Source organism: Amia ocellicauda, chromosome 16 (genome assembly GCF_036373705.1).
Source record: "Amia ocellicauda isolate fAmiCal2 chromosome 16, fAmiCal2.hap1, whole genome shotgun sequence".
Lineage (NCBI taxonomy): Eukaryota > Metazoa > Chordata > Actinopteri > Amiiformes > Amiidae > Amia > Amia ocellicauda.
This window is the reverse complement of record NC_089865.1, coordinates 11,139,207-11,203,506: the sequence shown is the minus strand read 5'-3', so window position 1 is coordinate 11,203,506 and position 64,300 is coordinate 11,139,207. Positions and strand designations below refer to the sequence as shown.

The window sequence follows — 64,300 nt, the reverse complement described above, 5'->3', positions numbered from 1 at the left end:
AGCAGGGTAGGGGGTTCTCCAGGACAGCTTTGAGAACCTCTGTTTTAGAAGAAATAAAACAATAAATAAAACCTATCTACAGCTTAATTCAAAACACACTGTTACTGCTATCTTATGTCCTACCTGTAAAGCACTGACCTGGAGTGTCCCGAGACAGTCATGTTTTTAGCCACTGTCATGAGTGCCTTCAAAGGATTTGTTGAGCTCGCGTCAGCGGGGGGATGCTCACCTCGCTACAGAACCCTGTTGCTTTCTGGGCTCCTCCAGCACATCAGTGAGACCTGCACCTGTCGTCAAGCTTCTGCTCTGAGATTGCAATGTGAAGAGAAGCAAATGAACTGACCACATGTTTCCAAGGGTCTACGTGCGCTCGTGTCTAGCCTAGTCTCCTAGGTCAATGCAGAATTGCTGTTTCTTTTAGGTGAGTAGCAGCTTAGACCAGAAATGCTATTTGATTGAAATTATTCTACTGTGTTCTTCATATGTACTTTGCAGGGAGAAATGTATGGAAACAATGCCAGGAACTCCTGATGAAAGCCTTATGTGAATAGTACAGGAGTGTTCAGTTTTCTGTTTGGTGTTCATTTAAAATAAAATAAATAAATAAAACATGCTCCTTTCCATGTTTCCGAAATCTTACCTTACTACAGTACACCGAAAAAGTAAGGTTAAACAATTATGTATGCTTTTTATTTTATTTTTACGAGTTAACAAATTCTTGATTTAAAAAAAATATATATTTTCCATAAAAACAGTGTTTTAATTTCATATTGGTTGAATCAGTAGGCTTAATCGGTGTTAGCACTGTGATGGTGTTTAGTAACTTTTAGTCTGTTTAAAATATATATATTTCTGCAGATTTTGTCCTGATCATAAGTCTATTCTTTCTACTTGATGTCCTGATATCATGTGATCTAAAGGTGGGCTTTAGTTTTGTATATCCTTCATAGTTTTTTGTTTTAATCTCTTTTTTTACATAATGTACATTTCATTTTTTTTTTTCATTTTTGCACACCACTGTAACATTTTTAATTATTCAATTATATAGCACACTTGTTTCTTAAAATGTGTTTCTTGCCAGACACCCTTATCTAGGTTTACACACGTATGCAATTTAAGCATTACGTAAAGTAATTAAATGCATTAATACAAATGAAATGTAAGCATCACATCTTAGTTCAATGAGGTGGCAAGTTTATCCAGTGCAGCTTACATGGTTGTATATCTACACCAATATTCAAAGGTAAAAAAATCACCTTATAAAAGCATTTACAGATGGATTGGGTTTCACATATTTCAGCGCTGAATACCATATCAATATCAGAACCAAGAGGATATTTAAATGTAATTCATATATTTAGTATTATTGTAGTTTTCAAGTAGATAATGCTCTTATGTAATACATAAAGATGATTTGATCTGATGTTCAATCTTCTCATGTTAAAATTCAATTACAAAGACTTTCTACTTGCGTTGTCTTGGAAATGGCATGCCTCACAATAGTATACATAAGAAATCCTAGGATGCAGCTGATTGTTTTTGATCAGATATAGGCATGTGGTGCTCAGTATCTGTCTGATGTGAATGAATGCTATTGTTCAGTGAAATGTAGTGTTCATAAGAATAAGTTCTGTGGTTGCTTTGGCTACCATTGCTTTCAAGAAGAAAGATAAGGGATCATATACTGGATACTATCTGTTTTACATGTCATAAATTATTTTTCTCCATGGAAAACACAATTTTGTAGTTTCAGTCTACCGGATATATTCATCAGGATCAGGATCATATCTTGATGAAGATCTCTGGTAGATCGAAACATTGTTTGTGCTAAAAACCTGTGAAGCATGGGCTAAATAAATACTTTCTATTTTTTGGAGCTGTAGTAAGTGTGCAGGCATTTTTCTTTGTTTTTATAATATTATCCTTTGAAAGGTTGTGAAGGAACCGTGTAAATGTCGAAGAGGTGAGGGAATGAGTCACTTTCCTCTTTTTGATCTCCAGTATTTTATGATATTGTTCCAGACATCAAGGAAATAATTGAGCATTTGCTCATTTTGAAGAGGAATATTGGATGTAAGGAGTGCAGCAGAAGGGTTTCATAAATAAACAAGACACACGCACAGAACATTGACATTATAAACCACTTTCTAGCAGTATACTGCATGTTGTACAAGTGCTTCTGCTCCCAAGGGTTAACAATACTTTTCATAGCAAAAATGCTGAAACTTGTGTTATTGCTGTACTTAAGTTCTCTTTGATGTTAAAGATGTACAGTATAAAGGACATTATACAAGTGAATCTCCTTCATTCATATGCAGAGTTGATTTTAATGGCTAGTCTTTCTTTTTTCTCCCTTCCATCTCCAAAGTGGCTTCTCTCTTATACATGAATAATGGTGAATAATTGTTTTTGTGGCTGCTCGGTAAGGGACGATCTTTGTTGATCCACTTGTGGCTGAAGATGCTATTTGGGGCTGGTGTCTATGACTCACAATGGCCAGTTGGATCAGTGAGTATGTGGGGGTGGGTGAGCTAGACTAGACTCTAGACTCCGGTGGTCTTGTTGTATTGGGATGGCAGACCGATACCAAAACACGACTGTTCACAATGTATTTAATCTGGCTGCTGCCATCCCCCTTTTTAAGAAAGATGGCCAGAGTAATACAATTCAGTGCTGTGCTTGGTGACCTAAGTATAATTGACAGAAGCCTGTGCATTAAACTAAAAGGACACTGAATAACACTGTTTTAAACTATGCACATGTACACACACACATGGATGGGATTTCAGTTATACCTCCACAGGAGCAAACCTACCCTACCCACTTCACTATGTGGATATGTATTAAAATAGGAAAACTGGATAAGGTACTGAACACTTGATGACTGAAAGCAGTTGGTCTGTTCCTGAGAGGCGCCCTGCTGCAGCAATGGGAAGGGTGGGCGTGACGTCATGGCCACCTGTTCATAAGCTCGCTGTGTCGGAGGCGGATCGGAGACCTGCTGGGGAGAGGGGTCAGCCGCAGCACTGCAGGTAACCTCTCCACACGGACCTGTGCATATGTCTGCTACATAATGGAAACTATTGCCATCATCTAAATACATATACATGCCATATGCGGGAAAGGTGCTGTAGACATATTTAGGAGAAAGTTTCTATTGCGACCAATGCTTCAGATCTATGGAGAGGGAATAGCCTTTTAAATGGTAATACTTCATATTGTGTGAGTGGGTTAAAACACCATTCTGGATTCGCAGACGGAAAGTGAGATGCCTCGCTTATTATACCTGCGGTTCCCGTTAGGCTGTATAGTCCTTTGTGAAATACTTTTATTTATGTCTTTTATTGCAAGTCGATTTCAAATGCAATATTGCTGGTTGTGATTGAATGCACTGGCTGAATTTAAATGGCAGTGTATACCAGCTGGTCATTAACAGATCAGAAAGCTGAGTAGGTGAGGATAATGTGTTCAAAAAGTTATCCTGATGCCTAGCATGGCTTTTTCAAAAGCGGTCTTTCATTTCTGCTGCCATCTACTGTCCATGGAAAGAGAAAAATGGAAAACTGAAAGACTTATCTAGAGAATACAAATCGGGTGTGCAAAGTAATTTCTATATCTCTTCCCGATCTTTCATTATAGTATTTTCAAATGATTAATAATGTGATTAAGTGAAAAAAACAATATGACCAAACTTACCAATAATTGTAATTTGATATGATCATCATGCTATAAAAAGCATATAAACTAAATGTTTAACTAAATGCTATACATGTAACTTTTAAATTTATATTTTTTAGTATATAATTAATTACATGTAATGAAGCAATGTTAACGTGCTTTTTAATTTGCTTGCCATTAAGTAGTTTTTTTTTTTGTTTTTGTTTTTTGTTTTTAATTATTACACACTAGTTTTCCCACAATACGAGTCTTTAAGAGTAATGTACTGATATTTCTATATGTGGTAAGTGCTCTAAGTAAATCTGAAGTATAAAATGTAAACATATATTTTATAAATGTTAAGTTGTACTTATTAAGGATTGTGTATTGTAGGTGGGAAACCTAATATTTGCATTTGGTTAATATAAAAGCCAGTCAGTTGAAATATGAGACTTATTTGTATTAGGGCTGGCTTAAGGCCAATCCTATTACTGTCATATTGCCAGAGGAATGCTGGTGTCACTTCAGGAATTACCGGGGGATGGTGTTGCTTGATCCTTAATAGCTCAAATATTAACTGCAGGGCCAGGGTTAAGAAAATTATTAAAAAATATATCCCTAGTTTCTGGAATCTAGCCAGGTTGCTTCTCCCTTCTCAGATCAATCGTTTACTTAGTTTGAGGAATACAAAACCGAATTCACTTACTGAATTATATTCACAAGAAGTACATGCATATGCTTGGTTGATTCCAGTGTCAAAACTACTTAATTGACTACAAGCTATCTAGCCGTCTTGTAAGTCTGTAGCTCTAGTCACTGGACTTGTATGCTACATGACTGCTGTTTATTTGTGCATCACAGTGCAGGCAGAGGATTTTATTTTTGTATCTGTTTGATCTTGGACAGTAAGAGACTATTCATCTTTTTCTGTGGTTACTTGTTCGTGTGCAATTAGTGCTGAAGTTTAGAGAAACTAGAAGATGTTTTCTGTCATGGGGTGTATCATTATATCAGCAGATTAGAACGAGAGGTTTCCGAGGCCGTATTGGCATCTTGTGATTTTGTGTACTACCCTGTGATTCAGGGATAGTGTTGTGTTGAAGCAGAATATCTCTTGCTTTTAATAATGTTGTCATTATGTTCAAATCTTTGGTAATGGTTTCAAGAGTTAAGAGAGCTGTTTTAATTATGTTATAAAATACAGAGCTTCTCTCTTATCACCGCCACCTTTTTCTACAGATTGTCCCTTAAGATTGGGGCTAGGGCCCTTACATTTCTCTCTCCACAGCCGTTTTGTGCTTCTCTTGCAATCTCTTAATGTGTTTGCTGCTGATCTTCTTATCTTTTCTCTCCTTTTAGTCTGGCAGTTGTTCGCTAAGTGTCTTTCAACTAACTCATTCTGGATGGAAGCTGGAACTTAACCTCTCTAAATCTGTCTTTGGTGTCCTTAATTTTCTCTCTACTGACCTTTAAATATTTTATTTCCCATGACCCCACCACCTCCTCGTTCATGAAAAAAATATCTGGGGAAGAAAAACATCCTAAATTTCTAGTCTATTCTTACCCTATACCTTAAAAGGAATCATGCATAGTAACCAAAAAAAAAAAGTTTTTATTCATCTTTATGTATTGCTATAGTGTGTAAGGTAAGATGTATACCACTCTTGCAGATCAATTCTATCATATAAGCAACTTTTATCAATTAAAAATTTCACCTAATGGCCGATGTCAAACTCTAGCATGTATGATCTTTAAATGTTTCAGGATCTGTCGTGTCTTAACTTTTTACATAGCAGAAAAAGTACAAAAGGAACACATTTGTCTTTAGCCGCAGAAACTCTAACAGTTACCATCAGTTAGATAACGATGTATGTGTTTATTTCTTTATTTAATCAACTTAAAAAACTATTTTTTACCTTGATATTTTGTTAAGTAACCTTCTCCTGAGAAAAATTGTTCGACACGTAATTCGAGTGAAAAAAACGACATAAACGTACAGGACAGAAATGTATTTGTTTTTGGCTAAAATCTGAATGACTATCGTGGGGTCAGTGTTTCTCATAGCTGATCTGGACATTGTCCGAGTGAGTAACGATACCGAACGGCCGCTGTAGTATTGCGCGGGAACTGTGCCGGAGGCGGGGCAACGCTGGCAGAGAGCGGATTGGCTGGAGCTGAAACAGTGCTGCAGTTTGATTGGCTGGTTGTGAGACAGAGGGGCGTTTTGGATCTGCAGACCAAACCGTGCACCACTTGTGCGTATTGATTTAATCAATGTGTTCAACTAACTGTAGGGCATTTCACCATACCAGTATCTGGGAGCTAATTGGCTGCTGGCACACACTTATTTTTTAATGTATGTTACTGTTTTTGAATTCATGTAATCCACTTTAGATAAAGGTGTTCGCTAAATAATAATAATAATAATAATAATAAACCCCTATAAAGATGAATAACTTTACATATTCATTAAAGTAGTCATTGTGAATGATAACAGTTAATAGTGTCATTATTATAAATAAATACAGTTTATAAACAGATTTTAGAAATTTCTTTCCACCATTAAGTGAGTGATATGTAAAGTCAATGTACTTGACAAAATATTTTAGTGTGTGATTAAAGGGATGCTTTTTACTCCTTTATAGTCCTGTTTTGTAAAGGGTTTAGTTAGCTGAATAAGCCTCTTATGCATGATTAGTTAAGATTCCCACCTACTGCTAGCATTATGTTTAACATTATGTTGAGCATTAGGTAAGGGTTACTTTAAGCACAAATGCGATGGTTGCTTAACAGTAGGTTTGTGTTACACAATACCCTACAAGACCCTGGATCTAATGTCACTTTGGGCCACTCTGTTTACATATTGAGTTTAAAAATAGATGGGGAAAGCTCTTCATTGAATTCAATTAAAACTTAACAAGCCTCTACCCTTTTGGCTTTGGCTAAGTATTACATTTAGGTTGTTTTAGAGCATAATATTTTGAGTAATATAGTTAATTTGTGCATTTAAAGTAAGTTTGGTGTAGAAATTACGTATACTGTAATTTCCCTTATATAATTGATCTAAATTGTGATACAATTAGGGTTATTTTAGTGGTCTAGGGTTAGTGTTAGAATCCCTGGGAAGGCTTTGGTTAAAATTAGGGTTGCTTTTCCACTGACTTAATCAGTTTTAGATTTGTATGGGTCTTGTTTGGAACAGGTAACCTACTTATGTAATAGTCTACATTGTGTTGTCATTAAATGTCTGTAAATTCAGTATCACAGGTCAGCATATGGATTCTATATAGTATTTAGGTGTTAGGCTTGTTCATTGTTATTATTGTATACACTCAAGATTAAAAATACCCAGAGGTATGTTTAACCAATGTATATAGATTCAATAACAACAATGGAGAAAAAACTTACTTATAGAATTCCCTAGTGTCCTTGATACAGTATCATTCAGTGTGGAATTTTGATTTAATGTCAATCGGTGTATGAATGTCTGCAGTTTTTATTGTGGTAGAATCTTTATTGAAGTAATGGTTTAGTGATATTTATGGAAAGAAATTCAATCTGCAGGATATGTCACCTACGTTTCACCCACAATGCACCAGTAATGAAAGCTAATGCACAATGCAGCAAATATAGTGCTTGGTAATCCAGCTGAGTCCATTGAAAATTATAGACAATAAATTAATGTAAATGTCCCTGAGTGGCCCAGTCAGAGCCTGAACCTAAATCCGATTGAAAATGTTGAAGGTTGCTATCTATCAATGCTCCCCAGTTATAATGACAGAGCTTGAACAGTTTTGTAAAGAATAATGGTAAATATTGCTAAATCTAGGTGTGCAAAGTTGGTAGAGACCTATCCCAACAGACTCACAGCTGTAATTGCTGTTGTAAGGTGCTTCCACCAAGTTTTAACCCTGAGGCACTGACATGGCAAAATGTACAAAAAAATATAAAGGGGGTGTAGACTTTCTATGTCTATATATAACCATCTTAAAGTAATAAAACCGTGTCAAATATAGTTTCAATGTTCAACATAGTTTTTGTATTGTATATAATGTATCGGTATTTACAGGTAACATTAACTAGTTTTATATTAGATCCTTCTGTATTTATAGACAACATTTGAGTGGAGTATATAAACAAGTGTTTTCTACTTTATTCTGAAGTTAGTGTCTTCAATAAATATAGGCACTATAATAATGCTGTAATTATTATAGTAAATGTAGGCACATTTACATCTAAGTATAGGCCTAGTATTTATGCATTTATCATTTAGTTTGTTCACAGTGTTTTTAGTAGTATTATATATTTTGTTCTTCAGTTCTTGTAAAAGCTTCTTCAACTTCTTGTTAATTAAAACATATATTTCTTTTTTTGAGAGACACCGAAGACTGCAGGGAAGTTGACATGGATGGAATCTAGAAGTCAGCAGATGAAAGGGGAGAGGTATGGTGGAATGTAATGTTTTAAAACATGTAAAGATTCTTTCTTTTTGCTTTTGCTTTTTCTCTATACTGTCAATTTCAACCCATACTTCCAAAACGGGTAAATAAAATCCATAGGAAACTAACTGAAATCCTACATGCACACCCTAGCTATAATTGACTAATCTCATTGTTCAGATTCTAGATGTGTTGCATTTTAGGATAGATACATCTAAAGTATATTCTGTATGATTTCACATTCTGGAAAGAACTTAAGAATTCTTGAATGTGAGAGTTAGCAAAATCCTTACACAGGAAGAATGCCTGAGAGAGACGATATCCCATTACAAGCGTACTGCTGCTTGGTAGAGTAATTATGAATAATGTAAAATAAAATTAATTATATATATTTTGACATGGTCCTAGGAGGAGCACAAAATGTACAACAGGCCAGCTCAACATCTCCCAGAAAACAGAAACTTATGGATTATGGGCCCATGCTTGTCCCAAGTTCTGTATAAAAACAAGTTCTGTTACCTGAGGACTGAAAAAAGGTGGAGCATGGAGCAGGCACAATTTTCCTTGCTCACTCTCTGGGCAAAAACCTGCTGCTCCACTGGAGCTCCACGCTCCAACAATAGACACTTCAGATCTACAGAATTTACATTGTAGTAAGAATGGTTAAAAAGCATTTTAGTTGTTGTTGTTTTGTTGGTTATTGTTGTTTTTGCATCCTATTTTTTATTTCTGTGGTTAGAAAAATGCTGAAGTGTCTTAAATAAATCATTGCACAAGGATCATGAGTAATGTAGGCTATACATTTGTGCCTATAATAATGTTTCACCTAATTTTTTTTAAGTTAATCTTGATATATGGTATATTTGTATATTGTCATGTCAACTAATAACTGTACCAGATGGCTGTGTCTATTGCTGGACACATTGTTATACAATGGCATATTTTGATGTTGGATTGAATATCAGATTTATCTCTGCTTTTACTCTGGTAGTTGATGAATTGCAGCTTAACTGCCAAGTTATATAAAACTGTTATGTGTCACAAGGTTCTGCCTATTGTTATTCTAGCAGCATGTGGTGTTTTAGTAGTTCAGTCATGCACACAATAGCTCATATCATATTTTTTGTAATACAATGTTTTGTGGTAGTGTCAAACTTTTTTGGTTAAATAGAAGTATCAAAGAAAGACATTTTTAATGATTTTACAATTTAAAATAATTTAAAATGTTTTATGGATCTATTACCAATGTGTTTAAGTGTTATTTTGTCCTATTTTGCATCACTAAAGTATCAGTAGACTACCAATACATTGTCCATGTACATGTTTCTTTGTGGAAGAAAGTATAATAATTACTGGATTCTAAACTACATTCAGGGAATATTGGTTTGCCTTGGTTTGACAATTCTGATTTATAGTGTATATTATTTTTTCATAAAGATGTCCCAATGTGTAAGTTTGCAGAAGCTGGATACTTATACTACTTATGAGAATTAAGTTCCATAGTATATATTCTTAAATTGGACTGTAGTAGAAAGTATAATTTTATTTTAACAACATAATGTTTCAGTCAGGTGTGTTCTGTAAGTGTTCGCAAAGCACTGTAGAAAGATGATTTAAAACTACGCATCATTTCCAGAATTTAGGGGGGAAGCAAATTTTGTGTTATAATTTATTTAAGTGTAAGTACTAATTAAAACTGATGTAACTAGCAATTGCCATAAAATGTTTTAAATTACAAGCACAAAAAATTACATGCATGTATACTGAGTGTATTAAATAGTTGTGTGCAGTACAGTAAGTGTATGAGAAGTACACATTTATGCATATGTGTTATTTGGTTCGATTGATTAAAGACATTTATGTTCTTGTGTGAAATGTAGGATAAACGTTTACCCTTCCAACTGCAACAAGAGACCTTACTGAAATTAAAATCATCAAATATGGGCCCTGTCTGTGCAGGTGTTCCTAATGGTCTTTTTTTGGTCCAACACTCTTCTTTGCATTCATTGATTCATCGTCTGGGTATGCCAAGTAATTATGGACGTTGATCACACTACCTTAATCCAAGTCATTCAATCACTGGATAACAGAAACCCTTACAATCAAATTGTCAAGAATGATATCTGCTGAATCTTGTAAAAGCAAGGCTGTTGGCAGGTTGCCTATAGCACAGATAAAACCCGAGTCAATGGCAACTCCCATAAGCATAGCAGCCCTCACAGTCAGCTCATGTTTCCACGGCACTGCTATCTCACAACACCACCAACTTCACTTATTCAGAAATAATGATCTGCGTAGCCCCTGTCCCAAAGGAAAACACCACATAAAATGAACATACAACAGAATCCAAATTGTATTCAGACACTTGATGAAATGTAACTACAAGGTGATTTAACAAGAAAATGCAGTTGTACATTCTGTTTCAATACAGATCAATCAAAGGTAAATATTGCATCTGTGTTAATGTATGCAGCAATAACATATCTGTCAACAATAATTATACACACAGTTCTAAATATGCCATGTTCAAATTTATTCACTATATATTTAAGCCAATTTAGATCTGATAATATGGAGGAGGCACTTCCTATAGCCTTTTAATCAACTACTCAACTTAATCAGGAGGGATGTCCCCCCACTCCATGCAGAACCTCTCCAGGTTGTGTGGCGCCGCTTATGGACTGCTTTCTTCTGGTCATACTTCACATTTTCTATCGGACTGAGGTTGGACATTGTGACAGCCAATCAAGAATGTTGATTTCGTTCTTATTTAATCATTTGGTCATAGATTTAGATGGTTGCTTTGGAACATTGTTGTGCTGTAGAGTCATTTTGCAAGCAAGCTTGAGCTTCTTCACAGAAGGGGCCAAGAGTATGTTTTAAAATATCATTGTATATTTTGGAATCCTATCATCTCTCAGTTCTAGCAAGGGCACTAGGACCGGAGGAGGGAAAATAGATTCACCGCCATGCTTTATAGTGGATATGACGTTCTTCTTGACAAACTGGAAGATTGCATTTGTGCACTGTAAACCAAAATATGACTCAGTGTTTCTACAAGTTGTGCAAAATGTGATATACCTATCAGTGTACAGAATACCATGTTTAAATTATGTGTGTTAGCTCAAATAAATGCTTTTTGATGGTGATGTTTTTGTCTCAATGTTTAGGTCTCTAAATGTTTCTTGTAAAGTATTTCATTATAAGTTTATTTAATTAGTCAATGCGCAGTTTGTTCATATGGAGCCCTGGAGGGGACATTAAATAATATATATATATATATATATATATATATATTGTAAGGCTGTAAGGGGAATGATCTTGGATGGGATGTACTTTAGGTGGAAATGGCACCATCTACCGGCAGTTTGAGGTACTGGGTCCCTACCTGGAGAAGATCCCAGCCCCACAGCAGGTGCAGGTGATTGGAGTCCACCACACCTGGTGCTCATTAACCTGACTCACCTTCCTACATAAGGGGATGGGTTTCCTTTGTTTGACAGAGAGTACAACAGGGAGAAAAAGAGAGAGTTGGAAATAAGGACCCGACTTTGCTGATCATGAGCCTGGACTGGACGAGGACGACGACTAGAAGTAATGACCCCAGCATGGCCCAAAGACCAAGAGCCTTCCTACTTCCTATTTGATTTGCTTTGTTTGTGGTTTGTTTTCCCAAACCGGTAAGCCTCTCAGAGGTCCAGAGCTAGTTAAGGCAGATGCCCAGCAAGAGGTTAGCTAGACCCGAGCACGGAGTATAGGTTTCTTTTGTTTTTGTCTTTTTATACTTTACAAGACCCCATCTCGCAAGCCAACTGCCATTAATAAAACAATGGAATGCTCTGTTTTCAACCCATCTGTGGCTTCCTGGTTTGTCTGTCTCCCTGTACGCTAACCTTGACCCCGTGTCAACACACCCCAACCCCCAGCCATGTTACACTTGGTGGAGAATGTGGGCATGCTCTGGTGGTTCATAGACAGACCTGTCACCTTGGAAAATGGAAGCAATACTTAAACAACTCGTAGAAGCCAATCTCGCTCAACGCACATCGACTCACGAGTTAATCCAGGAGCAGTGTCGGAATACAACAATGCTGCAGGGTGAGCTGCGACGCCTCACAGAGGGATTGACTGCTGCCGGAGGGGGCTCACAACAATCCCCCTCTAGGAATAAAGTGGCAAACTTTATCCCTCAAATGATTGAACATGATGACATGGAGGTGTACCTGAGTGTCTTTGAAAGGACTGCGGAGCGAGAGAAATGGCCAAAAGACCAGTGGGCTGGGCTGATCGCACCATTTCTAACGGGGGAAGCACAAAAGACATACCACGACCTTGAGACGGCATGAGTGTATGACACTCTCAAGGCTGAAATACTGAAACGCATTGGCCTTACCCCGTATGTGAGAGCGCAGCGCTACCATGCCTGGACCTTCCAGAGTGGACAATCACCCAGAGCCCAGATGCATGATCTCATTCGCCTCACCAAGAGATGGCTGTGGCCGGAACAAGGAGGAATTTCTGCGGTCCTGGAGAGGATTGTCATGGACCGCTATTTGAGAGCACTACCATGGGAGGTGAAGAAAGTGGTGAGTCAAGGGGACCCTACGACCGCAGATCAGCTGGTGGAACTAGTGGAGCGCCACCAAGCCACCGTGGAGTTATTACGAGGCCCCAAGTCTGACAAACCTCAAGGAGTGACACCAAAGAAAAGCCCAGAAAGAGGGGCAGGACTCTGACCTAGGTGGAACTAAGAAAGATGCGATGAAAAGGGACCTCGACAACAAGGAAAGGGGTCGAGGGGCCTAGTTGACGAGATGCTCGGACGTGCCACCGCTGTGGGGAGACCGGACATATCGCATGGCAATGCCACCTGAATGATGTCCCCATGCCAACTGTATCTTCTTCCGGACACTCAGAAAGTAAGGGCTGTAATCCTCTGACCACCTTCCACCTAGTGGAACCCCCACCAGAATGTTCTGTCAGAATCAGAGGCCAAATGGTCCATACACTGATTGAAGCATGGTCACATTGGTCCAACGGTCTCTTGTCGACCCTTCTGCACTTGACCCAAAAGAACCTCTCTTCCTTTCCTGCATCCATGGAGACACCAGAAGTTATCCAACCGCTAAGGTGACGTTAGCCACACCCCGGGGTCCGTGTACACTCCAAATAGGGGTGGTGGAAAACCTACCTGTGGCCATTCTCATTGGGCGTGACTGTACACTTTTCCATGCACTTTGGGAAGAAGCCCGAAGGAAACCCGGTAACACGGTGATAGACAGCAAAACAGCAGGTAAAACAATGACCAAAAGAAAAAGAAAAGTGTTCATCAAAACCAAAAAATGGGCTCGTCATAATCCTCCTTCATTTCAGGTCTTCCAGGGAGATGCCGACTCGGAGAGAGAATCCTCAGAGGAGGATGGGGAGACAGCCCTCATTGATGAAAGGACAGGGGCGGGGCTACTGGACAACGTAGCTCCGGGATTCCCTGAGAATGAAGAGCCGGACCAAAGGGAATCATCGGCCCCACCCCTTCTAGGCCAATATGGCACAGCCCATTTGAACGACCCTAATCTAGCCAACGCACTGAAAAACGTGAAAGTTCTGGAGGATAGACAGCTGGATGATAGGCACCCTTTGACATATCCCCATTTTACTTTCAGGAATGGGTTGCTTTATCAAATAAGCAAGAAAAACAGTGAGGTTATTGAACAGCTGCTTGTACCTAGGGCCTATCAACCAACCGTCCTGCAGCTGGCCCACAGCCATGTCCTGGGGGCACACTTGGGAGAGGAGAAAACCAGAGAGCGAATTCGAACACGTTTTTTTTGGCCAGGTGTTTACAAGGCTGTGGAACGGTATTGCCGCTCCTGCCCAAGGTGCCAGAAGATGGCTCCACGACCAGTCCAACGTAACCCCCTTGTGCCTCTACCCATAATAGAAACATCCTGGTTATACTGGATTATGCCACGCGATACCCCGAAGCCGTGGCCTTGCGCAATACATCCTCTAAAACCATTTACAAATAACTTTTCTTGCTGTTCAGCCGAGTTGGCATACCGAAAGAGATACTGACTGACCAAGGAACTTCATGGCGCACCTGCAACGTTCCAGCGTCTAATGGACCGAGTCCTGAGGGACCACCATCAGTATGCCGTTGCCTACCTCGACGATGTTGTCATCCACAGTGAGGATTGGGAAACGCACTTGCCAAAGGTACAAGTTGTGCTTAATTCCCTTAGGAGAGCCGGACTGACGGCCAACCCAGCCAAATGCAAATTGGCATTCAACGAGGCAGACTATCTGTGGGGTTCACAATCGGTCGGGCCTGATTAAGCCTCAGGAGAAGAAAGTGGCAGCAATCAAAGACTGGCCCAGACCCGTGAATAAGAAACAGGTGAGAGCATTTCTGGTGTTAGTCAGTTACTATCGCCGTTTTATACCCAATTTCACTACGATAGCGACTTCCCTCACAGAAATGACAAGGAACAAACAACCGCAGATGGTGCAGTGGACCCCGGCTGCCGACGGGGCTTTCAAGGAACTGAAGAAAGCGCTGTGTTCCCAACCGATCCTGGTGACCCCTGACTTCAACGCACCCATGCTCGTACACACAGACGCCTCCAAAACGGGTTTGGGCGCCGTCCTTTCACAAGCCACGGAAGATGAGGAACACCCGGTTCTCTACCTTAGCAGGAAACTCCTACCCAGAGAGTACTCCCATGTGGAAAAGGAGTGCCTGGCCATTAAATGGGCACTCGAGACCCTGAAGTATTACCTCCTGGGCCGCCAGTTCATCTTGGTTACTGACCATGCTCCACTTACATGGATGGCACGGAATAAGGAGACAAATGCCCGAGTGACGAGATGGTTCCTGAGCTTACAGCCTTTCAAGTTTACTGTCGTCCACAGGTCCAGTTCCAGACATGGGAATGCAGATGCCCTGTCGAGGGTCCACACTCTCTGGGCTTCCATCGCTCCCGGCCCCACCTCAGAGCTGGAGGGGAGTGTGTGTAAGGCTGTAAGGGGAATGATCTTGAATGGGATGTACTTTAGGTGGAAATGGCACCATCTACCGGCAGTCTGAGGTACTGGGTCCCTACCTGGAGAAGATCCCAGACCCACAGCAGGTGCAGATGATTGGAGTCCACCACACCTGGTGCTCATTAACCTGACTCACCTTCCTGCATAAGGGGATGGGTTTCCTTTGTTTGACAGAGAGTACAACAGGGAGGAAAAGAGAGAGTTGGAAATAAGGACCCGACTTCGCTGATCTTGACCCTGGACTGGACGAGGACGACGACTAGAAGTAATGACCCCAGCACGGCCCAAAGACCAAGAGCCTTCCTACTTCCTATTTGATTTGCTTTGTTTGTTTTGTTTTCCCAAACCGGTAAGCCTCTCAGAGGTCCGGAGCTAGTTAAGGCAGACGCCCAGCAAGAGGTTAGCTAGACCCGAGCACGGAGTATAGGTTTCTTTTGTTAATGTTTTTTTTCTTTTTATACTTTACAAGACCCCGTCTCACAAGCCAACTGCCATTAATAAAACAACGGAACGCTCTGTTTTCAACCCATCTGTGGCTTCCTGGTTTGTCTGTCTCCCTGTACGCTAACCTTGACCCCGTGTCAACACACCCCAACCCCCAGCCGTGTTACAATATATATATATATATATATATATATATATATATATATATATATATATATATATATATATAACGTGTGAACAATGTATTATATCGTGGGAACGATTTAATTACATCATTGGAAGGATTTATTATATTGTGGAAAATTGTTTAATTATTGTGTGCTGTGCATGATTTGCATAAACAATATAGTAAGGATTACCCTGCATATAAGGCACTTAATGTGGATATCACTTTATATAGAAAATTCTCAACGTGGCTTACTGTAATTAAAACATAGCCTTTTACATCCAAACTATAAATGACAAGACTGTCCAAGCTGTTACACAAAAGATTGGATGTTTAAAGTGATATGAAAAGCATAAGTGTCTTGTCTTTTCTAAGCCCTATTGTAGCCAACCGTAAATAATGGTAAATATCGTAATCATATTGTTTATGTTAGTACAAACGTATCCATATTTTATTCATAGTATTAGGATGTGTCTAACTGTAAACGTACAAATTTTGAAATGCAGCGTTAAATGTTTTAAATGTTTAAAGCACATTAAGCCATGTTAAGCATTTTAGACTCTCTTTCTGCTGCCGTGTTATCTATGATGCCCGATGTTTTTTTTATTTTTAAGTCAGTGAGACAAGACTTGCAAGCGTGTAGCATGTATTGCAAATGAGCAGCAAGAAGTGCAATTGTGCAGCGAGATCTGTGTCTGCCCAGACAAAACCGCAAATGTGTAATGGTATTGATCGAGCGCAGAATGGAATTGTAAGTGTAAAATAAAAATTGCAAGTGTAGAAAATTCTGTTTTTCAGGTAAAAGTTATATTTCTGTGCTGGCTAATTTTGAAAGTAAATTCACTCCATATATTGTCTCCTTCTTCACGCCTCCTTTTTCACTCCTTCCTTCAAGCCACATGTAATTAAGACAGCTCTACATATGCATGCAATGGGTTGTAAGCAGGAAGTAGAAGGGAAAACTACAAATTATGTAGTTCCACAAATCGTGTGCACAATATATTTAAATCGTCCCAGCAATATAATAAATTGTTCCCACGATATATCTCCGTGGGTTCATTTTTAAATTGTGAAATAAATAAATTACTGTAAATTAGGAGGCTGTGGGGACATCTAGGGCACAGCATTTGAATTACAATTGGATAAAAAAACAAGTTGGCAAAAACTAGGGCACTGCATTAAAAGCACTATTCAACAATGGCTGAGGGTCTATATGGTAGGTATTCTGATGCTGCTGATGACAACATATCTTAAAATCCCTTTATTATGACATAGTTTGACTGTACCCTTAAACTCTCATTTCCTTTTTATGATGCGAAATGGAACTATGACGTGGAATGTTTGGAAGACCTTTAGGCCTTTGTTAAGTATCTGCAGGCAATCTTGGAAGGTGAGCAAAACTAAGGCTATGATTAAAACTGATTTACCCACTAATACAAAACTACAAACTTGTACTCAGAGGCACATTAATGGTTTGTAAACTGCTACTTTGTACAGGTCTGTAGTTTGCTATTAGCAGGTGGGCCTTAGCTTTGGTTTATTCCAGTCGTAAGTACAGAATAACTTGTGGTAATTTTTAGTTGTCTTTGTTAAATTATTAGTTTAAGAGAAATGACACAGGCCAGAATTCATCCTGTTTTGCAGAAAGTATCCAGAATGTTTTTTATACAAATAAGAAAGTTCCAAAAAGAACTTTGCATGATGGGGAATGAAGAGATAAGGTGAAACTCTCTTGCGTTTCTTCAATTATAATACTCCTCCATGATTGTATGAAATTAGTTGGTGCAAAAGTGTGATTTATGTCCTATTGTCATGCCATATTGGCTGTCATAGTGGTTAAGGAGGATGAGGTAGTACTGACACAGCTTTTGCAAAAATAGATTTGGCTCTCATCTTATACTAATGTAATTAGAAAGCATTTACTTTGACTGATACCAGAAGAATGCATTTCAGGGCAATCTATTTTAGGAGATGTCATGCTGCTGTAGCAGAACGTCCTTGTCTAAAATGTTAGCATGGCTGTAACACAAGGAAATTAATGGAGTTTTTGATGTATGAAAATAGGTAAACGTATTATATTTTACATGCAATGGAATTATGAAAATATTTACTGATTTAAATATTCAATCAATCACTCAATGTGCACAGAGCACATTACACACTGAAATCAACACAAGCTTGTGTTATTAATACGAAAGCTAACATAAACCATTAGGCACAGATGAGAGAAAAATAAAAACTCCTACAGGTTGACAGACTGCTACAGGAGCAAATAAATCTCTGGGGGTCCCGGGCTTAAGGCCTAGGCCTATTGGTTGGCTCCCTTCCAGGCAGTCTAACAGAAGCAATGAAGATCAGAAAGTCCTTGTCCTTGTCACCCCTGAGTCCATTGGAGACGTGCCTCTTTAGCCCTCTGAGGGGTGGGGGGGTGTCTGTTGAATGCCCTTCATATAATTTGGTTTAAGTGAATAGGTACTAATAGGCATTATAAGGCTGTCCCTCCAATTCAGTGCCTTTTACATGGCATGTGGATTACTGGATCATATACCACCTGATAATGCAGATCAGACTGATTTCTATTTAATTAGTAGGTGTAACTGAAACAAATCTGAACTGTGACAGAGCCTTCGTTAAAATGAATCTCTTCTTTGGGAAGGATTTAGCTGCAAAGTTCTCCGAAAGGTCAAGTACTTTCTCATGGCTTGTAGGAACTGGTTGCAACTTACTCTCTCTGACTGACAGCTTGTTTACTAACCATCACCTTTCCAGCTTTGAATCTTTTAACGGATTATCTCAAAGCCCAAGGCACTTTCATGTTTTCAAACAAGCTGAGTTTATAGACATATACAGCACATCTCCAGACATGGAGAATCAAAGGGAGACTTGTCAAGGGCCTGTTTTCTGGATGTGTCAAAATAAATGGCAGTAGGAATTCAGAGTGTCACTCTCTGTAGTGCTCCTGGAGATCAGATGTTTGTTACATTATGATGGCAGCAAGAGACTGAGACTCAAGTAATTTAAAAACACATAACATCCATATACTGATTGATGTATGTGTGTGCATATATATATATATTTATCAGTATATGCATATTATGGGACTTTTTAAATAACTTTTCTTAATTAATCCCTATGACTAGGATAATAGATTTGTCATCCAATCATCCTTTTAGTGTGACCCTGTGTTATTAGAGTATATAGATAATAATAAATACTAAATAAACTTTCATTTATAATTATATACATAATATTTGTTATTTATAAATGCAATTGTTGTCCCCAAACAATTGTATTAAAATTATAAAAACAAGTAGATAACTACATATACAGCCTGACAGATATCTTTGTATCTATCTATCCATCAATCCATTTTGATATATTTGCAATTGAGAAGTACACCATGCAATCACACACTTCTATACTGTACAAAGGAAGAGAACATGATAGTTTTTCAGTTTACAATACATGTTTCACTTACAGAAGAAATTGGATTTATATTCTATATAAAAAATCTGTTTTTGCTAGTTCCATGTGATTAAATAAATGTAATGATTACACACAATACATATATTACAAGAAAGAGCTATTCTTTCTTTTCTGCTTAATTATATACACACAGACACTTAGCGCAGCGTTAAAGTAATAATGTGATTGTCTCTTGTTCATGAAGACCATCATGTTTATTTCCAGTACACTTCTGCTCTATGATGAAGCACAAGATAACAGGACTGAGGACACATTATTTCCTATACCAGACAGTGAATACTTTGTCAGTATGTTTGCATATGACAGAATGTGACTTTACATTCCCAAACTGCAGCTTCAGTTAAACATTGATTTTCACAATGATCCAAACACTGAAACTTGACTGTAGGTAATCTTTATGTAAGTCTGCATACGAGACGAAGAAGAAAAAGAAAACAACTGAAATAAAAGCAATAACTTCATGTCAAAGTTTGTAGTTTAACATAGTTTCAGGATAGTACGGAGTTTAAAGTACAATTAGGAACTCAGTGCAAAGTCCATGACAAAGAAATAGTTGGTTTACATTCTGGAGGCATGCCAGATCTCATTACAGAACTAAGTTGCATACCAACAACGAACAACCTTTTGTGTAAGTTGCTCTGTGCCGTATTTGCTTCCAGGTAGTGCTTGAATAACAGGGAAGTCTGCCAAGCCCGCTGTGACAGAATACATTTCTGGAGTTTAATATGCTACTGTGTAAAAGCAACGAAGACTAATTTAGGAGTCATCACTTTAAAAATAACTTTATTGTGGTGGATCATGTTTTGGTAGGAGGGATCATTTATCCTGCTGTTGCCGACTAGCAGCACATGAAGCTCTGAGGTTAAGCTGTGTGAAGGGGCAGTGGAGCCCAATGTGTTGTCAAAGTTTACTATAGGTGCTGCAAGTCAACAGAACTTCTGTTCTTTCTAGTTTAGACGATGCCTTGGATATAGTCAACTCCATGAGTGATATGAATAATACACTAGAAGACTTACAAACTTCTGGGAGCCTGGGAGTAAGAACAGCTATATTTCGAAGCAGCAGGAGTAATGCAAGTGGTTTTTCCAGCCCATCTTTGATACCTCTGCGTGCACCCTTGCTACCACCAAATGCTCTACAAAACAAGGCAGTTCTTCTCAAGGGGAATAGGTATGACGTGTTTAATATTTATGAAAGCATATGTATTAATTAGAATGTTAAAATAATGACAAGTTCAGCTTTTTTAATGGTATGTTTTATTTTCATTTTGAAGAACTTTACATAAATAAAACTTATGTTGATCTCTTACCTCTTATATGTGTGTGTTCATATATATATACACACACACATACACGTGTATTAATAAGTATTGTGTAATTGTATAACTGTTTAAAAGGCAAGTTAATTTTTTTACTTTTGTGATCACCGAGTACTTTAATAGAGGAATAGGGGCTTCTTTGTATTCTCAATAACAGGGAACACTAGTTCTGTTGAAAAATTGCAATAGACTTTGTACCTGTAAACACATGCAACAAATACAGAATGATAAAGAATGAACTGATCATTGACTCAACTTTCAATTTGAACAGTATAAATAAGGAAATATTTAATTTTAACACCTGTTACTTTTCTGGAAGAAATTGGTGACTTAGTAACGTGTATAATCGAAAACTTACCATATAGATACTTTAAAAATTATATTCAAGTTATAAATGACTCCTACACCTGGCACAAAAACCTAAAATAAAAAAAACAACTCAAAACATTATTCTTTCTTAGTCATGCTTTATTTATAGCTTTTTCGGTGCTAATTAATTGTATTCATATTTGTTGAGATGTAAAATTAGAACTGCAGATATTGTACATGATTAAATATAGTTTGTTATATGCAAATATAGTGAAAGGTTAAAGTGATTTTCAATTAAGTGATTAAGGCAAGTCTACAGTCTGATTCCAAATGACTGACCAGTTTGTTTGACTGATGTGATAGCTGGAATCTACTCACTAATTTATGCAAATTAGAGAAGGCAGGGGAGATGAATGGCAAGGGAATTACTGTAGTTCTCTCAGTCTGTCTCCCTGTGCTTACTAAGCTATTTGCAGCTGATGTTGGAGGCACGAGTCATGTATATCTTTATTTATCTACCTATCAGATATCTATTTATCTGTCTGCGTTACTCTTTATCAGTGTTTAGAAGCATAAACAACACAACATGTTTATGCAGTGCAGCTGTTTAACTACATTTCCAAATTGTTTAAACATGTATTTATCACTTCATGAATTGGGGGAAACAGAGGACTCCCCATAAGTGTGTTTTTTTTTTGCTTGGGATCTGCCTTTAAAAAAGAAGTAAAATAGACTTGTGTGCATTGTGTCTTAAGAGACTTGTCTGTGCATTCAAGTTTAACTGTGTACTGTATTAAATCTAATATCATGTAGTATATTGTATCTGTGCATTATGTCAGTATTTGTAGGATTGTTTTATTGTAGTATGATTTTATTATTTTAGAAATGGTATACATTTAAGTAACTGAATGCATGAGATATGCTTGAGTATTAATTTGTATTCTGTTTGGTTAAAATAAAAAGATGCATCAATTTGATAGTATGTCTGCCTGTCTATATCTCAGTTTGTCATATCTTCTCGACTAATAAAATGTTGTGCTTGTCTTTACTGGATATTTCATGGAATTACATCTAATATAGTTATTTTCTTCAAATAGGAAAAGTAAGCCGCGTGAGGACATGCTGGCTGCCTCAATCCCAAATCCTTTCCCGGAATTGTTTTCTTCAACTGTGTCATCTCTAGTGTCAGAGTGCTTATTACCGTGGACCAAAAGGAGTAAAACGCAGGTCAGTAATCTTCACATGTTTAAAGCTTTTTTAATAAGTCTCTTTTCTGCATTGTGTCACTATGTAAAAACCTCTGAATGAAATGCAGCTAAACTGGCAAACTCTGCATATAAAGACAGTGCAGTGGAGTAAATGTTGTAAACAAAATTATAAATGTATAAACTGATAATTTGAGAATGGGGTACACATTGAGGAGCATATTAAGAATGTAAGTGAACAAGGACATTTGTGCAGGAGACTTACATTTTTTGACATGTCATTGATATATATAATATGAAATTGTTTATATGTTGTTTAAACAGAGTAATATTCTGTGATAGGTCTATTTAAATATATTATTTAATCTGCAATATATTTATTAATACCTTGCAAAACTATTTTTTAAATTAATTTGTGTATAATTTTAATTTAAATGCTTTAAGTTTTCTATTAGTTATTTTTAATGTTTCGAAGACACTTGTCTAATCTTTTCTTTACACAAGATTAAATCAGGAATTCTGCAGTAACACAAAAAAAAAAAAAAAACGAGAATTAAATTAATGTGCTGCAATACTAAGAAGCAATATCTGGTATTTATGAAAATACAGTACACCATACAAGTGAAATGCATACATGTGAATTAAAACATAATAATTTACAAACTGACTGCTTCAAGTGTGTGTATCTAAGAAAACACTGTATGCGTGCTTTAAGGAAGTATGTAGGTATTCAAGTATTGTATTTCAATTCTGAAATGCCAAAATGACCCCAAAATGCTTGCTGCTGCGTATGGTCAATTAACATGATGGTTTGGGTTTGTGCCAGTGCTGAGTATTAATTCAATGAGTTGGACTTTGGTAACTTTGATAATGGCAAACATTCTTGTGAATGGGATGTAAGGAAAACATGGGAAAGGAAATCATGACATGATAGGAAACAGAGCCCATATGTCTAAGGGCCAGACCATGAGCTGGCAATATAACAGACTTCAGTGTATTTAAGTTTCGTTCTGCATGAGCTAGCATTTTTCCTGAAAGGGGATTTTAGTCTTTCAATCAATGATTGTTCATTTCTTGGTTATGTAAGAGTATGAATTGCTGGCTAAGACACTTAACAGACCAGCCTTTTTAACAATCATTGTCTTTGGTTCATAATTTAATATTCAACATGAAGATGAGTAACATATAAAGACCAGTGTTCCATGTTGTCAATTATACAGCTTTCGATTATGAGGAAAAACGTACTGAAACAACAGTGTTACACAGCAGTGTTATTTCAAAACAAAATCTATTGCATGAAATATTTTTAGTTTTCTCAAAATGTATTTACGAAAGACCCAAATAAGCTTTATCTGCATTTGTATGTGTATGTAGTCCTTCTGAAGTGTCTCCAAAAAGTGTTCCTAATCAATACACTAATGTGTTATTGTAAAGGATGATGGCTTCAGGCAATAATTGCTAAAAGGCAAATTTGAATCCTGCATTTTTAACAAGGCTTTTCATATAGGAATATGCGCATTATTTAATAGCTTTTAATTTTGGTTTTGAAATTGTATGTATTGATTGCAAGAAAGAAAACATTTTTTTTTTTCTCTGAGACATTATATTTATTGCCGGTAAAACATCATGATGTTTCAAAAGAAAGATTTGAAAATTGAAACTTTGTATTTAGGTCTCTACTAGAGGATTGCTTAAACTGGCTGCGGCTCGTACACCGCATTTTTATTTCCTGAGTGGTACTCATTCTCACTTCAAATGGTAATTATAATCAATTTATTTGTGGATGTGAGGCAAGTTCACAATCCTGACTCATTTTAAAGCCTAAAATTATGGAGTAAGATGGAAACCAAAATCATACCAGCAACATTCGCTGTGCATTTTGGAACATTTTAATGAGATATTTTTTAAGTGTATAGTACTCTGTACTGGTTGGCTCAGTGCTTGTTAATTGTGATATTGTGAAATTTAAGTATTCGGTGAATCCCTTAAAGGGACATAATTAGAAATGTTCTGTCTCATCCTGTATTGCATTGCTAAATATAATGCATGTTTAGATCCAAAAAAACAAAAGTCTTATGTGTCATTTTCAGGAAAAGGCAATGAAGATCATATTTCATGTTCATGCTGCTAACAGGCCTTATACCCATTTCACTTCCATGTATATTCGGTTTGATATTAATTAATTTATGCTGTTTTCTGGTATTTAAAATCTAGGGATTATCATGGATTCTCAAGATATATTTTTTATTCTCATCTTTATTATTTTAAATAAATACCTAGGTGACCTCCAAAAGATGGAGAGAATTTGGATGATCTCTGTGTGAATTCATGCGTTGATTCATGTAATTCCTTCATGACTGGTCTTAATGTTGACAGGTGTCGTATTATTAAAAACGAAGGCTTGATGATTGATATGCTAGCTATGTCCGGAAGGTACAGTTGAAACAGACATAACAGATGCTACACAGTTAATGGTATGGGGACATAGAAAATGCATTGACTCATGAACATGAAGCATGTTCAAATTCATACATAGATAAGATTACATGCCAAACAGTAAAGTAATCCATGGCAGATAGGAGCATTTTAGATCAACCATACTGCAATACATGATTTCACTTCACTGTTTTGGAATCTGTTTATAAATAATGTTGAAAAATAAGATGATGACATCATTGTACCCTAACACGGTTGTAATAAACATATTTTCAGGTACTGATAGTGTTGCTTTTTTAAAGGGATTTATGGTATGTTTTTTAGTTACTCAAACTTGACTTTCATGTTTCTTCTTGATCTCCAAAATACGATTTAGCAAAGAAACTCTACTGGACCTAACAATCAAACTGAGTGCATAATATTGGTATCTCAGTTGGAAAGCCTGGGTCATCAAGAGCGCTTTAACACGCACTGTGCCAAAAAGACAATCCACACAGAGCTGCTATATATGTCCTCAGACATTTAAAACATTTTAAGTGTTATAACACGGATAATTAGGGCCGGATTAAATCAAAACTTTGACCCACCCGCTAATATAAAACTACAGAACTGAACTCAGTTGCAACTTTATTTTGAGTAAGTAACCGCAATGATGTACAGGTTTGTAGTTTGCCTTTAGCGGATGGGTCAAAGTTTTGATTTAATCCGGGCCTTAGTTAGGATTACTTTCACAAACACTCAGACATCTTTTAAACACAGTCTTTCAGTCACCACTGTTTTGCATATTATTTTAACAGAAGAAAGTATAATTATCACAATAATCCAGTGGAATGCAGGTCAGAATCTGAATTGTGGGATTTATTCAAAAACAGTAATTAACATTTTGTTTGTTAGTTACGGAATGACTGGGGATACAATTGATCAATTATATATTTCACAGAATGCTAAGGGAATGAATTGGACAACAGTTCAGGCAGCGAACATATCACAGAGCACTGTTTAATGTATTTCTTTGTAGTTTATAGTTGGCAGATTTTTACATAGGGCTTCTGTATGCTTCTATGTATATATATATGAAACATACAAGATACAGGAAAAGACAGCATAAAGACCCATTGTTCTTAAAAGCCGTAGTTTTACTTTTATAATTATTAATACTATTGTGTAACAGTTTACTTTGTGCTTCTGAGCTGCTTTGTGGCAGGACATTAACATTTAAAGTTAAGATTTGACTGAAATAATTTAAGGTGTTGAAAGGTATGAGACTGGAACAAATGGAAATTTCAGAAATGGCTATCTGGTTTCCATTTTTTTCAACAAGAGGGCAGTGTTCTACAGATTTTTAACAATGCAAAGCACGTTATTGTGCTTCAGGCAGCTCCAATAAGAGGCTTCAGCTGGACATATGTGTTATTAATTTAACATCATTTAATTTGTGATGAAGAAAGATTGTGCTCTATTACACACTGAACAAGCAAAAGGTGTAACGTATCATCCCAAACCGCTATTTGTCTTAATCTGTTTAACGAATAACATTTATACCTCAATCAGTCACATATGCTCTTTACATCACACCTAATTTCTGCTGTAATTTAGGAATGTGTATCACAAAAAGTGCCCTTACTACATCGATCATGCAGGTTTTGTGTTCCCACAACTGCACAAAAACAGCCAGAATGTCAGAGTTAAATACATTCTGACAGTATTCCAATTGAAAACTTTTGTGTTGTGAATTCACTGAAGACTGGCAATGTTGCTGTGAAGGTAACTCATGTATATATATATAATTATATAATAATTATTATTACCATTATTATTTGGTTTGTTTGTACAATAATAGCTTTCCCAAAACTTTGTTAAATGAAAATAAATGCATGCATGTTCTACAGTGAAAGCACAAGCATTCTCAAATTTAAAACTACTGTTGCTGAGACTACTGCTTCAGTTACAGTTTCTGTTGGAAATGTGTTTTAAAAATAATTTGACAGGACAATATAGGTCCCCAAGGTCAGTGATCCATAAAAGGGAAGCTGCAAAAATGTAATATAAATCACTAGACGAAAGGCATTTCACGCTACAAAAAGTACCTATTTAATTAGATTTAATTACACAAAATTGTATTTCTTGCCTGCCCGCAAAAATTAATCTTTTCTTATTTCAGAAGCGAGATGTTTTGTAAATGTGCCAATAGAAAATTATAGACTGTAACATTAAATGGAAACTTTAAAAGACTATAGGGTTCTCTAATCACAGCTTGCTTGAATTCTAATCAATCTGTAACTATTGTAACTGTCTAATTGCATTCCTTATGTTTATTTCCTTTTAGTGATGGGCACATTGAAAGTACAACAGTCAAACATTTCAGTTTATTTTCCACAAAGACCTGGTACTGCTTACTAAATTATACCCTCAGCTTCAGGTTTTTGCATGTGTGCATTGTCTTTTGACAATGGGAGTGAAATAAAGCCTTTAATTATTCCAAGCCTCTTCTGAGGAAAGGGCCCCATGTGTCGTGTACCGCAGTTCTACTATTGTGGCAAGACATTTGTTTCCTAAATTAAAAGTTGTCTATGTCTGGCAATGATTGGAATTCCTAAAAATTCTGGAGTTCAGGCTTTATCAGTGGAAAAAGAGGCAGATGTATTCTATCAGACCGTTTTAAATTATATTTAGAGCCACAATATCTTTAATGTCTCCACATCACAATGAAAGCCATAAATATATGGTTGATATAACTCACTCTAAAGATTGCACTTTTGAAAACATGTTTGGTTGAAGGTCATTTGGCCCTTTTATTCAATAGCCGTTGGTACCTTAAAAATGCTGTTTCAGAAACATGTTTAAGCTGAAAGTTTCAGCTGTTGAAATTGTAGCGGTGTATCTTGTTTTGTTTTGCTTTTCTCTTGAATAGAGGCCCAATTTAAAAAAATAGTTGCGGGAGAGTTGCAGCTCTGAATATCACAATGCCACTACTGGTTGAAATGGTATGAAATCTAAAATCAGTCAAATACACAAATGAATCAGTAAAACGAACAGAAAGACAAATTGGTAAAAACATATATATATAATCCATAAATACATTAAATTGACACATTGATGCAAAAACATAATTAAGTGACATGCAATATGAACATTTTCTCTCCGTGCACGAACGATACATTTCATTTGTATGGATGTTGTGCGCAATATCTAATTTTTTATATGCGGTGTTCACTTTCACTGCAGTTTCTTTAAGCATTTTATATTTTCACTGTACAGACAAGCAACCAGAAGTGTGTGGGTATACCTATGTAACACTATGTAAGAAGAGCTACAAGAGAATTTGCAGGTTGTTTTCTTGATGTAATACAGCTAGAATGTGACCACTCCCAAGGCATTATTGTGCAACATTTTTGGTTTGGTCACTTTTTTGTTACAAGTTTGCAACTGATTTCTGAATTAATTCAACATTTTATTGTATTTATTTTGTAGTTATTCAGTATGCACTCACTTGTTCCTAACAATCTAGTGGATTAAACTTTATATAAGTGTTGATACCTACTATTGTTTAATGTTTGCCTACTGATCAGGTGCAGTTACATAACTTGAAAAAGCTATTTTAGCAAAGTGCTTATAATACAGAAGCAATGTTGTCGGTTTAAAAAGCACCACTAACGTATAAATATTTCCATGATTTTTTGAGATAGTTCAAGGAAACTCTAGGGTGTCCTTTTCCTTTGCAGTACAGTTTGGCAAAACATTCAGTAGAAAACAAATGTCTCAAGGTAACAGGCATGATATTAGTGAGGTTTGTTATCTAGTGTGTTGTAGCTGTTTGTCCTTATTTTATTAGTTGCGCTTGCTATTTTTGTCCAGTTAGACAAAATGTTACTTAAGAAATTCTAAAACACCAGAGAGAAAATGCACATTTTTTTTATTACTTTATTTCTAAATCTACAGAAACTAATAAAGTATGGTTGTTTTTGTTGTCGTTGAATGGACTAAGTACTGACATCATTCTAGTTAGCACAACTATTGGAGAGGTAGTTTGAGGAAGTAACAATGCAATCCTTTAAATGGATTTGACAATATTCAATTAAATGAATCATTGTTATGTTCAGGAGGCCTGCACACTCAGATGCACGTATATAACTATCTTATGAAACAGAATACTAGTGCACTTTGGAGCATGACCTCAGAAAGTCTCACTTGCAAAGGTTTATAATTACTGCCAAGAAAAGAGTTACTCTGATATATTTTCAGCTTTGAGAACTTTAATGTTTACCATGTAATTTATGGCTGCAATTCATGCCGTCCTGTAACAGAGATCACCATATGACACATGCATGCTGTAGTTTGCCTTTTAGAATTGCCATTGTGAATATTTCATAAGTGTTTACTGTTGCCTATATGACTATTAACTTTTACAAGGTCAATCACCACAAGACGATTCCATGCAATTTCCATTATAACTAATCATTGAAATATTTGCATTTATATTTTATGAATTCAACTGTTTTGCTTGCTTTATATAAAAGCACAGTGGCATTACTTTCTCAGATGATTTGTGTTCCAGGTACCCAAACTGCATTATAACAGAATGCTTAGACACTGCGTGGATGAAATCCGCAGTCCTGGTCTTTGAGTATGCAGCCCTTTCTGGAAAGTGCTCAACAGGTCAATGTTCATCCGACCCCTGCCAGTAAACCGTCCTTTAGTTATATATATTCTGCACCAGGAATTGGCTACAATCCCTCAGACTAGGACTGGTGCAATCAATAAATGCTTACATAAGGGAAAGGGCAGCACCAGCAAGTATTAACCCCACTCACAGAAAACTCACTGGATGCAGAAGCCTAATGTACTTTTGTCATAATTTATTTGACTGCACTGCACTGTTCTGTTATATACACCTCTTTACTGTTATAAAGAAGTGGATATGTATTTATATTATAGACTGATTCATAGACCAAAAAAGTCTGTGGGGTGATATGGCTATTTTGTGCACACATTTTTTTGGGATGTTTTTAAATAAAACAGTGATCATTTCACATGAAAAAAAAATCTAATACCTTCTGTACATCCAGATTTGTTTTAGTTTTCAGATATTTCACGTTAGTCAATTTTAGACGATGTCTACCTTCAGTTTAGAATGGTGTAGCATCTAAACAGGATGTCTGTCTTTGTTTTGTCATTTGAATTGATGTAAACTGTGTTACATGTGTCAATGCAGTTTATTTTATGTTAACTGTTTAGTGGATAGGGATTTAATGTATGCCGTCTACGAGAAAGATGGTCATGAAGATTTTGTGAATCAGAACTAAACAGAGCATGTACAATCTGGCTGTGTTAACACATGCATCTGAATTTAGAAGAGACTGACAAATTGCTTCCAGACAAAGTGGCATAAGGTTTGGGTTTATGACTCCAAGAGAATTGCTTCAAGAGGTTTCTTTGACATATATTTCAAAAACTATGATGTATACAAACACCCATTGAGTAATAAAAGTAATCAATGTATTAAAGCATATGGGACTTATATCCCAGGGAACACATTGGATGCAAATATTAAAGTATTTTATTATATATTTAACATTCAACAGATTTGTTTTATGCCATGCCTCAGCAGTTAGTGAAAGATACTATTACTCATTTTGTCAGTAGAGATTTGTATATGTATTAGGAATAAAATGAATACATGGAAAAGGTTGTTTTGCCTGCAATGGTGAAAGTGATATGTGCCCAGATGAAAAGTTAGACGATGACAACAACAAAAAGCCACTACACAAGTTTTGTCTCTAATCTAGATGATAAAAAAATGAGCTCCAGGATGTTAAAAAAGTAATATAATATTACATAACAATAAAGATTGCACCATTCACTTGATGTTGTCTTTTGAAACTAAGGAAAATCTTTAATATGGACAACTAAACTTTGTCTAAAGTGAAGTGAAAAGTTAAGCAAATTAAAATAAGTACATCAATAAAAAACTAAAGACATTGTATTAAAAAGTTGGATGATTTTAAAATGTTCACAGAATTTCCCTAGAAGTTACTTCAGCATTGTTATGCATAGCCCCTCCTCATAGATACTTTAGAAATGGCTGTAAACAACTTCAAAATGTACTATATACATTTTGAGTTCTCCTCTGTTCTTCAGGTTATACACAATGTAATTCTTAGACTGATTACATTTCTAAAATGTATGGGAATGTGATTTGTTTGGATATGGGACTCCCAGCATTCTTGTTATTAATAGGATTGTGTAGGTGTCTTGTTTGGATCAAATCTTTTTCTCAAGGACGGATTGTCTGGGGACTGTTTTGTTATGAGAGTTAAGGAGACTGTTATCAAACTGGCTCCATTAATTCAAATTAATTTCCCTACACTCTGATAAGATTCAGCGTCTGCTTGTCTGCTCTTGCAAGAAGATGTGTCCTGATTTGAGATTTAGTTAGCAGAGCCCTTGTTTTTTTTCTCATATCCATATAAAATACATTTTCCATGTAATAATCTTTTCTGTCAGCTTGGGACCAGGATACTGTATTTGCAAATCAGAGCCTTCCTATTATTTACCCCATCCTAATAAAATATTTAAACTAATAAGGAGTACCAAATCCAAAATCTTTCATGCTTGGCAAAGTACAATTGTACATGTTATCAAGAAGTCCTGACACATTATAATGCATATGTGTTTCTGTTGATCAGTCTGACAGAGAGATGTTACAGGCAATATATGACAGCCATTATATTGGCAGCATGATTGATAACATTGTAAGCAATAATGATCAGCTACCATGGCCAGAGATGAGTATAAGGTGAATTACAAAGAAAGTAGAACCATTACGATATTTGTGTGTTGAATAAAATACTTGTGTCACATGCAGGGAATTCCTCTTTTGAACAGACAAAAAAAAAAGACAACTTGACATGTATTCTAAATATGAACGGTCTAGACAACTAACTTGAAATTATTGACTTTCTCTTTTTTTTCCTTGGTATTGTAAAATATAAGTTTACTATCTGACCTAAATGATCCACTTCAAAAACCACGAGTTTAACTCTTGTTTTATACAGTGTGGAATTCCTGTATTTGTGCTAAAAATAGATTTCAGTTTGAAACAAGATGTTTTTGCAAAACATACGGACCACAGCAAATGTAATTTCATATTTATTGCCACATAGGTCATGTTACTGTGCAACTAGAGTTCGGTCAAACATGCAGGAAAAATGCTTTTCTGGATTCTTGTACTGTAGTTAGGGAAGAAAAGTTGAACATAGAACTACCTTTTGTGTGTGGCCTGTATTAAATTGTAAATTACTGGGTCTATTTTAACTGTGACCTATTGTTGCCTTTAAATGCATCACTGAGTTTTATGAAAGGAGATTTATCACATAGACATTTTTCTAATCTCTTTTATGCAGCAACTCATTTTGTGTATGAGAATTGTTGCAGCTGTCCCTGAATAGGTTTTAAAGTTAAAACAGCTGGTAGCATGCAACAGTAAAAAAAAATAAAAAAAGTATTTTCATATGCCTTTTTATTAATGCTTTGACTATTCAATTTTTTGTAATGTTTCACAGAACAGCAGGGGAAAGAAAAGTTAATCTTTGCAATTCTGGGTTGCTTCATGTTGCCATTATTTTGGCCTTTTTTTAAATGGACACACAAAAAGCATTGAACAAGTTAGAGTTGATGCAAGGGGTTAAAGGGAGTGAAAACAAGGCCAGATGCCTTTCTTCCCAGATGGATGATAATCACTTCCTTATTCAAGGAATTGCAGACTAAAGATGCAGTGCTTCATAATAGTTTAAAAATAGTTTATACATAACCCAGAAGGTCATAACAGTGTGAGCCCTGTGGTGATAATTTAAGACTTGTATTCCGTACTTGTTACACTGTTGTGTTAGTCTTACTTTTAGAAAGAAAGAAAAAAGAATGGCATGCAATTGTATCCAATGAAAAATTGCATTTGAAGATAATGCTAAAGTAAAAGTATGTAAAGTATTTAAGTCAAAGCGTTAATATGTACAACATTCTTGTCACTTTCTTGTTCAAGTAATCAAATGTTCTTAATTCAATCTCCTTTCTTCTCTTTTTAAGAAAAGCTAACACATTTATCTATATCTATTCCACCAAACATACAAAACCAACATTGTTCCTGCTGGTGTGTCATGTGACATCACTCAGAACTAATTTTCTGTGGATATTAAGGGTGGAAAGAAAACTTGGAAGAAGTTAATCTTTGATGTATAAATATTAAAAATAGCCAAACTGCCTATATGTCAAAAACTAAATGATTCAGTGATCATTTATGTAAAAACAAACATACCAACAAACAAAAGCACTAACAATTACCGGATTACTTCTGTTATCAAAATAAATTATGACTTAATCTCCCTTTTATGCATCTGAAAGGAAGTCTAACAGGAAGTACAGCGGTCGACTTGATGTCAAGGGATGAGTTGTGTGAAATTGTAACATGTATGAAGAAAATGCAGCAGGCGGCATTCCAATTACATTGAATTACCAAAGTGTTTTTGATGTGTGATTCTGAAACAGCTTGTGATCATTCAAAAATCAATACGTACTTTATTTGGGAGCAGAGAGACGTGGACAAACATTTTCTTACACTTGTCAGTAATAACACTACCCAAGAATGATCTCAAACCATTGCAAAATTGGTTTAAAAGGATGCAAAGTTTCATCACTTTGAATTATGACATGCCTTTATTGTAACTCCAAATGCTATAGTAGGATAATAAGAAAATCACTTCTGCAGGTCACAAGAGTACTCAAATTAGCGGCCATTAGCGCTGGAATACTAGCTTGGTATGCTGGTGAAAGGCAGTGTAAAACATTCACTACTCTGATTAATTGTATAAGGAACAGGGTTAAGGGGAAGCTTATCATTAATTGGTAATACTAAAGACAGAGAGAGAAAAAATGACTTGTTGTAAAAGGTTAAGTTTCTGTCATGTTAAGCGTAAAGTCTGATATATCACGCTGTCTGAATATATTATGATGCTCTTTATATATAATGGACGACATTAAATCTGCGTGTATCGATCCAGTGTGTTATAAAAAGCTGTGAAAACTAGAATACATAGTGACTTCCAGCATTGAAGGAAAGCAAAATATAACATCTTCACATAATTAATTAATACTGTGCTACAAAGGGTATATTGCAGCATTTGAAGAATAAAAAAATGTGATTTAAATTTTTGTATGGTGGTGGATTATTACAGCATTACAGTAATAATTCTGACTTTACTGTGTAGAGTTTTATATTCCTAAAAACAAAACTAGCAACACAGCAAAGCCTTAAAAACATCTGGACATTTTTATATTGCAGGGTATATGTTGTTGTATAGAGTCCCTTGAGACCATGGTAGCAAAAATGAATTTGAATGGAATTCCCTGCAACTGGGGATCTGTTCCATCCTATGTTCTTTAAGTTAAGTTATTGCAAATGTTATATAACATAGATGAAAACAAATCTGATTGAGTGTGAATGCATTAAAAGCTTGACTTCACTTATAACTAGTTTCTCTTAGAAATATTCCAGCTTATCTACTTTGGTGCAGTATGCTTTTTGATTAAAAAACTATTTGTAATGTTCTAATCTTTTGTAAACCTATTGTAATGCTATGTGTTTTGGTTTGGGTTTTTGGTTCTAAAAGAGAAAACAGTGCTTAATCTGAATAATTAATCCTATGTGTAAAATATCTATGTGCATAAAGTGTGGACATCACCACTCACCACATAATTGACCAGTTGAATCTTGTGAAAGAATGCACATTGTTTACCTTTGTGGAAGAATGTACATTGTGATAGAATAAATACATATTTAAAAAGTCCTTATTCCCTAAGCTTACTGTAAACTCCAGTAAATTTATTTTTAGAAGAGTTTCTTTATTAACACAAAGTATATTTAACTAAAGTATTTTGAGTTTTCAAGGACAAAGGAGGAGTTAGTGTGAGCTGTAACTGGTTGATCCTTTTCCATGTCCCACAGTCCCATCATTTGGCTGTTTGCAGTTCTGCTGGAGATATATATATATATATATAGTGTCATCTTGTTCATATATATATATATATATATATATATATATGTATGTATATATACATATATATGTGTATATGTATATATATACATATACATATGAACAAGATGACACTTAGTGAGGTTGTAAGTATACGCATTGTGAAGGCTTTTGAGCATTAACAAAGATTCCCTGATACACATTTCAAATACTGTATGTGTTCAACATCTTATGAGGATATTTTTTCAATCGCTCTGATGTTTTGAAGAGAAAATTATGAACTTCTATGCAAGAAGAGTCACCTTGCCTGCGATTACTCCAATATTTCTTCAGAAACGGGTAGGAGTTTTTCTACTTATACAATATTATTGCTCTGATTGTAATTCAGCTTCTGCAAACTATTTATACATTTTTGCATACATTTTGCATTTAAATGTATAAAACTTGTGTAAGATGAGCGTTGGGTATAGAAAATACAAATAATTGACAACTCTTTATAAAGTAAGCATAATAGTGTATTTCAAAGTTTGTATTTCACTGTGTCTGTTATTTTTTTTTATTATGGCACAATGGCATTAAAGTCTTGGGAGGGAGCTGTATTTGTTTAAAATAATGATGATGATAATATATATATATATACTACCGTACAATATGGCAACATGAACTAGATAATATTGATTTGATTTTGAGTTTATGCTGTTGTTTTTATATAGCTGAAGGTTTGTGTTTTGACATTTATAATGCTCATAACATTATAGTCCATATCATGTTTTACCATTTAAAAGTTATCATCAGTCAACCAAGGACATATAAATTATCCACATTTTCATCGAAATTGTGAATTAATTATAGTAATTAATTTGTGTAAATTACAAAAATCAGACTTTACAATTGCTTATTGATACAATGACCAAATAATAAAAATATTCTTTATGTCATGATCCAGAAATTATTTATCTCAAGATCTCAGTATAACCATAGTGTCATCTTGCAATAATAGCTTGTGATCAGGAGATCAGGCCTTTTAAAAAACAAATCACGGCAGCAATAAAAGCCACCATAAAATCAGATTTCTGATAACATATGACTATAAGTAATTCTTCTTTCAGTTATATGTGGACATGAATAGTCCCTTTATGAATGTATTTTCTTGTTTACTTATTCATTTAAAAAAATATAAGTAAATACTCATACAATAGGTATTGTTTTACTATTATATAAATTAATTAATAGCATTAGATAAGTAGATGGTGTTTTACTGTGTGTGCTGTAAGGAAAACTAGTCTATTGCAATTTTATGAAAACATGTTTTGTTTCACTGTTTTTTAAAGCGTTTCTAGCTTCACATGTTCTTCACTTTTATGTAGGCAGTAGATGATGGGAGAGCAGCGAATAATATATTCCTTTCACAAGCTTTCTTTCTTTTCACTATCAATACTGTCAAAGTGTTCAGTTAAAATAATTGGGGTTATATTTGTTGGCTACTGAATAAAGAGTGGAACAGATGTAACTTCAAAAATCTAATCCATTCATCTAAATAAATTAATATGTATCAATGATATATTAAAAAAACAAACAAATTGAACACTTATTTAGTGTGGAGAAAATGTTATGTTGCAATGCAGATCGCGATCCTTGAATAGCAATCGTACAGATTTCAGCTGATTGAACTGAGTTCAGACAAACTTGGTGAAAGGAAGCATCATCAGAGGGTAGGAAGATTATGTATTGCTTGTTTAGCAATTGCTCATTTATGACTAACCATAAGTGGCAAACTTAAAATACTACTTCTCAAAGTTACAGCAGAAGAAATTGCTACTGGTTTTGTACGTTAATATGTTTATAAATATTGAGTGCAGGGTATACTGGTGTTTCTCTATAAGGAACATAGATAGTTCCTGCTTGATGATGTAAATGTAGCACTTATGTACAAACAGACACTGCAATTTGACTTTCTGTTTTCAAGATTATCTGAAATTAATTTCTCTGAGCTGTAAGAACACATACAAGCCTCAGGGACAAGACTGAAAATAGATCAAAACCCAATTACCATTTAATGACAAATATGTACAATGATGAGAAACTTTACACACAGAGTTTCTTTCTAATTTGGGCCTAACTTCAAAGCTCTTGTGTTCTGTCTAACAGGCTTTTATAAAATGTGTTTGAAAAGGGTTGCGAAGTGGTGAGCCCAAGGGTTGTGTAGTGGAAAACAGATGTGTATAAAGTTTGAAACTCTTTTCAGGGACTGAGAAGATTAATTTCCTCCTACGACAACACTGTACAGTGAGTAAAATAAAAGTGGGGACATGGTACTAATACATTTATTTAAAAAGTTATGAACACATAAATACTAATGGAGGCTGATTTATTTGTGGAAAATATAAATTCATCTTTATTTAAATTTAATAATTATGTATTTGTTGTAATGACCTCTTATGTACTGTTAACTTTACATCTACAAACATTTATTTATTTATTTATTTATTTATTTATTGCCTTGACTTTTTATCTTCCAAAAGTTAGAGGACATAATAAAATGTATCTACTTCTGCAATGTTCAGACATTCTGGTTGTCAGCAGATTTGAAGTCATAATCGTTCTCCAACAGCTGCCAAAACACACAATCTGAACTTAGAATAGGATACTTTAATAACATGCAATTATGATCCTTACAATAAAACAACTGCAAACTTGAGGTTATTTATGTCCTGTGTTCACAGTACAAACAGTTTGACAAGAGGAAGTCAAAATACAGACTATATTTCAGTCACCATGTAAGCCACTATGAAAATAATTTTAGACCTCGAAAATAAAACGTCTTGCCTCAAATGGACACTAAATAAATATTAATTTGCACCCCGTAATGAAATGTAACCTTCATCATGATTATATTGAGATTTGTTTCATGTCATCATGAATACCAGAAAATCAATCTTCAATCAGTCTTTAATGTACTCAGGCTGTGGCTTTCCATTCAAAGGTTGCACGACCAAATCTTTAGATATTGCACATTTTCTATTTTCTGCTGGTGGAGGATGATATTGGTTATCTTAATTGAATGCACCATGTGGGCTCCCTACACGTTGACAAAACCAAAATCAACCCTATCTAGATTGGTTGACTATGATGCATAATAATGCAGAACCTTAAATTCATATGAACCAAGCATGCATTGGAGAAAACTTTGTAACATGCAGAGATATAAATTGTGCTCTGCAGCTGTGGGAGTGGAGTTCAAGGTAATACCAGGGCTGTGTAATTAGAAACTGTTATCCATAATTCTGTCCTTGAGATAGAGTGGCTTAAAGAACAGTGTATTCTTAATGAGCAATATACAGTTTAGAGTATAGGTCTGTTTTTATCTATTGCTCGGCACATTCTTTTACTGCCCTGTCCCATGTGTATGTTGAGCTAAACTGATTAATGTTAACATGTTTTGTGTAACTATGTGGCACATCTTAGCTTCATATTTTTCTATTGTAGTTCAATGGTTTTTGAAATAATATTACGGTTGCTGCAATAATAGATGATGGCGGGGCCTTATTCTGTCTTTGTGATTTTTTTAATGACAAGCAATCAGACGTTTTGCTGATTACTGATTATGAACTCTATAATGTGCAATTCGACCTTTTATTCAATATATTGAACTGACTTTTCAGATCTTTAAATTGTAAAATATGGCTAAAGTAATAACCATGCTTTCGCCCCCAAATGATTTATCTAGTTTTATTAAGAGGCTAATATGTAATATTTAAAAAACCTACCAGAAGCCCATGTTCAATAAATTATATTGAGAGTCAGAGTTTATTAGTGACATTCATTGTAGCACATTTTCAGAACAGGATAATGAGAAAGATTATTCGCACACCTACAATATAATTATATAGTCTTAGTATTACTTTACCATTCCTCCTGGAACGCAGATTCTGATGTAGAGATAGATTCCCTCCTGTGGTCTCCCCATGATATGGCATTCAAGTTCATGCAAAAGTAGTTTTAGGATTGAGGTCAGGGCTCCTCTCAGGCCTATATGCATGAAAGATTGAAACGTGCCTCCATGCCCAGACTCCCTTTGGAAGCAGACAGTGCATTACACGTGCATTAATGCAATCAACTGCTGTCACTTCACTCGGATACTCTGTCAGCTCTGGACCACATGCCATACTGACAGAAACTGGCTGTATCAAATTGCAGATTGCCATTGTATACCTTTGAACTACCGTACCGGTCCTGTAAATAGCATATGATGAAATGTTTTACTAGTGTCCCAATAGTTGATTTAATATGTTATGTTATATCATAATATAGTGTATAACATATTTTTGTGGGATAGTGGTAAAGATTGAAATGCTACATATCAGACAGCAGCTGGTGATAAACCCTGAATAAGGCCATTGTTGAATTTAGTCATTGTATTTGTATATGGCTAAAATCGCTTGCATGCTGATTGCTCTGGAACAAAAACAAGCACTTTCAAATACATTGTTGTTTCAATTTGTAGCTGTAATTATGAGAGCAAAGGGCAAATATGGAAATGTGGGCTGGAATCATTATTTGTAAAACAAGTCAGTCCTGACAGATTTGTACTTTGTGGATACATGTCTTTGTATTAATTGATATCAGTAACTTCAGTAGTGATTTATCAAGGCTGTTTTGAGTTAGTGGTTGCACTATGTATACTTCTTATTAAGTATGCAGGCAAGTTAATTCATTTTTTATTTTTTTAGCTTTAAACTGGCATTTGATATAGTTTTACTAATAAATACAAATTTGATGGCAATGAGAATACTCTGGTTCCTTCCCTATCTAGCTGAGAGGATGTCAATATGTCCTCACCCTCCAGCATAGGGAATGTCTGTGGCCAATCCCTCTTTTTCTCAGGGAGCTGTAGTTCCTCTTCCCTGTTGAGCCGGTGGGGCCTCATAGGCGTCTCCCCTCTGGCTCAGAGGACGTCAGTGGCTCCTCCTATTCTGACACGGTGAGTGTAACCGGTGTCTCCCTCTCCGGCTAGGGAAACCCCTGCAGGTCAACCAGCACCCTTGCGCTAAAACGCCATGTGTGTGTTCGTTACGGCCAGGTAGTGCTGCAGCAGTCCCTCTATTTTTTTTCCTGTTTGTTGTTGTTGATGTCGTCTGTTTCTTTGTTGCCTAGCCCTCACAGCCTTGCCCGCATTCTCCACCAACTGTGACACCGTGTGGGGTTGGACACGGCGCCTGGGGCTCTAAAGGTGGGGCTCAGGAAACAGAATTCAGGGTACGGTGCAAAAGACATGCTTTTATTAATCAACATTTAAAATAAACAGACACACAGAAACCCACACAAAACCCTAGCTCCTCTCGAGCCTAAGGTACACATAGAACAGGTCCCTAACTACACATGTACCTAATAAAGACACACATGACAAACAGCAACCAAGTCCAATAACACTACCTGTTTTATCGAGGAGGGGAGCCGGTCTCAGAGGGAACAGCCAATCAGATGTTCCCCAGTAATTGTCCTCCTCCAGGGTCTGAGGAGGTTCAGGGCAGGCCACAATATATAATATACTTATTTACTCAATAGAATATATATATATATATTGCAGTTAATAGTATTATCTGTTGTGTGTGTCTATCTCTGTGTGTGTAGAGAGAGATATGTTATTTTTGTGATGTCCTGTTGAAATCAGCAAATTTAAGAAGAGGGCTGGTGCAGAACAAATTAGCATATCCTTTGGTCAATCTGTCTTCTCTTTAAGTGGTTTCTCTCCCTTTCATTTTCATAACTAGTAATTAGTCTGTATCTGTTGATTGTGGTTTGCACTACAGGTTTACACTACCTGGTGAAGAGGAAACATCCAAGCCAATAATTCTTATTTTGAGCTGTAGTAACTCTTTTTCTATACATTCCTCCTATTCCCTTGTTTAGGCTCTCTGAACTGGGCAGCTGGCTCTTGGTTTTTCCAGATTTTCATTTGGCTGTCTTCTCTGATTTAGTCAAGGTCCTGAAAGCAGTCTGCAACCTTCTGACTGAGAGAGGAATTTGTAATCAGTGCAGCACAGTAATGAGAGTAACTGAGGTAGAATACCATTACAATGTATCCACTTTTATATTATCATTTGAAATTGATTATATATTTTTTAATCATAAACTAGTTATCCAAGGATAGTTTTGAACTCTTTTTAGGATTTCAGTAAGATTGTCCACATTACTTTGATGTGCTATTGCAGATATTTCATATTTGTAATGTTTACATATAATCCTGAGCTATATAAATTACATTTCAAAAAATGATTTAATCATTAACAACTAGACATTTGAATAAATCAGAAAATTGGACAGGAAATGCATAAAACAGAACATTCGTAATTAATTCCCACCATATATATTTAAAAGGAAGGGACATGTATTACAGTTACTTTAAATGTATATTTCTTTTGTTTCTAAATTACATTTATTATGGTTGTTCAGTCTGAATGTTTAAACTATTTTCTTTAACAGTATGTTCTATTCAGAATAGATAGCTTTGTGTATACAAAACCTAAATGTATAACAAATGTATTGTGTAGCCCTTGATCAAATTATTGTCATAACTCTAAGAATGGGTTGTATCAAACAGAAAAATGCATAAAATGCTCATTTATTTGGTGTGAACCTTGGCAAAAATCTGAAGGAAGAAAATCCAGTTGGTATTCCCAAGGGTATTAACTGATATATGTGTCAAACTCCTAAAGTTTTTGAAAAGTTTTTTTTAATTTTCAGATGCAGTCAGACTGCGGAGAAAACATACCCTAGCAACAGCCCTTAGTAACAGTCATTCGCATTAATGTTTCCTGACAGTGTTCTGACAAACCCTATGTAACATAATAAAATAACAAGTGCTCTCTGATATAAGGCTTAAATGAAGAATGCATTTTAACACATACTGTACAATATATTTCCTAGCACTTTGTAGGCATTTCAGAATAGTTCACAGACACAGAACGAGCCCAAGAAACATAATTATTGTTTAAGTGACAGCTGGAAATGATCTTTATTTTCTTGGTTAACCGGTTTTATCATAGGATGCACACCAGAATTTCAATAAACAAATCTGATTTAATTATGTACATATGGAAACCTAAAGCATAAAAAAAAAAAACTAAAGGATCCATAGTAATTAAATGACAATAAATAATATCTTTAATGTCTACAACTTATATATATGACCTACCTGAGACAGCCTGGTAATGCATTCTAAGTTCTGCACCTTGTTACAAACATAGTACTGTTCTTCATGAAATATGAGAGCTCTGAGATTTGATTTGGCAAATTCTCAGGAAATGAAATGCACACAGGGACACATTTGGAATAACGCCTAGATGCAATTCCCACATCTAGCTTTCGTGGGAGTATTTTTTATTTATTTTTTAACAACTCACAGCTAACTGAAAATATATTGTTCAACATACCAGATCATTTTAGATCGTCCAAGTCACAAAATCTGAGTCTTGTTAGATCCTTTACTATTGCAGCACATTGTAATAGCAATTAAGACATTATTACCCTCTTTTTTTAATAGCAAGAACTGATAGGTCATGCAGGAAAACTGCCTGTGAAAGAGGTTTCAGTAAATCAGCTCTTGGCAATTGTTAGGTGCCTGCAAATGGAGATCCTTAAGTTTTTTTGTCTTGTAAATCTCCACACTGACTGATTAAACAGCAGATCGTTTACCTCATTTAGGGATGATGTCATAGCTGAAGGTTCTCATTCGCTGGTCGCTCTTGAAGGGTACTAACCCTGCCCCAGCTGGAACACACTGACCTCCTTTCTTGTACAAAGCAGGCTGCCTTGTCCTGCCCTGCCGATCCGCCTTAAACCAAGAGTGGAGCACAAAGAGCGTGGCACCAAGTTGATCTTCACTGCGCCTCTTTCCCTCCCCCTTTCCCTCCCATCTCCATCAACTTTGGACAGAGTTGACCCAACTAGCATTATATTTAACTATTACCTTTGTAATTGCTTGAGGACTCATGCAGTGCTTTATGCTCAGAACTATACTTGTCAAGGGTATGCGAATCGGGAGGTGGAGCAAGCCTTGTGACTTTTTTTCTGGTGTTCAGAATCATCCTGTGCTTTTTCCACTTGAAAAGGTAGCAGGTGATTGGGCAGAGTCTCTGTGACATGTATCTGTGGAGTCAGGAAACCATTCTGCTAAGAGGCAGCTTTTTATAATCACCTCATTTCAGCTTGCTGCAGTGAAGAGTGGGTTGCTTCACAGATGACATAGTGGTGTCTGATGTATGTTTCTATGTTACATGCACAAAGGTTTTTTTTATAATGCTGTGCACTCAGCCTTACATCAGCTGCAGAGCTAGCCAAAATTCACAAGTCTGCTTGTCTCCAAATACACTGGTAAGTCTGTTTCTTTATAAATACAGTCTGTACTGAATGAATCATGCAGTTTTAAATATTTTTTTCTCTCTCTCACTTCCTTTTATTATTGCATGTTAACCCATGGTGTTACATGCAGGGCATTTTTTGTATGTATTTTGCTTTATCAGAGGTTTGGTGTAGCAGAGCTGGTTAAAAGGAGGAAGACTTTGCCTCTGTATGATTGCAAAGTGTTTTGTGAATTCAGGCTCTAAATGTGAACTTATTATTTTGTGGGTTGTAAGGGACTGACAGTGTTGAAACAAAGTTAATATAGGCCTGGAATTCGCATCAGGTAAGAATGGGATTTTAACTACATAAATGGCCTCTGTCATTGTGTGCTTATTAGAGCAATAGATGGTAAAGATAATATTATGACAAAGGGCAATCCCCAACTGATATGTGTGTGTGTGTGTGTGTGTATATTTTTTTTCTGAATTTATGTATGTATTTGTTTGGTTATTCATTTAAAAGTCTATATTCATGTTTTAATTGCAGGTAATCAAAGTGTACAATGAAGATAACACAAGTCGAGCGTTAGAAGTACCAAGTGACATCACCGCTCGAGATATATGCCAGTTGTTCATTCTAAAGAACCATTGCGTCGATGACCATAGTTGGACACTTTTTGAACACCTCGCCCACTTAGGCATAGGTAAGAACTTACAAATTAATAACATTTTGTGTCTATCTGCTTCATTATTAATACTTCTAGCACATATGTTACAGTGACTGCTATCATGAGATAACTACGTGTCAGGCCAAGTGACTGCACTAAGCAAATGTGGCAAAACCTCCTTGAGTCCAATAAAAAGCCTTCTGCTTCAAGAACCAGTCAGATATACTGTTAATTAAATTGTGTGTGTGTGTGTGTGTGTGTATATCTATATCTATATCTATATATCTATATATATCTATCTATCTATATATATATATATATATAAATAAATACCAATTTAATTGACAATAAGCTTGTTGACTATTATTTGCTATTAATTTGTCTTTCATCATAGGAATAATGGAAAAATAATACATATATATATACATACAGTAAATCTCGTGTTTAACATAGGGGTTATGTTCTTGAATTATACCATGGATATCAAAACCATGTTGTGCAAGGGATTATGGGAAATATGGAGTAAGGGGTCTCGGCCTCTGAAACATATGTATATTATATAAAGCTCAAGATAAAAAATAAACAAGTATAGTTAATATATATTATAGGAAATGGCATTTATTTATACCTATTGCACATATAAAGTGTGATACCATACTGTTCTGTATAAAATGTTTGTGAAGGGCTCGTGTTTTCACTGCGAGACTCATGGCACCACTGTGAGAGAAGCGTGAGCCCATCGTGATCTCTGTTTCATATAGATCTTTGCATTTAAAAGAAAAAAACACTGAAATCTTCTGCATCACTGTGGAAACACATCATCGAATCTTATAAAACAGATGTCTAAATATAAATCATGTATACTCAAAACCGTGTTAACCAAACCCATATATATATATAAATAAGATGTGTATTCCAGTTAGGAGACTACATCAAGTTTTATTGCTCGTCATCTATTTTTATGATCATCAATGTATGAGTTGTATCAATGTGTGTTAAATACAGGATCAGGTTTTGAAATATCCTAACACTTTCCATAAATGTTGCTAATTTTTAAGTTTTTAAAACAAACAGAAACAGCAACATTGCAGTAATCTTCCAGTCATTCACAAAAATAATAAAAATACACAATTTATAAATTTAAATGTTTCCAGACTCCATGTTTCTTTGTGTACACTGGCTGGTTCGGTTTCCAGAAGCATGGAGTCTTGTCTCCTGAAGTAGACTGGGCTACTGTTTTAAGAAACAAATGGAAGACAATTTGCCTTTGTCCTGTCAGGAAACCGTCTGTGAGTTCGATCATCAGTAATGTGACTGCAGGACAGCAGCATACAGAAGATGGCATGGTTTGAAGTCCTGCTGCAGTTCATATTTTTATTAATATTAAAAGCAAACTCATAACAACCAAAAGTAAATAAAAAGGAAACATCTTGTACCTTGCTGCTATGACTGTATTTGATAAGCACTAATAATATTACTTATACTAATACTATTTTCCAAAAAACATAATGCCAACAAACCAAACTTATCCAGTCAGTAATACACAAATCAATTCTCTGATCTGTAAGGAGAGCAGGGTCCGGGGCCTGGGGCCTGACTTTTACTGACACCCACCACAGTAGTGTCATTTACCCATTATATTGCCTGTATTGGAAATTTTGTCTTGTTTGGGAAGGCCAAGTGCTGTAGTAGTGTTTGGAGGGAAAAGGAATACATTGTTTTCATTACCATAAGTAATAACATTATGGGCAAGACCAAATCAAAACTTTTAAATGTTTTACCATATCATGTTTTGATCTACAAATAATATTATAAAGTGGCTTTTAATAACACATTAAACTACCGGGTACAAATTTGTATTTTGTGATTCGCGTGTAGGTCACATGTAGAAATTTTGATTTGGTTCGAATTTAAAAAATCCAGTGTGATTAATTGACTAAATTGATGATAGAACTGTGATTAGTGTAGTTAACATAAGGTCTGTGGCATAATAAACCCATTTTGTTAAATTATTTTTTAAATATTTTAATAAATACTGATATAACATGAATATGTATGTAGCCTATGTATAATATTTTTGTAATTACAAACAGGAACCACAGGGAGCACATTTTTGTAAGTGAAATATGTTACACACTATTATTTTTGCCGTATTTATAATGTAACTTATATCTGCTAACTATACATGAAACTATACACAAAAGAGAACTTGAGTTATTTAATAAGGGTGATATGGCATTCAATTAGTATATGTCTGTTCAAAAATAAGCTTCAAATAACATTAATCAGAAAACCTGGACAACTGACAGCACTACATACAGTCACCAGTGTTGGATTACATTGTATTATGTAATGTTGATTTATTTGTGTATTTATTTATTTAGATAGTTAATAACCAGTATAGGTTGGAAAATAATATCTGTGAGTGCAGCCTTTCCCAATTTTTTTGTAAAACTGCTGAGCTGTAATATCTTATTGCCAGGGTGCAAAAGATATGTGTGTCTATAAAACAGAAAATAAAATCTATACATATTTATAATGTGACATTTATTTTTGCCCAAAACATGCTGTTTATTATTATAATTTCAACTCTTTGTGTACATAAGACATGGAAGCTATATAATAAGTGCTGTGTTTAATGAACAAGTGTGTAACTTCAGTACAAAATAATTAGTACCTTGGAATACATCAATGCCAAATAATATAGAATACCCATTAATTTTACTACAACACCCTTGGCCTGTGTGTGTGTGTTTGTCCAGGTCAGTATGTTTGTTAGTCAGTTTGTGTGTGCAGTGTGTATGTGCCGACTTCTGCTTTGTAAATAGAGACTGTTAGACCTCCACTGTACCAGAATACAATGAGCTTAGTGGGTGAGAACAGGGTTTACTCTGAATAACCGTCACTTCTCAGTCACGACTGTCATTGTGTTGCAAAAGGCCAGCAGGATATATAGCAGGAGATGGAGTGGAGGGAAAGCCTTCTAGGGAAGCATTATGTTATATACTGAGATACCATATATGACTGTTATATAATTATATATTCAGTTATTTAAAATAAAGGCATTTGCAATCATTCTATTTACTATTATTGGAATTTTAATGTTATTTCATCAGATATAGGCTACATAACATAAATTAAAACAAACACATCTATTCTAACTGGTAGCCAAATTTGCATGTGGAATGGTTGAGCAGATTTCAGACAAATGTTAATTGCAGGTAATAAATCATCCAATTTCGACTCGTACGCCACTCAAACTTTTCACAAGCTTCTGAACTTTCCTTACGATGGAGGTCTAAGACAATACCGCAACTAGAAAGCTTCACATACGGTCAATACAGAAGGAGGGACGCAACACTACTTTGTCAGTAGTCAGTACTGGGGGGTGTCAGTAAATGCATCAACTTGGTACATCAGCATTGTGGCAACATGAAGGTGTTTGGGAACATTTTATTGTTATATTATCATTAAATAAAATCACAGCAGCAAGGTAGCAATGTTTTTATTTTATTTTATTATGCAGTCGTTACTCTTTAAGCAAATGTATATGTTCATTTAGGGGGTTGACAAAGTAAGTGAGAGTTCAGATGCAATGAAAACCAGATGTCCCTTGGGTATTGGCGATCAGGATTGGCAAGTCCAGTCCCAGTATACCCGGAGATAGGGAGCAGGAAATGCAATTAGCGATGCTAATTTGGTGTGAACCGTAAAACTTTCTTCCTATTAGTGTGAGGGGATAATCAAAGCAACCTGGAAATATGGTGGGTGGTACATTGTATGAACTGAATTTCCTGGGATCTGTTTTAAGCCCTTTCTTATTAGAAAATGAGCAACAAGCTTATTTTTCCAGAATAATTTAATAGACCTGGAGGAATGCATTGTGATTTCCAGCTTGCCTTGACTGTGGACATGCTAAGGGAATTAATTAGCACAGCACAGTTCCAGATGGTTGGCTGCAAACAGCTGGCTTCCATAAATTCATAAAATATTAATTTTTAGTTATAAGAATCAAATAAAGTTTGATACTAATATGAAAGAAAGCCTGCAAAACCATCTTTCATTAAACATGTAACATCACATATATTCATTTTTTTAAGTTATTTGTTTACTAAGAATAATTGTTAAAAATGTTAATAATTAATCTGTTTAGTACAGTGTGCTTTAGGGCACCAGAACAATAATATTGATACACAGCAAGGTATGATATTATATACCAAGGGTCTTGTGTAATAAAATTTAAGCAATATCTATAGTTACGTAATGCTCAAATACCATTGTCCAGACTTTCTAGGCTTGTAAAGAGCATTGGCCATGGCTAAGCATTTGCAAATCCTTCTAGCTTTTGAATGCAATCCAGATTTTATTCCTGCAGATATTGTGACCATATTTTGTGGATGTGTCTTACATCCCCCCATTTTTTATTTTATTTGTTGCATCAATGTCTCCTTGATCTTTTATTCCACACTGAATTTTATTTTCGAAATATTGCGGTGTGATTTCCGACACAGACCTGCATTAATACCTTTGGCAGCTCCTATATACTTCATCACTTAGACATCTGCTTGAGGGATAATGATGACATGTATTTTTGCTTATGTGCCATTGTGAAGCTGCTGAGTTATGAGGACAGTGTTGTAATCTAGAGTTCAGATAAGAGTTGAAACTTGACATCTTCACTTTTCACGAAGATGATTCAAATAACCTGTGTTCTCAGCTGCCATTTAACTTATTTTACCAAGAGTTCCCTCAAATGTACAAAGGTGCACCGTGTTTATGAAACACTTCAGTGTGACTTCCTAAAAAAATCAGGGGAGATTTTTTTTTAGCTCACTCCAGTTGTTTCATATCAGTATTTTTAGTTCAATTACAACAGTGATAATGCTGCATTTAATAGATTTGTTGATTAGTTAGTTAGATTACTTGATTGAATTACTGGTACTGATTTCATTGTGCTGTTTGTAAAGATGGAGTGACATGAAAAGGATTTTCTTAAACCTACATTTTTTGAGGTTGTCTTATCAGTACAGCTCTGCTTTAATCAACATGTTTCTTTTTATACATTCCCATTAATAAATGTAGAATGTAATTGTTTGCTATGAGATCAGTCAGTTTGCAATTATTCTCTTTGTTCTACAGAAAGAACCATAGAAGACCATGAATCTGTAATTGAAGTGCAATCAAGCTGGGGAATGGAAGGAGACAGCCGTCTCTACTTTCGGAAAAATTATGCCAAATACGAATTCTTTAAGAAACCATTGGTAAGTATAGCACATATATTTTAAAGGAATACTGTTCACTAACTGAACTTCAGCAGCTGGTTTTGCTAATTGTTTTGTATGTTGGATTTTTTATACAAACTAAATTGTTGGCCAGCTCAGAGTGAACAAACTAAAGATTGTTCTAATTGTAATTTCAATAAGAATACTTATTAAATAATAATACAAAATATTTACATTTAATTACTTATCTGTTTGCTTAATTGTTAGTGAAATTTAAACAACAGAGAAAAGATTAACCATAGTATGTCAGAATTGCTCAAAGAATCTTAAATAAATACATACATATGGTGCACTCATATTCCTGAATAAAAAAGGGGAAAGCACACCATATAACAGAAGGTGTATAAAACTTTTATACTGTAATTGTATTAGCATTGCACAAAGTCATATTTGTCTTAAAAAACTTAATTCCAGTAGACATAAAGGATTCATTCACACCTCTAAATATTAATTTAATTAAAATACAACAGAAACAAATCTACAGCATTTTGCTCATTGGAAGTTCAGTGGAAGCTTCTGGAACTATATAGAGGTTTCCTGTTGCCCTGGGGTATAGAAGGAGGAAACACACAGAAGACAGTCAGTCGTCGCATCATCAAGTCTGAGAGCTCTCCGAAGACTACAGACTAATGGTCACTGACCTCCACAAGTTGGGGGTTGGCTATAAATCCACCAAAAACTGAATCAACCATTGTCCTTTATTATTACATTTAATGCTTCTGATGCAGTCGTCTTCTACTTCTTCTTAGTAGTTATAGCTTAGTAGCTATAAGAAGCATATTGTGACTATATGAGTATAACTTTTACATTTTAAAAGACCAATATGTAGCTAACTTAGCTTAATACAACCTTCGTAATGTATTTTTCTTCATTTCACCAGGATTTTTTCCCAGAATACATGGTGTCTATTTCAAGTGAAACCAATGGGATTATGAACCATTCACAACTTATAGAGGTATTTATCTTAGATCAATTTTAACATAAGGATCAGAATGAATAAAATATGTATTATAAACATTATATTATTTTAATTTGTTTCCATGATCGCTAAAAAAAAACAAGTCAATTATTGTGTTGTTTCTTCTGAGCTAATTAGCAATATCAGAAATGAATAGAGCAGTTCATCGGGGAGTAGGGGATTATCATATATTTTCAAAAATGTTTTTTAACAGATTATAAAGTAACCTTAAGAAATAGATAAAATATATAATTATTATTTATTAAGTATGATTTTAGATATTATTTAGAAAATATTATCTTTAAGGTAAATGATTATAATTGCCCAATTGCCTATTGTCTAATATTTTTTTTCAAATAGTTTATGTATGTTGATAATAAATTCCACTCCACAGACATTTCTCAATTCCAGTACTTGTCCTGAAGTCCATGGCTACCTACATGCTAAAGAGCAGGGGAGGAAGTCATGGAAGAAATTTTTCTTTGTTTTGAGACGGTCTGGACTGTACTTCTCAAACAAAGGGACATCAAAGGTCTGTGAATGCCATTTATGTCTGATGATATTGTCGTATTTCGGGGGTGACTCGAACCCTGTTCTCCTGCACCACAGTGCAGCAATCATACTGCATCACTGAAAGGCCCAGGCCTCTTAGCAGGGCTCGAGATCACTACGCTACCCTCTGACACACGCTACAATACTAAGTAAGAAAACATACACATGCAACTTGTATAGACAATGTATTAGATTTTAGTTCACTGTGGTTTCTTAATGAAACATTCCAGAAAGCTTTTGATGGCAGTGAAGTGCAATTAATATTTGTTGGTTTGGATTCATTGCTTGAATGAAACTTTATGATGCATAACATAGATAGACATTATGAACAAAAGCTTAAAATAAGTTAATAATATTTTATGCAACATGAGTCCAAAACTTTTGTCTAGGGTGATTTCCTAGTAGTTGTCAAACATGTTTGATTGGATTTTACTCATTGAGTCAATTTGCAGGTTCTTAAATGAAAAATGACAATCACTGTGCCAGCTACTTAAAATGTAATTATGTATTTATCTATTTTCTGATGACATACCTGAAGTATGTGTACAGCAAATAGATATGTATTCATACTCTTTCCTGTACATTAGACAGCTTAGTTCTAAGACAACATGGATCTGCATTTCCAATTAAGCCATTAAAATGAATGTACAATATTCAACATATGTATGTATTTATTCATTTTCTGTAGGAACCAAGACATCTTCAGTTCATTGCTGAATTTAGTGACAATGATGTTTATACATTGTTATCAGCCAGAAAGATGTATGGAGCACCAACAGACTATGGATTCTGCATTAAGGTATTTTTGCACAAATTGCATCAGTGTTGAGAAACATATATACAGAACATGTGTATGCATTATTATTATTATTATTATTATTATTATTATTATTATTATTATTATTATTATTATTATTATTATTAATAATAATAATAATAATAATAATAATAACATTTTTGTCACAAAAGCATCTGACTGATGCTGACTTGCTCTGTATTTTGTCACTTTCCTTCCATTAAAGACATATAAAGATAAAGTATTATATAAGAAAGTGAATTTAAAGTCATTATTTTCAGATAATCAAACAAATTACTTTTATACATAACCTAAACCCGCACAGTTAAGGGAAACAGTGTTATATTCTTGTTTGAAGATCTACGAACATTATTATTAAGCAAAGTTCGTGAATTTAAACACCAGTCACCAGTTATTCATTCTTTAAAGTAGGAGAATTTTAGTGGCTTTTATTCCAACAGGTGTTATCGTCAAGATATACTTTAATCCTAAACAATGTGCTGTGGCCTTCCAGCCTAACAAATCAGGAGCCACCAGAGACCTGAAGCTGCTCTGTGCGGATGAGGAGCAGACTCGGACCTGCTGGGTGACGGCCATCCGGCTCTTCAAGGTAAGACTCACAACTCAGGGTCTTTACAACCACTCGGAATTATTGTTTCATGTGCTGCATTTTAAAAAGACTCACCAAATCAAAACTTTGACCTACCCACAGAACGTAAATTACGAACTTGCACCCCATCACGGTTTGATTTATAAGTAGTAGAAAGTGGGTTTTGACAATAAATTAAAATGTGATCGCACACTGGTTTGTACTTTGTGCTACGTGGGTAGGCCAAAACGTTGATTCAGTCTAGCCCTTAGTTTTGATCGTATGCAAGTGCAATAAATTACATTTCATATGTAGAAACATTCTTCCCACAACAAAGTTATTCCTGTTTTCTCCGTCTCTGATGTATTTTTTCCTCTTCCTTTTTTCATCCCTCTGCTGGAATTGTGTTTTGATTACATGTATTTGCATTTTTTATTCCTAGTATGGGATGCAGCTGTACCAAAATTTCATCCAGCCACATCAAAAGCAGAAAGCTTCTCCGATGGTATGTGCCTTATTTGCAGCAATTTATTTTGAATCCATAAAACTGTAATGAAAAAAATACTAAAATATCCAGACTTAGCCCAAATTCTCAAATTGTGCATATTCAGTAACACAAGCTTAATGATTTTGTGGGTTACGTAATCGAGAATGTTCCTTTTAAAAAATTATAATTATAATTCTTCGTCAGTTTCGGGTAATCTAGTGTGAGATATTCCTTTAAAAACGTGGTGGCTACTACAAAACCAGAAAATTTGAGTTTTGAATAACTAAACCACTTTTCCATTTTAGTCTCACTGGCTAGATGAGAGCCACAGTCTTTCCAAAAATAGCTTCTGGATCAGCTGCTCTTAGACTTAACAGCTCACCACCTCTGCTTCTCTATTAGAAACATCTCCAGAGTGTCTCTGGATAAGACAGTAGACTTATGCTAAGGAATAAGGCAAGAAAATCGCACAGCGCCGTCAAGCACTGACTTATTTCTACGATATGAACTATATCATTATGTTGAGACAAGCTCACTTGTTTTGGTTAGAAGAGAGTAAATTCTATTTAAGATTTTGTTCAGATTAGTTTGTTATATTACAATAATGGATACAGGCAATTGTGAGCTGCGGACAAAATATTGAATTAAACAACCTTCTCATTAATCCTAATAAAAGGAAAGGTTTCCACACACTTGCAGGAGACCATTAGGGAGGCAGACAGTGTGACAGCTCAATTCAGAGCCTAATACTTGTGTTTTCCAGCTTTTGATGAATAACTTTCATTAACTTTGTCCATTTTTATTTGTAGAGTGGCTTGTGAAGCTTGTGAGAAAAATGCTCAAGAAGTGTAATACTGTATTGCATTGAAATGTATTAATTGTTAGGCCTAAACCCTTCCTTTCGAAAGTGAAAGTCCCTGTTTTTACCATCAGTGTGCCACTAGATGGCAGTAAAGCATCATAATACAAGGCTTTCTTGTAGAAATGTTTTATCCAGCTTTAATTAATCGAAATAATTTAACATCTTTGAGTGAGAATTGTTGATGATGTGCTTGTTTGTCTCCAGAGAAGTATTTCTGAAAACTCCCTTGTGGCAATGGACTTCTCAGGGCACAAGAGCAGGGTCATCGAGAACCCCACAGAAGCACTTTCTGTTGCAGTAGAGGAAGGACTGTCTTGGCGGGTACTGCATTTCTTAATCCTCTTCCCCCACACACATCTGAAAGGTTACCCGCATTTAAAGGGAAATACCTTGACTGTGTGTTTGAAAATTGAATTGCTTTCTCTCACAGAGGAAAAGCTGCCATCGCCTCAGCTCACACGGAAGCCCTTCTACGTCCCAGAGCCCGACGTCAAACCTGGGTCAGTGAAATAAAGCCACTAATTAGTGTTCAGTAAAAAATAGTTTTTCATCAATTGTGTCTGAAACTTAGAAGTATATTCTATGATAATACATTTCAGGTTCGTAGTTGTACGCATTAACCTAATATGTGTTAGTTTTAACAAGTTATTTCTTATAGCTATCCACAGAGCACATCCCTGGTTTCACTGCAAAATATCAAGAGATGAAGCTCATCGCCTAATCGCGCAGCAAGGTCTTATTGATGGGTAAGAACACTGTCTTATTGTTTTCAATATGTTAACCAATCTAATCAATCCTGCCCCACACCCCCACTGTTGTCTGAATATAATTAGAAACATGTACTTTACAGTTATGTGCTTTTTAAATGGCACTACTATTCTGATGTAACTAGAATTGTATATGTTAACGTTATTCTAATCAAACCGATTCAAAGACTCAGTCCAGCACCAAACCAAATACATCTCACTCTAAATTTTAATCCTAACAAGTATAATGCAAAGACAAAACTCATTGTATCTCTGTTCACAAATCTCATATATGAAAATGACCTTCTGGAAAGTCTTACCCTAAAGGTAAGAGTATGACTGAGCTTGGTTTATGTCTATTTTATGGCATAGCTAGAATTTTCACATTGATTGAAGTGTTCAAAATGTAAGAGATCTAAAGCAGTGAACTGCCAGACTGGTATCTGCTGTTCTTTAAGTGGATTTTAGCACCTGAGTTGGAGACATTTTCATGATAGAGAGCGAGAGAGAGAGAGAGAGCGAGAGAGAGAGAGAGAGAGAGAGAGAGAGAGAGAGAGATTGGCTAAATTAAGCTAAAGTTTGGCTAGTGTTGGGTCTATTTGTATTGTCATCAGGATGTCGTATAAGTATCTTAACCCCCAAATGAATAAATAACACCAATGGTATGTTTTATTTCAGGGTTTTTCTATTAAGGGACAGCCAAAGCAACCCTAAGACGTACGTCCTTTCATTGTGTCATGCCCAAAAAATAAAACACTTTCAGATTGTGCCTGTAAGTATTCACACACAATTATTTTAATGTTTTCAGACAATACTTTCCATTTCTTCTGTTTTTATTGTTTATATGTTATCTGAAGTTTCCTAGTGTTCCATCCTGTTCTTTAAATACTCACAAATGTCTGCAATTAGTGTTTGCAGTGCTTGGTCTGGATTGAATCAAAACGTACAGACCTGCAAATTACAAACTCGGCACCTCATGTATAAGTTGCACAGAATTGAGAAACCACTTGAAACCAGGTCCCGGTGCAGATATTTTCAGGAATAATGATAAGCTGACCTCATCCTTCTTTAAAGAGCCTGTGCTAGGTCTATAATTACATTCAAATATTGAAATATTACAAGAGGCAGGTTTTGATTCTCATTTATGAAATGTTTACATCATTTACAGGTATACTTGTCCCTGTTAGAGATAAATGTGAGGTTTAGACCAATCTTATTTCTTCAACAGGTAATTGTCTATTTTATATTCACTTTATTGCCTTTATAACTTAATCTGTGTCCTTCCTGTGACTTCTGCAGCTTGAGGACGAGGGAGAACTGTTTTATACCTTGGACGATGGTCACACCAGATTCACTGATCTCATCCAGCTTGTGGAGTTTTACCAGCTTAATAAGGGAGTATTGCCCTGCAAGCTAAAGCATCACTGTGTTCGAATTGCTCTTTAATCAGGGCATGCCATTTCTCACATTCATCCGATGTTCTCAAAGGAAGAATCACAGAAAATGAAAGGCATTGTACGCTGAGTACAAACGCACCTTAATTGGAAGGTTTTGAAGATAAATTTGAGCTACACATGTGAAAGCATACAGTGCCTTGGACAAGAAAAGCACTAATATCAATGCAGCCAAATTAGCCTGAAGGTAGTGGTTCATATTTATGGAAACATTGTGATTTATTTTTAATCTTCATGATAAGAACATTTTCCACAAAAAAAGGAAACAATAAAGTATTATTAAAATTAACAATCTGCTTTGGAAACACCAGATTGTGCATTTAGTAACCCGGTGCAAGTCAATAGTATGAGCCAATATTTTGCCTTTTCATTACACATATTAAGTGATGAGTGTGTGTCTTTTTATGAAGGCAGACTGGGTTGGCCTTGTTTGTAGGGGAGAGAATGAAAAGTGTATTGTGAAACCATGGACGTGTAGTGGACATTGTGCAGGTGTGGACAAGCTTTTCAAATTTGACTGTATATAATGTAAAGCATAAGCAATTTAGATATCAATAATTTGCATTTGCTAAGCAGTCAGGACCGTCGTATAATGGGAAGTATTCAATTTTTGTGAATAGTTTGTACTCTTAGTGTTTGCTCTTAAAATTCCTAACCAAAATTGTCCTTAATGCAAGTAGATCCAAACATCTTACTGCATATCCCTATACATGTATTATTGTACCATAACCTGGCTGAGGGACACTCATGAACGAGGGCTGTAGTAAATAATTTGAGCATGAGAGACACTGGTCCACAGGCGTTTTGCAGATGTCTGGAATTTGGGTATTTCAATATCTTGCACTACAGAGGGAGAGTGGTTATTTAACTCCAGAATTACTTGAGTGAATACGGCTTTGCTTGTTGTTTTATCTACATTTCAATGTATTCAGGTGTTTTATAAATGTGATTGCTTTCTTGTATGAGATGCAAGACTGCCAGATGTGGAATGCATTTCATTGCTTGCTATAAAACCTGGATTCCCCCAGCTGAAGTGGAGGAACACAGTGGCCATGCATACAAACTAACTTTATGCTAACTCATACTATGTAAGGTCATGAAGAATGTATTGATTAATATAAACAATACCAAACCGCACAGTTCCTTTTCCTGCTTTCGGATAAGGAGTTTAACTTATTTATTTGGTGCAGATTCAGAACAATATGCTTAAAATAGGGATACATGTTAATATAGGTGTTTTGTCTGTATTTTTTTTAACAATTATTGTACATTCAAATGGATGATTTGCAGGCCTTACCCAAGATTCAGCTAAAGCCTTGTGCAGCACTTGAAGTGGTTGAATGATGATTGCAAGAACATTGCAAGGATTTCAGGAGTTTAAACACATTGATAGATTCTATTTTGAAAAAAGATATATGTATAATTAAAATTATTTTGCATTTGCCAGTTTTGTGATTTGTACTGGTTTGTACTGTAAATAATAATAAAATTAATAACAACACAATACTAATAATAATAATATAGGGGACAGGCCAACCCCCCCAAAAAAGAAAACCAAATCTTTTAAACTTCATCTCTTAAAATAAACTAACAGACTGTTGCACTTCAGAAAGAAAATGAAAATCTTAAGAATATGATGCACTTTTTTTAAATGAGCTGGGTGGGTTATATATTTTCATTAACTAAGATTAGTGCATTGATAACAATAACGAATGTCCGACTGCAATGTTTTGTATAAATCAATGTCAATTTGCACTGTGTGTATTCGGTTTAGTCATTTTTATGTATTCAGAATTGAGCAGCAACACAAGTTTATAAAATGTTTTCCATTCAAAGATATGATTGCTTTTAAATCTTTGTAGAAGACAATATTAATTGCACTGTAGTTGGAACACTGGTAACAATTCTTTCTAATACTAATTATTAATATTGACTGTAAGGACTGTTGAAATATGTTGAAATGTTAAATGCTTGCATTTTTCATCCTTGTATGTCTGGTCAGTTATGCTTTTGCTTACATTTTATATGGACCTAAATAGCCTAAAGTGTATTTAAAATGACCATGTAGTAAGTGTATATATAATTTAATGTCTTCAAATAAGCTTTTCTTGACGTACATTTTTTTTCTACATTTCATCCCTTATATTTGTACACCATCTGCCTTTTCTTCATAGCCAGTATGTTTTTAAATGTAATATTTTTGAAGATATTTAGCCACATTTAATGATCAATCAAGATCACAATTGGCCCCGAAAGCAACATATTACTGGGTCACGCAATTTCTACAGCAGCATTGTTTTTAACACTACCTGCAAAATGTTTACAGGGTTGTGCAAAAATCCCAGTCAAAATAATTTCTATTGAAACATTTTTCTTTTTTTTCCAATTTCTGGTAATATTATGATATAATATTCTTAAATACTTGTCACCAATGTGTGCCAAGATGTTAAGGATTCAAGTACGCCACCATTTGTATTATGTATGTATTTCACTATTCCAATTTCTTTAGAGGCTATTAGTAAACTGATGCTAGTATTGTGTAAAGTAAAACTTGAAATAAAACGTAAAGAATATCCAATAAACTATTTTTTTGCATCAGATGATTTTTTCTCTATCTTTTATAAACAACAATATTAATAATTTATTAACTTTTTTTTCTTTCTCCACAAAGGTTATCGACTAAATTATTATCGATTGTGTGTGTGTTGGGGGTGGTAGCGTGTAAAACTATATGAAGGTTCTATTTTACTTGATTTTGCTTTCACTGGTCACAGAAATCCAGCGCTGTGAAATATAAACGTATTCACCTCAAGCTTTGTTTAACATCATTCGCACACCAGCGCCAGATTGTATTTTTTTCGTCTAACGAGTCCAAATTCCTTTTAGGTTAACTCTGCAGCAGCACTTGTTCCAGTTTATCCCCCAGTCTTTGTAAGTCACTTTGGATAAATGCATTGGCTAAATGATTAATTTTAATTTACTTGAAACAATTGTGCCCCTAATTAAAATTAATAATCTTATATAAATGGCGTCACATTTGAGTTGTTTTCTCCTATGGAGATACAGCTTATTCAGCTAACACCACTATAGCCAGCGTAGGAGTCTTAGATGGATGTGGAAGACTTTGTAAAGAAAAAAGGTGAGAACATTATTCAGCATAGAATGGACTTTTGCAAAAAAAAGAAGTAACCTCTTTAACGTTTAGAAAATTCTATGGAGCCCCCGAGAGGACAGGCTGGGATATATATATATATATATATATGGGAAAAATGTATTTGATCCCCTGCTGATTTTGTACGTTTTCCCACTGACAAAGAAATGATCAGTCTATAATTTTAATGGTAGGTGTATTTTAACAGTGAGAGACAGAATAACAACAAAAAAATCCAGAAAAAAACATTTCAAAAAATTTATAAATTGATTTGCATGTTAATGATTGAAATAAGTATTTGACCCCTTCGACTTAGTACTTGGTGGCAAAACCCTTGTTGGCAATCACAGAGGTCAGACGTTTCTTGTAGTTGGCCACCAGGTTTGCACACATCTCAGGAGGGATTTTGTCCCACTCCTCTTTGCAGATCCTCTCCTAGTCATTAAGGTTTCGAGGCTGATGTTTGGCAACTCGAACCTTCAGCTCCCTCCACAGATTTTCTATGGGATTAAGGTCTGGAGACTGGCTAGGCCACTCCAGGACCTTAATGTGCTTCTTCTTGAGCCACTCCTTTGTTGCCTTGGCTGTGTGTTTTGGGTCATTGTCATGCTGGAATACCCATCCACGACCCATTTTCAATGCCCTGGTTGAGGGAAGGAGGTTCTCACCCAAGATTTGATGGTACATGGCCCCGTCCATCGTCCCTTTAATGCGGTGCAGTTGTCCTGTCCCCTTAGCAGAAAAACACCCCCAAAGCATAATGTTTCCACCTCCCTGTTTGACGGTGGGGATGGTGTTCTTGGGGTCATTCCTCCTCCTCCAAACACGGCGAGTTGAGTTGATGCCAAAGAGCTCGATTTTGGTCTCATCTGACCACAACACTTTCACCCAGTTCTCCTCTGAATCATTCAGATGTTCATTGGCAAACTTCAGACGGGCCTGTACATGTGCTTTCTTGAGCAGGTGGACCTTGCGGGCGCTGCAGGATTTCAGTCCTTCGGCGTAGTGTGTTACCAATTGTTTTCTTGGTGACTATGGTCCCAGCTGCCTTGAGATCATTAACAAGATCCTCCCGTGTAGTTCTGGGCTGATTCCTCACCGTTTTGATGATCATTGAAACTCCACGAGGTGAGATCTTGCATGGAGCCCCAGAACGAGGGAGACTGACAGTTATTTTGTGTTTCTTCCATTTGCGAATAATCGCACCAACTGTTGTCACCTTCTCACCAAGCTGCTGGGCGATGGTCTTGTAGCCCATTCCAGCCTTGTGTAGGTCTACAACTTGTCCCTGACATCCTTGGACAGCTCTTTGGTCTTGGCCATGGTGGAGAGTTTGGAATCTGATTGATTGATTGCTTCTGTGGACAGGTGTCTTTTCTACAGGTAACGAGCTGAGATTAGGAGCACTCTCTTAAAGGGAGTGCTCCTAATCGAGAGTGCTCCTAATCTCAGCTCGTTACCTGTATAAAAGACACCTGGGAGCCAGAAATCTTGCTGATTGATAGGGGATCAAATACTTATTTCACTCATTAACATGCAAATCAATTTATAACTTTTTTGAAATGCGTTTTTCTGGATTTTTTTGTTGTTAATCTGTCTCTCACTGTTAAAATACACCTACCATTAAAATTATAGACTGATCATTTCTTTGTTAGTGGGCAAACATACAAAATCAGCAGGGGATCAAATACTTTTTTCCCTCACTGTATATTAAAATTAATATGTGGCTACGATTTACTAACTCATGCGCACATTTTAATAACTTTTGCGAATGAGTTCATATTAATAACATTTGGGAACGCATTAACCATTTAGAGGCAACATTTTATAATAACTCGTGGGAACAAATTAATTACTAGTGGGATTGATTTTACCACTTGGTTTGCTGATTCGTGCACAGTTATTAGATTAGTGGGTGATTCTTTGCATAATGGTACATCCATCTATAACCACGCAAAGGGCACTGATCCTTGAAGTTGACTTCGAATAATTGTTACAATGTCTGTCAAACATGTGTAGGCCTAGTTACTGTGGCGAAACTGGTCCCTATTCTTGAGTATCCACTACAGTTTTCTCACGATCATCAAGTCAATAATGTCATGTCCTAATTTTAAAAAATATTGGTAAATTAATTACTTTAATTCACAAATTATATTAATATATATTATATTAATAAACAAATTCAAAAGCACCTCTACAAAAATGTATTGACAAAAATAAGTGAATTAATACTTGAATTAATAAGCTGTGGTAAATAATGCACGAATGAACAAATCAAGTGGATCATTCGTTCCCACGATGATTTAAATGATTACTTCCCACAAGTTATTAACTAATTCGCACAACTTATTAAAACCAGTATACGAGTTCGTAAAGTGTAATCAGAAATGAATCCAACTTCTTTCATTCCCCCCCTAGCCTGTACTGTCCACGATAGTAAATCTTATGCACCCCCCTTTTACTGATCCTCCATTCTGATATAATTGTCAGTCTCTATGACAGGATGTTTATTTTGTTTGTTGGCGTTTGAATTTTAAACAAAGTCAGAACCAATCTTGGTTGATTGTTTCTATGCTGAGGAATATACTGGAAATAACTATTTGAACTGATTAAATAAGTAATTGTGAATCTTTTTATTATTATTTGCATATTTTATGACTCATTACAATTATAAACTACATGTATCTGACTTTATACACAACAATAGTTAAGCATGCAAGCCCTAAGCAGAGGTGATGGTATAAGCCTAATAGAGCTCAAGTAACTAATCAACGCGGTTACTCTTACATTCATGTCTTTTCAAACTAAAATCATGACTCGAGTAAAAAAAGTAATGCCACCAACACAACGTTTACTCATTTTTAAGAATGAACAGAGAGATCAGTTCAATCCAAAAAGCTATTGTAAGAACCTAAGAAGAGACCATCATCCATTTTTTATGAGTAAACCAGGACAGCAGCTGGGAAGACATTCAATTTTTCAGTGAGTTTTATTTTCTCTTGAGTACTTGTTTAATTGAAATAATCAATCTAATATTTTTACATTTAATTGTATCTAAGCATAGCATGAAACTAGTATACTACCTTAAGCTTTTGACAGGTTCGTTGACACATTTGTCAAGGGGTAAATGTGTCAACTAATACATACATACATAGTCATAGAATATATCAAGATATTTAATTGTTTTTAGTGGTAGTGGTCATGGGGACTATTTCTGACTCTTGCACTTTCATAGATTATATGATCATCTACAGTATTTTTCTGTTTTCAAACTATATTATACAGTTAGGTCCATAAACATTTGGACAGTGACACAATTGTCATCTTTTTGGCTCTGTACGCCACCACAATGGATTTGAAAGGATCCATTGTTTTAGTTCCTGCTTGTTCTTGAGGTGTTTTGGCTTCAGTTTTGCCTTCAGCAAGTGAAATGCTGCTCAACTGGATTCAGAACAGGTGATTGACTTGGCCATTGCAGAACATTCCACTTCTTCGCATTAAAAAAGTCTTGGGTTGCTTTGGCAGTATGCTTCAGGTCATTGTCCATCTGCACTGTGAAGTGCCATCCAATGAAGAATTTGACTGAATCTGAGCAGATAATATAGCCCTTAACACTTCAGAATGCATCCTGCTGCTTTTGTCAGCAGGCACATCATCAATAAATACAAGGGAACCAGTTCCTTTGGCAGCCATACATGCCCATGCCATAACATGCTTCAGAGATGAGGTGGTATGCTTCGGATCATGAGCAGTTCCTTCCCTTCTCCATACTCTTCTCTTCCCATCATTCTGGTACAAGTTGATCTTTGTCTCATCTGTCCATAGGATGTTGTTCCAGATCTATACAGGGTTCTTTAGATGTTTTTTGGCAACTCTAATCTGGTCTTCCTGTTTCCTGTTTACATCTTGTGGTAAACCCTCTGTATTTACTCTGGTGAAGTCTTCTCATGATTGTTGACTCTGATACAGATACGCCTACCTCCTGGAGGTTGTTCTTTAAAACAAAGCACATGGTTTCCTGCTGGCAGACAAATTCCATAGGTCTACAAAGCATTACAAATGCCAAGATCACATAAACAACTGCCCTGAAAACAGGTGTGCTAGATGTCTCCAATACATTGTTTAAATTTAGATTTTATTATTATTATTATTATTTTTTTTGTCAAGAATTCAAGCTCAATCAATCTCTGAGTCATCTGGCAAATAATAATTTCATAAGTGGGTCAACTGAACTTCAACTGAGATTGAAATTCAAAGGACAAACTGATCACACCATCAAAAATAGCCTTTGCTCAGTTTGTGTGTGGAGTATACTGTTTTCTTGATTGTGGATACATATTTGCCTGCATTGACTAGTCTCTGGGATATGGAACCAGCTTAGCCAGGGATCTTCTTCATCTTCATCTTCCTTATCTTCCATTGCTTTAAAGGTGAAATATTCAACAATATGCAATAGTTATTGACAGTGATGAGCTTAGTTTCTTTGGTCCCATTTGTAGCATATAAAATACTTCAAGATATTTAAGATATCTAGCTTTGATAGTGAAAGTGAAAATGGAGCGGAATCTACGATTTTTTTGAGAACTTTTGTCCATAAAGCATCAGAGTGAGAACCTGAGATTCGCCGGTTGGGAATTTTGAATTTACTTAATTCTTTGTTCCAAATATTGAAGTTCAAATCGTGGCAGACATTGCCAGAAAAGAAACCAAGACAGACATTTTAGTGTCCCTTCAGGAATTAGATTAATCTCCAGGATACTCTTTTAAAAGCTTTTTTACAAGCATAAACAGTCCGAGCAGCAGAAATAAAACAATATGACATTTGAAGTTGCAAATAAAGCCATAAATGTTACCAATTTCATAGGCCCTCATGAAAAAGTTTAAGTTTGCCAGTGGGTCAGTTGTTAAAGCTATAAGTCATGTAATAAAACTTTGCAGGTTTTGTCAACCCTTATCTACTGTATTGTTATAAATTATTTATTTATCTAGTTTTTCAATAATCTGAAAAGGGGCTTTACAAATGCCTTAAAATACACAAGGGCATAAACACTTCAGTATACTAAGATGTCTATATATAAAGTAATAATATTTAAAATGTGTTGGGAGTAATGGCTATGTGTGTATCAAGGCATATCATACCTGCTGTTTCTGCTTTTGGCACTGTGTGGCAGCATAAGGCTGTTATCTAAAAAATGTTCAACATGCCTATCTTCTCCATTCTTGACATCTCCCAACAATAATATGTGTTGACTTGAAGTCTCTCTACACCTTCAGAAAAAGCCCAACTGTTTTCACAGATATAAATAATTCACATGTACTGTACCAATTAGTTCTGTGAATTGCTGGGTTTGTTATCATTAAGCCATGAGATAAGACCCTGAACTTGATAAATGATTAAATTTTTATCAGCATAAATCATTAAAAATGTAAATCCAATATTTTAAGCTCAAAATGGAAAATCTTCTCTCACTTGTTAAATGCTAATGCAATGTAGAATTTTGGAAAAAAATGTTTTTAATAGCTTTCAAAAAGTGTGAGTTCTAGATAGTGATAGAAAACAAGAAAATGGTTAAGATCTGTTTGGAATATGAACATAGATACATACATACATATGTGTTTTCTTATATACTTTAACAATTGCATACCATTATATGAATGACTGTGTGTCTGCAATAGAAATTGGCACTGTATATTTAGTTTTTACTATCATACAATTTCTTGCAAATATTATTAACACAGGGGTCATGTTTATGGACATATTTCACATTTTAAATTTTCAAACTGACATTTAATAGATTCGTATATTATGTTATTGAAAACTATTCTGTTAAAATGAAATATTTCTTTCATTTCTTATGCAAAGGCTGTCTGTAAGGTTTTTATT

General features: G+C 35.5%; 1 protein-coding gene across 2 annotated transcripts; it reads left to right on the top strand.

The window, feature by feature from the left end:
• Positions 1-19,997: 19,997 nt before the first annotated feature.
• On the top strand, positions 19,998-57,863 carry grb14 (growth factor receptor-bound protein 14). Of its 2 annotated transcripts, XM_066687788.1 has the most exons (14): positions 19,998-20,406; positions 21,961-22,090; positions 43,419-43,575; positions 48,679-48,800; positions 49,702-49,776; positions 50,174-50,311; positions 51,020-51,130; positions 51,642-51,737; positions 52,159-52,221; positions 53,270-53,386; positions 53,496-53,565; positions 53,724-53,811; positions 54,490-54,583; positions 55,111-57,863. In XM_066687788.1, the coding sequence occupies exons 1-14, from the start codon at positions 20,219-20,221 to the stop codon at positions 55,255-55,257; spliced, it is 1,596 nt and encodes a 531-aa protein (XP_066543885.1). In that variant the 5' UTR covers positions 19,998-20,218; the 3' UTR covers positions 55,258-57,863. The 2 variants fall into 2 exon arrangements, with proteins under 2 accessions (XP_066543885.1, XP_066543886.1); XM_066687789.1 differs by lacking the exons at positions 19,998-20,406; positions 21,961-22,090 and adding an exon at positions 34,558-34,868.
• The last annotated feature ends 6,437 nt before the right edge of the window (positions 57,864-64,300 follow it).

Bases quoted from the DNA above. Each gene is read 5' to 3' on its own strand.
- grb14 (XM_066687788.1), top strand. From the start codon at position 20,219: ATGAGTGATATGAATAATACACTAGAAGACTTACAAACTTCTGGGAGC. The intron at 43,576-48,678 runs GTAAGAACTTAC...TTTGTTCTACAG, and splicing joins CCTCGCCCACTTAGGCATAG to AAAGAACCATAGAAGACCAT. The intron at 51,131-51,641 runs GTATTTTTGCAC...GTGGCCTTCCAG, and splicing joins ACTATGGATTCTGCATTAAG to CCTAACAAATCAGGAGCCAC.